Source organism: Nelumbo lutea, chromosome 7 (genome assembly GCF_056320005.1).
Source record: "Nelumbo lutea isolate HS-2025 chromosome 7, American lotus-T2T, whole genome shotgun sequence".
NCBI lineage: Eukaryota > Viridiplantae > Streptophyta > Magnoliopsida > Proteales > Nelumbonaceae > Nelumbo > Nelumbo lutea.
The window spans coordinates 55376044-55443100 of record NC_142690.1 but is presented as its reverse complement, the minus strand read 5'-3'; the positions used below and the strand labels follow the sequence as shown (position 1 = coordinate 55443100).

At 40.1% G+C, this 67057-nt stretch overlaps 1 protein-coding gene across 2 annotated transcripts; it reads left to right on the top strand.

Annotated features, from left to right (window-relative positions):
* The first annotated feature begins 6830 nt into the window (after window positions 1-6830).
* On the top strand, window positions 6831-39533 carry LOC148846472 (pre-mRNA-processing factor 19-like). 2 transcript variants are annotated; one of them, XM_088953139.1, is made up of 20 exons: window positions 6831-7034; window positions 10243-10326; window positions 10425-10502; window positions 10612-10697; window positions 10882-10953; window positions 11053-11115; window positions 12101-12187; window positions 27052-27196; window positions 27289-27410; window positions 27650-27766; window positions 28081-28176; window positions 28270-28329; window positions 35972-36046; window positions 36937-37041; window positions 37130-37246; window positions 37332-37409; window positions 37492-37588; window positions 37857-37908; window positions 38835-38905; window positions 39023-39533. In XM_088953139.1, the coding sequence occupies exons 3-20, from the start codon at window positions 10490-10492 to the stop codon at window positions 39133-39135; spliced, it is 1569 nt and encodes a 522-aa protein (XP_088809265.1). In that variant the 5' UTR covers window positions 6831-7034; window positions 10243-10326; window positions 10425-10489; the 3' UTR covers window positions 39136-39533. The 2 variants fall into 2 exon arrangements, with proteins under 2 accessions (XP_088809265.1, XP_088809266.1); XM_088953140.1 differs by lacking the exon at window positions 10425-10502 and having other exon boundaries at window positions 6876-7034.
* Window positions 39534-67057: the final 27524 nt, after the last annotated feature.

Sequence of the window (67057 nt, the reverse complement as noted above, 5' to 3'; positions counted from 1 at the left end):
CATCTAAAGTCATTTCCTTAGCAAAGCCTTATTATTTTTATCAAAACTACCAATACCTAATATTCCTTGTTAAAGATTCCTACATGCAACCTCATTTAAGCAGATGAACCTTCCTTCCATTACCTGGTTCCCATAAAAAGTCCCTCATAATCTTCTCAATTTTCTTGACTTCTTTTTGGGGGATTAAAAAAATTAATAAGAAATAGATTGGTAGGTTAGCAAGTTTAGATATAAGCAAAGTAATCCATCCTCCCAAAGATACATAATTCCTCTTCCAAGCTACCAACTTCTTTATACATTTTTCCACTATGGAGTTTTAGAATCTTCTCTCCTTAGGATTTGCTACATTAGAGGCCTATTAGCAATAAGACACTAAAATATCTATAACAAAGTTTAGTTCCTCTTCTTCCAAGTTGATTCTTGCTTTATAACTCTTATCAATGTTGACTTTCATATTATAAATAAGTTCAAACTTCTTCACCAACTTATTCAAATTCATTACCAAATTTTGTTCTCTACACTCACAGAAAATTATAATATCATTAAGAAACTGTAGATGAGTAATTGAGACCCTATCTCTTCTAATCTTCCATCCTTTTATTATAGCCTCCTACTGGCCTTTAAGATCATTGTACTAAACACATTCACTACTAAGGTGAAGAGAAAGGGTGAGAGAGGATCACCTTTCCTCAAACCTTGATGAACTAGAAAGAAATCTCTAATAATCCCATTAATTGGAATGGAATAGTGGCAAGACTTAACACAACCAAAGATTTGTTTTTCACTATCTCTCCCTAAACTCACAACTTTTCATCACCCCAATAAGGAAGGTCTTATCCAAAATATCATAAGTTTTCTCCAAATCCAATTTGCACACAAAACTTTTCATCCTTAATCTCTTTAGATCATCTATACATTCATTAACAATTAAAATCTAACCAACTATCTGCCTCCCCTAAATGAAAGCCTCTTGATTTTGAGTGACTACAACTAGGATAACTAATTTTAATCTTAACGAGATAACCTTGGTTAAGATCTTATAAATGCTGGTTACTAGATTGATTGGTCTAAAGTCTTTTGGAAAACTACCATTAGTTCTCTTTGGTATATGAGCTAAAATGTTGCATTCACCACTAGGTTATGTTTTTGCTTTTCTACAATTTCATTAAAGACCTCAACCAAGTCATCTTTTATAATGTTTCAACAATCTCGGTAAAAATCCATTATAAAACCATCTAGTGTAGGTGCTTTGGATTTACCCATTAAGAAGACTGTCATCCGAATTTCCTCTTCTTTAAAATCTCTTTCCAATCAATTTGCTATCTCAGTCTCAACATAAGGCCACTCAATTCCCTCCACACTCGTTCTCTCATTCAAAGGCCTCTTAAAAATGATTTAAAATGGTCCATAAAAATCTTAGCAATTTCTTTCTTATTGGTTATCTCTTGCCCATCTATCTCTAAGTTAGCCACACAATTTTTCCACATTTTCCCATTTTCTAGGGCACAAAATAATTTTGTATTACCGCCCAAGATTCTTTCTCATTTAGTTCCTATAATTTAGAAAAAAAAAGTGATCTTTTGTTCCTCCACTCTTTTAAACTACTCCATATTCTATTCCTTTATTCTCTCTTTCAATCTTTTTAGCTTTTTTTTTATGAAATCTCACCCCTTTCCATTCCACTCCTCTTAACTCCCTCCACCAAGCCTCCACATTTTGCATAAAGTTTGGATGTGTAAATAAAGGGGGTAGGGCCATTTGAAAAGGTTTCTAAACCTAACTTGATAGGACAATGATCCAAAGTGACTCTAGGTAAAGCTCTCAACACTAGGTTTCTTACATGGGATTCCCATAGTTCATTAAAGAGGAATCTATCTAATTTTAAGCATTGGGGTACTTCTTGAAAGTTCGACCAAGTGAATCGGGCTTGCAATAGGGGGTTTCCTTTAGTTCACAATTATCTATAAATTCATTAAATCTTGTTATATTAGTGGTGACTTGTTGGTTAAGGTTGTTTGTTTCATTTGAGAACCTCACCACATTAAAATCCCTTGCCACACTTTATAGCCCATCCCATAAACACCTAATAGCATATAATTCCTCCTACATTTCATTTCTTCCCCAATATCTATTTGGACTATAAAAACATTGGTGAATACCCATATAAAACCATCCTTGATGTTTTTGAATTCCAGTTAAATCTAGAGTCTTCCTATCAATTTCTCCATAGACTCAGCCACTTCAACCTTCTACATTGTCACCATTCCCTCTGAGGTCCTATAAGAAGGACTAAGATGCCATCTAACACCACTTGAACCCCAAATTCTTCTTATCCATCTCCCACCATCCCAATCAGTTTTGTTTTTCGAATCATCACAATGTCTGTCTTTTTCCTTCTAAGTAAATATTTGATAGCTCTCATATTCCTCACACTCCCAAGCCCTCTTACCTTCCAAATAATTACCGTCATAAAATTTGCTCAAAACCAACCATGTTAATCTACTCTTCCCCTAGTTTGCCTTCTCGTCTTTTCACCCTTTTCACTAAACTCAATATCACCTTCAACATCCAACCTTAGTCTTTCCACTTATGACTTTTTCTTTTCTTCAATTTTCCTACAATAGATCCTTGCCTTATCTAGCCCATCTTCAATCACTCATTATGAGCTGGTGAACACCAAATAATCAATCCATGGCCCGACTTTAAATTCGTTCTAGCTCACCTAGACAAGGGCAAGGGCAAGGACAATTTCTATCATTTGCAATTTCACAAATCCACACAAAATGATCTGAATTTGGATGCTCCTTCCCAAAAAGCCAAAACCCAATTTTAGATAGGAGTGTCATGGATTGGTTTTGCATTGGACCCTGTCCAAATCAGTTTCTACTTCAAATAGGAATATATACATCTTGTAATTGAACTCGGCTAAATCTCCTGGTTGCAACATCTCATGGCTGATCATAACGTAACTTAGAGGAAATATGGCGGAACTAATCCTAGGTGTTCTAATAGATATAGTGGATGAAGAATGGATGAGAGATACCATGCTTGAAGGTGATGTTTTACTACCCTACGATTCTTTGAAGTATAGATAGCCCATTCTATTCAGAGCTTGAGTTAGTTACGGCAATGGTGGCATCATTCTCAGACACTCTTGCTCAACATCAAAGCATAGGAAAGTATTTGGCTGATAGATCCATTGCATTGCACCATTCCAAAAGACCCCATGAGTAAACTCCTTACCATCTAAATTGAATGGTTCTTAAGTGAGTCTCCAATTCCTGATTTCAAAAGAGTAGGGCTCAATCTGAAAGCTAAGAAGACCAGACAATTTAGGGTTGAAAATTATGACTTTGAAGTGAGGTGATTTGTAAGGATCAAAAGCTATGTTCACAGAATACACCATTCCACCAAAAGGACAGAGTGGAAGTGTTTTGTGTTGCTTCATGGCTGGGCTATGGATTGTGTTGGCAATGGAGAAAGGTTGTGAGCCTTTTGTTGTCGTATTTAACATGGAAAATGAAAGGTGGGTTTTTGGTGAGGATAGAAGGAAGAGGAGGTGGGTCTAGTAAGCACTAAACTATGAGATGTTAGTTTCTTCATTGTTGAATGTCAAATGCAGAAAATGGTAGTTTGGACATTTAGAAAATCTTAAATAGTGAGATGAGAATCTTTTTCGAAGTTAACTAATGGAATGCTAACAGAAGGGGGTTTTCGTCTAACGGCCAAAGTTTAAGGGGGTCTTTGTTGAAAAAAAAGGTATAGGGGAGTCATTATCATTGACCCCATAGTACAGGAGGGCTTTGTTATTTATTCTAGTCTTTTAGTGTTGCTTTATTTGACACAACTTCTCATAATCTCTTCTAATGTTATATTATGCTCTCTACAAAGACTTCAGAATCCTTGCTTGATTTACCCAATCACTTGAGGTCTTATAAACATTTTCATAAAACATGTGTTAAAGGAATCTGTAAAAATTTGACTAACTAGTTAAGCTTCCAAATGGGATGAGGAAACCGTTTCATCCAAATATCCAATAACTAAACAAATAAAAGGCTTACAAGCTACTAGCTAAACTGTAATAAGCACCATTTTAGAATTTTATAACCACAACGAAATAATCCAATAACAATTTTTTTGTTAGGTCTTGCTTATTTTTCTTTTTCCTATCTCTTCTTGGTTAGGGCTTGCTTTTTACACAAGATCTAATCAAATCATACCTTGATATTACAAAAAATCATACATTGATGTTGCATGGGTCAGAGTTTGCACTCGAAAATGATTCCTTGGTGGTCTAGTTTACTGCTATAGGAAAACAAGGGAGGAATGAAAAAAGTGTATGAAATAGAAGGAGAGGAATAAGAAGAAGAGTAAGGGGGAGAGAGAAATCATCAGGGACTTACCTCATTGAAGTTTCAGTTTAGTTCTTCAAACTCCAATCGCTGAAGGATGGTGTGATGAGAAATGATGGAGAGAGGATTGGAAACTTGGAATCAACTAAATATAAGGGTTTGGGGGGCTTTTTGTCATTTTCATTTTTTTTCTTATTTCAACCAGCAAGAATGGTTTCCCCATTCCTGGGGTGGGACGAGAATGGCCATTCCCTCAAATGGGGGATTGCCATTCTACCTAGAATGGAAATTAGTTCCCAATTTTGCTTAACCAAATGCCTAGAATCAGAATTGGCCATACTGATTCCAATTTTGAAGCCCTATTCCTACAAACCAAATGGACCCTAAAGTTTTTTATTACTTTTATTAATGTTAGTAATAATGATTATGTTATAAATATTTTAAAATCTCAATAAAAACATTTTAAATGGAAATTTATTTCATATTAGATATACATGGCATATTTTAAATTTATGTATATAGGAGGCTTTAAACAATGTTTCATCACATATTTCTAAATTTAGAATTTGTCTTATGTATATTAGAATTTTAGGTACAAGAAAACATGAATTTAAATATTTATACTATCAATATGGGAAAATATAAAAAGAAATGTACTAGATGTTGGATGTAGGTAGAATTCCACATTTTCTATGTTAGATAGCTGCATTTTATATAGGAAAATTCTTACTATTTTTTACAATAAAAAATCCATGACTTTAACTAATGATGATTGGAATATACAATTTGTATAAAAGAATTTTTACAACATTTTTATAATTCAACTAATTTATTTTCAGGTATCCAACATCATGCATATTAGTTAATCAATTGTTTATAATCAGTGAATGTTTTGTAAAATATTGATACTAATTTTAAAAATATTGTTGACATATTGGAAAACAGATTTAAAAAAGTATTAAGAAAATGTTTATCCTATATATTGTCTAGCTACAATATTAGACCATAGGATTAGAAAAATGGTGTAGATGTTTTACTTGAATCTTATCATGAAAATATGAAAGATGGTATTGGATTAAAAAAATAAAATTAATAATTTATTAATTGAAATGTGTAATTTCTATGAATAAAAAACATGAGGAAGTAGAACTTCTAGAAGCATACCATCTAAAACTAGTGGTGGTATTGAAATAAAAGTTTGGTCATTAATAAACAAAAGCAAGTAACAATTAATTGCCTCTTCATCAAGTTGATTTATTGAACTTCATTTTTATTTATGAGTTAATCCTATAGATTTTTCTAACAAATGAGCAATTAAATAATTTTGATATTTTTTTTAGCTTGGTGAAAAAACAATATGGGGAACATTAGTTTGTGCTTGTTGCCATGGCATGTGATCTATTAACCCTTCCCATGTCCACTATTCCAATGAAAATTTGTTTTTGTGCAAATACCAATTAAGGCATTGGATGAGAAGAAAAGCTTTTATGGATGATGGAAAATTGTAAATGTGTATATATCTAAAGGATTGGCTAGATGTAGACGACAAATTATAAGGTCCAGAAAGAATGATACATCAACTAATGATTCACCAAATGATGCAAATTAACATTCAATAAATAAAATATTAAAGCCACTTTTTTTTTTTTTAACTTTCAATAATTGTATAATATTTTTAATATTATTTATGATTTTTTATAGTCATGTTATATTTTCAATTTTATTATATTAGTTTATTCTAATCCCATTGTATTTTTAATTTAATTTTATTATTTAATGTATGATCAATCGTACATATAAAATTTAAATGAAATAAATTTTAGATTTTTTCAATTCATTACTTATTTTGTTAAGCATTCTTATTATTCCTTTTCAAGATTTCTGTCATTTTTTACTTAGCAACAAAAACAAAAAAAAAGTGAGCAGGTGCAATGCTTCAATCGAGGTTCTCAACCCGATTTTCTATTTTTATCTTTATCAAGGGCCAATCATATTGTTTATATATATATTTTTTATTTTTTTTGTATATATGCTATTTATTTTTTTTTTATTTTTAGTTTTATAGGATTGACTCGTTTGAACCAATAATGCACCACTCGAATGGAGAAGAGTGGTTCTTTTGGGGTCGATTTTTTAAAACATTGCTTTGAATTAGGGCGCAAGTTGGGTCGAGTTTATAGTCAAAGCAGGTGCAATCCTAAAATTTGGGCTGAAGGCCCAAGCCCGAACCGAACCGAAGTCAAGCCTAATTTTCTCAATCCGAGCCCAATTCATACCGTAATTTGATGTACTCGGTTTGGATTAGGTCTCGGATCGGACCCGGGTTAGTCGTGAACCCGAATTAAAATCGAAGCCCAGCCCTTGTAAAATTTCGGGCTGGATCGGTTCGGACTCGGGGTAGGCTGCCTAAGTTGCACCCGTAGTTTGAACTGTGAATCTGTGATGTAAATTGGATGCTTCCGTACCACTACCCCTGCCAAAAGAGATCAAGCCGTTAGATTACCATTTTTGAAGGGCAAAAGTGGACTTTCAGTGCAACAACAAGCGGCAAAAGAAATTAGGGCTCGTGAGAGTTGAAACTTGAGCATCGAGCCATCGACTCTGCATACTGGAGTCTGGAGTGGAAGAACGGCCGAACAGGCAAGGGAGCCCCTCCGATTCGCCGGATTAACTCCCGAACAGGTATGTTCATAATCTCTTCATCCTCTTCGTTCTTTCTCTTCCACCTCCTTCTTTCTCCTTGTTCTTTATTCTTTTTGTCTTGCTGCTGCTGTTTGGGTTGCTCTGAAACCATGCCTCTGTCTGCATACTCTGCTTCCTTTTTTCCCTCTTTCTTTCTCATTTTATATTTGATGGTCAGTATATGTTTGACAATTGCTGCGTTTTTTTTTACTTTTCATTTTTTTTTGAGAAAACGGTGCAAAATCGCCAAATCCTTGTTTGAATAATTGAATGTACAAATTCAGGCCAAACATCTATTTAGATTCTTGATTTGATGGAGCAGAAACTAAGTGAAATGCCATCGAAAACTGAAAACCAAACTTTAGTGGTTTCTTTCAACTTTGTTTCCAAGATCACATAATAGATTAGGCGAAATGTAATTGAAGACAAGCTTAAGATTTTAATGTGAAGTAGGCTCTTGTACCTGAATTGACGGCAATGGATTCATGACAGCAGTAGCTGAATAAATATAAGATGCCCGTTTTGGAGCGCAGCTACTTCTGGCTTAGCTGAACCAACTTATCAAGGCAGATGAGGTGCTGAACCAGCTTAGTCGAATACTTGAATCTTAAGCTCAGTCCTCCCAAGTGGGCCCTAGATGTACAAAGTTACATTAACTCTTGCTTGGTTATAGCGAAACTTCAACAGGAATTGTATCAACTATTTTCTGCAAATAATTTTCTTTAGACATAACTAGTACAAAGAGAGAATGATAAATGTGTGAACCTTTCTAGATAGAAGTTTGTAACTTAAATTGGGGAATTAATAGAATTATTATATTTTTTCTGACAGGATGTAAAGTATGATTTCTCTAACTTAACATAAATAGGGGTCTCAAAACCCCGAAAACATGTGCATCAAAAGGCAGCTATATAGTGAGGATTTGTACACTAAGAACAGGATGCCAGATACAAGAAACAAAAAACCTACAATCCTTCATCAATTTTTAATCTTATGTGTAGACAAAGCATCACCAAAAGAGATCCTCAAAAATCCTTCCTCGCCTTAAACCATGAAAGAAGGGAGCCTTACACCCTCCTCACCACGTCATTAGACCGAGTTTTTTTTTGAATACCCTCTTAACCACATATTCCAACACACTGCTGCTGGATGGAGAACATACCTTCTTGCCCTTTATAGTTAACCAGTGAACTATGATTCTGTGACATGTCCGGATGTTAATGTTTTCCAGCATAGGTTTAGGGAAGCACCAACTGAGGTTGAGCTCCAAAAGAATCCTACACCAGATCTCTATTGCCATATGACAGTGTGGAAAGATGTAATCAACTGATTCAATAGCACAATTGCATAACGTATAACATGCACCCTGCTTCTGAAATGTTTAGCCTCCCGAGTAAGGTGTGCCAGGTGAGATATATTCTCCAAGTTGCTGTTGATGACATAAATAAGACTTTGGAAGGAAAAGGGGAACTCCACACAACTCTGAACTAGCCCAATGCACCCACTGCCAGATTCTTTTGTCTTGCATCTCCAAGCAAGGCTTCTGAGACTGAATAAGCAGCAAAAGAGAAGATAAATCTCCGCCTACCAATCCTGGAGATTTTTCTAGAAATGTGGACACCAAATGATTTGGCCCCCTCAGACCTTGAAAAATTCATTGCAGAGACCCTTATCTCTTTATTTATTTTTGAATAGCATCAAACGGAAGTTTTATTAATACTGAAAGTGAGTACAATTATTTATTTAGGTGGATAGCGGCTAGCCACTTCAAGATTTAAAGATACAAGAAACCCTCAATTAGCCAAACCCAGAACATATTTTCTCTTGTTGCTTCATGTTTTCCTTCCCAGCCCATCAGCTAAGCAACTTGCAGCCCATGGTGCCCAACTGATGCTCGTGCTTATCTGCCTCAACAGGCTTCTTATCTTCATGAGTATATGCCTGTAAAACCAAGTTGCCTCCTGGTTGCCCTTCAGCTAGTTTGCGTGTGTCTTGGAGTCCCCTTCACTGATAACATTTGTGCAGTACAATTATTTATTTAGGTGGATAGCGGCTAGCCACTTCAAGATTTAAAGATACAAGAAACCCTCAATTAGCCAAACCCAGAACATATTTTCTCTTGTTGCTTCATGTTTTCCTTCCCAGCCCATCAGCTAAGCAACTTGCAGCCCATGGTGCCCAACTGATGCTCGTGCTTATCTGCCTCAACAGGCTTCTTATCTTCATGAGTATATGCCTGTAAAACCAAGTTGCCTCCTGGTTGCCCTTCAGCTAGTTTGCGTGTGTCTTGGAGTCCCCTTCACTGATAACATTTGTGCAGTTCAACGATTTTGTCTTTCTCAGACCCTTATCTCTTTATCTTAATGGAAAAAAAAAGATCAGGTAACACTTGACATGACATGATTATCTATAAAAAAACACTTGACACAGGATTATTATCGCACAATGGTCTATGAGCTATTGGATTGCGAATATAATAAAATTAATACATCAATAAAATATAGAAACAAAGATTTCTCTAACACTAATTGGAATGCATGCATTCCTAGTTTGGGGATTTGAAGTTCCAACTGATCCCTTTCAGTTAAGAAAATGATGTGTAATTAGATTTTGTTTAGTTCTTTGTTGAAAGGATTTCAAAACCTATAAATGTATCAGCTTTATGAATTACATCACCACACCAGAGAGTAGGAAAATAGGTGTTCTGATAATGTAGAGTAAATTGTTGATAGTATATGATTATTTAGGAATAAACATGCACCAGCTTATCAGGTTTCATGAACTTATTGTGTTTGACATCCTCAATCAATCACATTATTAGCATTAGCTCTTATATCTCAGTTTTGTATGAGGCCCTATGAGACTATGTTATACTGAAATTCGTGCATATGTTGCAATTCATATTAATTGGTTCTGTCAGAGTTATAGAATTGTAACTGCAACTAATGGAGTTTATTTGGATCTTATGTGATTATTGGAGGGATCCAAGTTCAACTAAAAAATGTGCCATTGACATAGTTGTGGATAAGGTTTCTGTTTTAAGAAGACAAACTGATGCATCAGAAATATTTCAAAATTTCAAATGAAAGTTAGCAGAAAAATGGCACAAATACTTTCTACCAGTTGTTAAGCCCATAACATCGTGTCCTATAATGGTAATAATTTATGGTTTTATATTAACCTTATTGAGCTCTTCTTTACCTTGAAGGTTCTTAGCTGCAACAACATCAAGAGCATCCTAAGTGCCAAGGCCTCTTGCATTCTGTTCAGGGACTCTACTTGTCAGTGCTTCGTAAGTATTTCCTGATTCCACCTCTTGGTTTTTGGACTTTGTGGTATTGGTTTTGGGGAGAAAATTGGATCCTGATGGGTTTTGGATTTTGGGATTAGCACAACTTTTACTCCCTTGAGCTACAAGGAAGAGGAGCTTGCAGAAAACCTAGTTTTTGGCTACAATGTTCTGTTCAAGTAACTCTCTCTCTCCCCATGTTTGTGTGTGTATACTGTATACTATTTTTTTTCTTTCTTTTGTGTGTATGTGGTTTGACCTTGGATACCTTCTCTAATTTGCTTGCAGTTTCTGGCGTAGTGCCAGAAGAGCCTGCAATTTCAAAGAAATCTGGATTACTCTTTGAGAAACGACTGATCGAGCATCATGTAGCGGTATGTAGGTTTATCATCTTGGCAGTTCTCTATTTCAGGTTGTTTGCGTTCATTCATCATTCTGTTTTTGATAAAATCATATTCTTCTGCTTCTTTTGCAATTCTCTGTCCTTGGGAGCTTTTGGTTGCTTCAATTGAACATTCTTTATATATATTTTTAATCTTCTCCCCTACGTTTGTTTAGGACTATGGGAAATGCCCAGTGACTGGGGAGCCACTCACTATGGATGATATTGTGCCAATCAAGACAAGTGGGGTGAGCTTGGGTTGGAACAAATGTTGCACTTTGACTCATGCCTATGTTACTATCTTTATTAACCACTGGTGCTCTTATTGGCATTGATTTACAATACAGATAGTAAAGCCAAGGTCCTCACAAGCTGCAAGTATCCCTGGTTTGTTAGGGATGTTTCAGAATGTATGTATTGCAAAACACTTCTGAATTTGTCTCTGTAGTTGCAATAGCTATTTTTTAAGTAATTGGGTTTGATGTTGTAATTCAAATTAGTGTTATTGTTTACAGTGGGATGCTACTTATGTGTGTATTGTTTTTGGACTAATTTATTTTTTAACTACCGTTGGCCCCTGAGAATGTTGCAGTAGTTACAAGATATAGTGAAAACCTAATGATAAGAAGGAAATGAATTGTATGGAGAACATTTGGCCTACTTTTAAACCATAATATGGGATGCCCATTTCATTCCAAGTGAATGTGGGTATGAAATCAAAGGATTGATTGTTTATGTTTGCCCTTTAGGTTAATAATCACATTGTACAGTTGCCTGTTGTTAAATGGTTGAATGATCTTTTATTTTCATTAGGTTATCATTGTGGGACCTTGAATTTCAAACTTGCACGTCCAATTATTTAAACTTGCTTGTTCATTTCAAATAATAGGCTGATAGCCTGATGGCCCCACATCGATGAAATATGCAAATTAAAACTTTGCCTCATCTATTTAACAATGGATAACTGAGGAAAATAAGCTATGGATGATGCAGTTGAACACTAAAGTAAGAGTCATCCTGTTTTAGATTATAAAGTATAAAATATTATATATAATATATGTTTTATGTCATATAATAATATTTGTAATACAATTTCAAATAAAATAAAACATGTATATGCTTATATGTATTATATAAAATATATAATATGGACTGCAGGTTAGGCCAGGCTTGAAGTATTTGGGTCCAAGCCTGGAAATGATCACCCTTAGTTTTCACTATTTTCCTAAGTGATACATATGCATTAATATGTGCCTGGATTGTTGACATTCTTGTGTAGTCTCATTATTTTAACATACCCAGATTTTCTGTATATGTCAATTTCCCCATGTTTCTTTTTCTTTTTCTTCCTCTATTCTAAATTTGTTTATTTATTTATTTTTTTGGGCTTAACAGGAATGGGACGGGCTGATGCTGTCTACTTTTGCTTTAGAACAGCAGCTACATATGGCAAGGCAAGAGTTGAGTCATGCTTTATACCAGGTAAAAATCATTGACATGTTTCATATTATTCTTTTAACATAATTATCAAAAAAATATTATTCTTTTACCATGAGATTGCTTAGATTGCTGTTTTATTTGGCAATAGACGAGTTCAAATTGATAGGCCTTCCTCTAATATTAGGTTACTTCTCCCTCAACTTCATCCTTGTTAGTCCTATTTAAAATGTTGGGATGACATGTCATGTTTCTGAACCTGATCCTAAATATCATTGAGGTGTTCCATGTTGCCATTGTTTTGTGCTGACAATTGGTGATGGTTATAGATTATGGTTACAAAATGAACCTTGAGGTAAGTCTCCATTTGATCAACTATTTGGGCTAGGTGATAATTGGTGAAGGAAATTGATATTTTAAGTTCCTTGCTGAATGTCATTATTGGTTGACTAGGGTTTGAATCCTTGTCATTTTTCCTTCTTTTCTCCATAGCTGATAGCCTAGTCAAGTGAGGGTTTGAAGAAATTTTTGAATTGGAAGACCATCCTCAGTGTTAATTTTTGTAATTAAAGAAAATGTCTCCTCATAAACAATTTCATTTGTTCAAATTAATCCTTTAGCCACTGAACAAGCTTTAAATCCATCCACAAAGCTGTTAACCTTCTATTTAATAGGAAAGGCCCATGTACAGCCTATTAGGTCTCTTACCAATAGGGAGATCTAGAGATCAACCAGATCTCATGTACCATTCTTAATGAGAGCTTCTATGTCCTCAGGCATCGCCTCTTTCTACTTATTTTTTAATTGGTGATAAGTCAGAATTTTAGTAATTACGTATAACAGATTGTAATAAATAAAGATGGTGCCATGGCCTTGCAACCTATCAGTGCTTTCTTCTATGTATTCGTGTTACTACGACACATTCCCCTAGTACGACTGACTTGTTTGGCCTAGGTATCAGCTATATTATTAGCTGATTTTTGCATGCATGCCTTACATCCATCTGTCTAACTAATCACCTTGCTTCTTGTATGAGACATGTGTATTGCCAAGGACCTGGTATATCATTTAAGAATCACAATACTTCTTTGACACTAGATAGGACAGTGATACCATTTTTTGATCAGATGCGACAGAGATGCCATTCTTAATGAGAGCTTTTATTCTCCAATTTTGTGGACAGTTGGAGAATTTGGATTAGGGTCCACACCTTTTAGATTTGATAACATGTGGATTTTACATCCTTCTTCCTCCTTTAAGGTGATGGCTGCTTGGTTGAAGGATAATGTGATTGGGGGATAGGAATGTTACAAATTCATGTAAAAATTGGAGACATAAAAATGATCTGAAAGTTTGAAATGAAGAGACTTCTGTGTCATCAGGGGAAAAGGTGGAACTATTTAACCAAATTGGTTTAGTAGATAAAATGGAGTTGGAAGAGGGAGAAGACCTAATTTAGGAATTGTAATTGACATGTTAGTGACGTAGAGAGGGTGATGAATAGGGGTGTTCAAATTCGATTGATAAACTGAAAATTGAACCGAACCAAACCGAATAAGCTAATTCGGCTATCGGTTTGGTTCGGTTTTTATTTTTTAAAAAATTGGTTTTCTGTTTCGGTTTGGTTTGACTGATATTTTCAACCGAACCGAACCGAACTGAAAACTGAATTATGCTGTTATTTAGTTAAGTATATTTAACATTAATGTTTTATTTAATACTTTATGCTAATTAATTAATATATTTCCCAATGAACAATTAATAGTAGTTAGTTAAAACCTAGACTCATTATTAATTGTTTATTAGTCATTAATTGTTCATTAATCATTCATTATCTTTGAAAACGGCGAATTCACCAATTCCCCATTGGCATCTTTGAGACTATTTTGGATTTTAATTAATAATAGCTGATTAATTAAAACCATTGGGCTTTGGGGTCATTTTAACTTTTAATTAATAGTAGTTAATAGTTAATTAATTAAAACCATGGGGTTTTGGGGCCATTATAACTTTTCATTAATAACAATTATTAAATGCTTGTCATTTATGTGGAACCAGGGTCCAACCGAACCGAACTCGGTTAGGGTCAGTTTGGTTTTAAAATATAATTTGGTTCGGTTTGGTTGGAGGAAATGGTAAAACTTAATAGTCGATTAGGCCCTTGGTTTGAACTGAACTGAACCGAACCGACTGATTGTACATCCCTAGTGATGAATACAAAATTCTTACACAATATGCCCAGTGGAAGGAAGAGAAAAAACCTTATCTTGGGACTAATGCAAGACAGAAGGGTGATTAAGATTTAAGAGGAGATTAAGCATTTCCAGTCTTGCATTTTATAGCATTCTTTTAAACTAGAGCTTAGGTGATGGCTAGAAAGACCTTTTGCCAATGAATGTGTGGATTGCAGAAAAAGGCAAGGAGAAAAGGGTTTGATTTGCAAATTGGATTTGGAGAAGGTCTATGATTTGGTGGATTGGGACTTTTTATTGGAAGTATTGAGCATTAGAGGATTTGGAGAAAGGTGGTGCATGTGGGTTAAGGGCTGTATCTCTTCATGTCACTACTCCATTCTAGTAAATGGGGTAGCCAAGGATTTCTTCCCCGCAAAGAGAGGATTAAGACAAGGGGACCCTCTTTCTCCTTTCCTTTTCACCCTGATAGTTGATGTGTTGAGTGTCCAGATTACTAGAGCCGGTGCTAGAAATTTGATTAGAGGGTGGAGTGTAGGGAGGGAGGAAATAGTTGTAACCCACCTTCAATTTGCCGATGACTTGATTCTCTTTTGTGAAGGAGATCCGGAGGAGTTGGAAAATCTAAAGGTCTTGGCAGAGAATTTTGAAAAGGTCTCCAACTTGAGAGTAAATTGGAAGAAAAGCTGTGTAGTTGTAATTAATAGGCAAGAAGGTCAGGTGGCATCGTTGGCTAGATATCTAGGTTGTGAGGCAAGTGAATGGCCCCTTAAGTATTTAGGCTTACCTTTGGGAGGAAATCTGAGGTTTGTTAGCTTTTGGTACCTAGTCTTGGAAAGATTCTCAAAAAGACTAGCGGGTTGGAAAAAGGAACTACATTTCTTTAGGGGGTAGAATCACTCTAATTAAATCAACTCTAGCAAATTTGCCAGTGTACTTTTTGTCTACCTTCAAATTGCCTGTTAAGATTGCAAACCAGATTGAAAAAATAATGAGAGATTTTCTGTGGGAGCCTGGAGATACCAAAAAGGATCGTAGGGTAACCGGTAAAATGGGAAGTGGTGTCTAGAAAGAAAGACAAAGGGGGTTTAGGGATTGGAAATATTAGAATAAGAAATGCAGCTTTGTTAGGCAAATGGTTATGGTGGTTTCCTAAGGAGCAAGAGAGTCTATGGGAGCCTGGAGATACCAAAAAGGATCGTAGGGTAACCGGTAAAATGGGAAGTGGTGTCTAGAAAGAAAGACAAAGGGGGTTTAGGGATTGGAAATATTAGAATAAGAAATGCAGCTTTGTTAGGCAAATGGTTATGGTGGTTTCCTAAGGAGCAAGAGAGTCTATGGCATAAGGTGATAAGAAGTATTCATGGAATGGCAGCAAATGGATGGGACACTGGACTCGACCCAAGGGCTTCACGTTTTTCCCCGTGGAAAGATATTGTTGGTATCTTGTCTTTCTTCTATTCTTTCATCAGGTATGATGCTTGTGTGGGTCATAAATTTCTTTTTTGGGAGGACTTGTGGATTGGGGAATATCCTCTTAAGGATAGATTCTGAACCTTTATTCCCTTTCTTTAAAAAAATCTAATTTACCTCTTCTTTTTGTACTTCTGGGGATTCTTGGGATCTGGGACTAAGGAGAGGTTTGAGGGACTCAGAAGTGGAGTCAGCAATTGATATTTTTTCTCTTATAAGTTCAGTTTTTCTAGACCACTTTTCTCCGGACAGTAGAGTTTGGGCAGAAACTTCTATAGGTAGTTTTTCTTGTTCTTCATTTTTCAATGCTTTGGTCCTTCCTTCTAACTCGGGTTCCTCTTTTCCTGTTAAAGAAGTTTGGAGCGCTCCAGTCCCCCCAAAAGTAAGGGCTTTTTGTTGGGAAATGATTCTCCAAAAAATAATACCTTGGAGGTGCTTCAAAGAAAGAGACCAAATTGGTGCTTGTCACCTCATGTCTGTAGCTTTTGTTTGAGGAATGGTGAGACAGTGAATCACCTATTAATTTCTTGTCCTTTTAGCACTCTAATTTGGGATTGGTTCTCCTCTCTCTTTGGTTGTAGGTGGGATCCTCCCACAAGTGTAGCGGATTTATTTGACGCTAACCTTTTCTGACAACCAAAGAAGAAAGGAAGAGTGATGTGGAGAACAATGAGGGCAATCTTGTGGGCAGTATGGGAAGAGAGAAACAATAGGATTTTCCAAGGGAAAGAAAAATCAGCTCTTGAAGTTATTGAAGGGATCACCATCAAGGCAGTTCATTGACTGAAAACTCTTGATTTGTTCAAGGATGTCTCTACAGATGATTTGATTAGAAGCTGGAATATTTTAGCAAGATCTTCTACTTCATCACCTACCATACAAGTAGTTTGGACCCCTCCTTTGCAGTGTCATGTCAAACTGAACTTTGATGGCAGCTCTATTGGGAACCCCGGAACTTCTGGAATAGGGGGTGTGTTTAGAGATGTGGAAGGAAAAATCCTAGCTCTGTATTCTGGTCCAATAGGTGTGGGGGACTTGCTTAGAGCTGAAGTTTTGGCGCTCCTCCAAGGGCTCAGATGGGCCACAAATTGGGTTTCCAACAGTTGGAAGTGGAGGGGGATTCAAAATCAGTAGTAGGTTGGCTGCAATCAAACAGTTTGGGAACGTTGTCCCTTAGACAACAGGTAAGGGAATTATTGAGCCTCACAAGGGAGCTGGATGCAAAAGTGTATTGGTCTAGGAGGTCAACAAATGCTTTAGCTGACGAACTAGCAAAACAGGGGGTGAATCGGGAGTTTTTGTTTTGTATAGTGTTGTAAGTTTTTTTGTTATTCAGGGGTCACCTTTTACTTTGGAAGGTGACAGTTGTTTCTTATGGTTTTATCTAATGAAAGTTACCGTTTCCTATGAAAAGGGGGGGGGGTTAAGAAGGCAATTTTTGACATGAGTTGAACCTGAATCAGATAGTTATTATGGCTTTTTATCAGGAGTGTTGAGAAGTAATTAAGGAGGTTCTCATGAAGTTGTTCATGGATTTGAGTTGTTGTTTGATGGTAAAAAGAAAAGTTTTCATTAAGAGAAAAAGGTTAGTACAACAAAAAGGTGTTAAGTAGTCACCATCAACAGCCTAATAAACTTATTCCAACCTAAGAACCAACTACAGTTCTTAGCAAGGGTCAACTAGGTAAAGAAAGAATGCGACTTTGTCTTGTTCATTCAGAAGAGGCCCACTGGAAATTTCTCAAGTAGTTCTTAGGCCAATTGGCCTGGTAACTAGCCTCTACAAGAGAAGATGAAAAGTTATTTCCAATAGGCGCAATGTAGTGTTAGACTCTAATTCTCTCTCTCTCTCTCTCTCTCTCTCTCCCCTTTTGAGGTCCCAATTTTTGCATAGTATTTTGATGGAAAATGAAGTAATGGATGACATTCAAACCCCAAGAAAAATGGTTGAATCGAATCTATACACTCCTGGCTGTCTAGGAACAATTCGTATCCCATCATGCTTTTTTTTGACATCGAGCCCATGTTTATTTGGCCTTGTTTTAAAGCAGCAGCACATGTTTTGCCATGCTATCTAGGTTTTGTCTATTGTGTAGTGCCTCACTGTTTGTGAGGTATACATGTATCTGTACCTCTCTCTCTCTCAAAAAAAAAAAACTAAAAAAGGAAAGCCTATGGTTACATGGAGTGCTCTTTCCTTAAGTAGATTCTAGACTAGATATACTTTGGGTCATTATAGATAAATTGGATTATGGGGTGTGCATCTTCAACCCAGTCCCCTGTCCTTTATTGTCATAGTGATGACAAAAAATTTGGAGACCTAATGAGAGACCCCTTCATGGTCCTTTTCCAGTAACAACTGTGGGTTGGACCTATGTCTCCCAAGAAGTCTATTGTTTGGAAGCCTATTTGGAAATTATCAAATAGGTGGCAATGTATTATTTCAGCAAATTAGAACGAACTGGTGTTTGTCTCCTGATGTTGGCTTCATCTGTTCTAAGTGTAGGGATAATGTAAATTACCTCTTTATTGAATGCCCTTTCACTTTAAATGTGTAAGCATAACTCAAATAAGAGCCTACTGTGACACGAACAGTTCTGCTAAAATTTCACTTTTCCCCATTACTGGCTTTGTATGTAATACCTTTCATCATAGCTTTCAAGGTGAGAAGGTGAGGCTAGGTGACAGGGGGTGGTGCCTTGTTGACTAATCGCCTAGGCAGGTGCTTGTGGTGATTTGTGGGGATTGGGAGAGAGAGAGAAAGAGATAGAGAGGTACGGTTGAGAGGGAAAAAATGTCTATTGGCAGCCGCCAGTTTTCTATTTATATTAACTTCATAAAAGAGTATGAAATTACAAGTATGCCCCTGGCGGCATATCCTAGAAATAAAATAATAAGAAAAAGGAAAGAACAAGTAATTGTAACTGTAACAACAACTATTAAATAAGCCTTACAACACTCCCCCTCAAGTTGGGCTGAAGATGTCTATCATGCCCAGCTTGTCACATAACTCATTGTGCTGCGAGCGCGGAAGCCCCTTTGTAAGGACATCAGCAAGTTGTTCCTTGGAGTTGACATAAGGGATGCAAATTTCCCTTTTTTCCAGTTTCTCCCTTATGAAGTGTTTGTCCACCTCAATATGCTTGGTCCTCTCATGTAGGACTGGATTGTTGGCGATGTTTATTGCAGCCTTGTTGTCATAGTAAAGAGACATAGGATTATGAACAACAACTCCAAGCTCACTTAGGAGGTTCTTTAGCCAAAGGACTTCTACCACCCCATGTGCCATAGCTCTATATTCAGCTTCTGCACTTGATCTTGCTACCACACTTTGCTTCTTGCTCTTCCAGGTCACCAGATTTCCTCCCACAAATGTGCAATACCCACTAGTGGACTTTCTATCATCCACTACTCCTGCCCAATCAACATCTGTAAAGACTTCCACCTTTAGGTGATTGTGTTTACTGAATAGTAGGCTTGTTCCTGGATGTTTCTTCAGGTATCTAAGGACTCTCTCTGCTGTCTCCATGTGTGGCTTCTTAGGAGAGTGCATAAACTGGCTCAGAACTCCAACTGAATAGGCAATATCTGGACGGGTCATGGATAGATAGATCAGCTTTCCCACTAACCTTTGGAACTGCTTTATATCTTTCAGAGGTTCACCAATACAGTCACCTAGCTTGTGGTCCGCATCCATAGGAGTATCTGCCGACCTTGCACCTAATTTACCTGTATCCCATAATAAATCAAGGGTGTATTTCCTTTGAGTGACAAAGATACCCCCTTTTGAACGAGCAACTTCGATCCCAAGGAAATACTTTAGGAGTCCTAGTTCTTTCACTTTAAATTTGGATGCAAGGAATTGTTTCAATTTCTGTATCTCTGAATTCCAGCTCCCTGTAATGATGATATCGTCTACATACACTATCAATACGGCAACCTGCTCCTGACATCTCTTCACAAACAGTGTATGGTCAGACTGGCACTGTTGGAACCTCATCTCTTGTACTGCCATGTGAAACTTATTCAACCAAGCTCTTGGAGACTGTTTTAAGCCGTAGAGAGACTTCCGTAGCTTGCACACCTTGTTTTCACTTCCCTTGGCAGAGAATCCAGGAGGTTGAGCCATGTATACCTCTTCTTCCAAGTCACCATTCAGGAAGGCATTCTTTATGTCCAGTTGACGCAATTCCTAGTCAAAGTTAGCAGCTAAGGATAGGAGAACCCTAATTGAGTTCATCTTAGCCACCGGAGCAAAAGTCTCATCATAGTCAACTCCATATACCTATGTGTACCCTTTGGCTACTAGTCTTGCTTTGTACCTTTCAACTGTTCCATCTGCCTTGTGTTTAACTGTGAACACCCATCTGCACCCCACGGGTTCTTTTCCCTCTAGAGGATCCACCAATTCCCAAGTCAGATTTTTGTGGAGGGCATCAATCTCCTCCTTCATGGCATCTATCCATTCAGGGTATTTTAAGGCTTCTGCAGCATTCTTGGGAATAGAGATGCAGTCAACTGTCGATAGGAAGGTCGGTATGAGGGAGAGATGTGGTCATAGGAAACAAAGTGGGTAATGGGGTGTTTGGTAGTGCAAGACCTGACTCCCTTTCGTTGAGTAATAGGGATGTCTAGGTCGTCCACAGTGGGAGTAGGGTTAGGGGTTGGGCTTACCTTCTGGGAGTCTGATGATGTCAATTGCTCAGTGTTTGGCTGTTCCACATTTCTATCACAGTGCTGATCTCTCCGACGAGTACGTTGGAAGACACGAAAGGGAGTAAGGTCCGGAATAGAAGGAAGAGATACCTGAACTTGATTCTCTTCTTCCACACTACGACTCTCCCCCTGAGGAGGAGGGAAGAATGGCTCGGACTCAAAGGACACGTCCATAGACACAAAGACTTTACGACTAACTGGGTCAAAGCACCGATACCCTTTTTGAGAGGAGGGGTACCCCAGAAAAACACAAGGAATGGATCGAGGGTCTAACTTACCTCGGGATGGAGACAGATCATGGACAAAGGCCTGACAACCAAAGACTCTCATGGGGATGGAAAATAAAGGAGACTGAGGGTATAACAACTGATGGGGGGCCATGTAGTTCAGTACTCTGGAGGGCATGCGGTTGATGACATACGCAGCTGCAAGTATAGCATCCACCAAAAACCTCCTTGGGACATTCATGTGTAACATCATCCCACGAGCTACCTCAAGAAGATGTCTGTTTTTCCTTTCTACAACACCATTTTGTTGTGGTGTTCTGGCGCATGAGTTCCTATGAATAGATCCGTGGGAGGCGAAGAACTCATTGAGCTCCCCATGAAAGTACTCCTTCGCATTATCAGATTGGAAGATCTGTATTTCAACATGGAACTGTGTAAACACTATCCTTTGGAAGTCTTTCATTATCTTCGGAACCTCGTCTCTGCTACGCATAGGAATCACCCATGTATAGCGAGAGTAATCATCGATCAATGTGATAAAGTACTTATATCCGCCCTCAGAGATTACATTGGTAGGCCCCCATACATCAGATTACACAACATGTAAAGGAACTTTTGATCTTTTATTGCTTAAGTGAAAAGTTGTTCTACATTGTTTGCTCAACTGACACGTTTGACACTTGAACTCTGACACTGAACATGACTTAAACAAAACTGGAAACAAACATTTTATTATGTCGAAAGAAACATGACCTAAACGACTATACCACAAGAAGATTTGACTCTTATTTGACTGACTATGCGACTCTGAGGATGAAACCGAGAGACCAGCTTTGTTGTCAAGAATGTAGAGACCATCCACTAGGCTTCCTCTACCAATCGTCCTCCCAGAAGTTAGATCCTGAAAAACACATGAGTCAACAAAAAATGTCACACTACAATTCAAGGAGCTTGTAATGCTACTAATTGAAAGCAAGTTTATGGGAAGCTGAGGGACATGCAATACACAATTCAGGTTAAGGCCATGGGGAAGGGCTATGGATCCTTGACCTGCAATGGAAGAAAAAGAACCATCTGCAAGTCTCACTCTATCCCTTGACAAAAGGCTATAAGACTGGAATAAGTTAGGCTTACCGGTCATGTGGTTGGAAGCCCCTGAGTCAATGATCCAAGGGGAATTTGTAGGAGTGACATGGAATGCAGAAGCCATATTACCTGAAGTAGATGCAAATGAAGTAGAAGGGAGTACCAGTGACTGAGCTGTCCATTTGCTGCAAGGCCCTACCATAAGATTCCAGGTGCTCTCTGAATGAATTCATTATATATCCTTTTTGGGGTCAGACTTATTAGGGTGGTCCTGGGTGCTACCGGCAGTTTGAGTGTCTTGGGTTGCCACATGTGCTGTGCTCATTTTCTTCAAATGACCTTTACCCTGTTCCTGATTCTTTGCTGCCCACTTGGGTTTCATGTGGATGTCCCAACAAGTGTCACGAGTATGTCGAGAATGCCTACAGTGGGTACAGAATAGCTTATCTTTATCATCCGCCTTCTTAGTGTCACTTTTCTTTCCTGTTGAGCTATTATTCATTCCAGCCAAGGCAACTTGTTGCTCCCCCTCAACTGTAACCATCACATTCCACTTGCTTTCTTCAGATTTGGCAAGGGAGTATACCTCGTGAACCGTAGGCAACTCTTTGCTTCCTAGGATCTGCACCCTCAACGGTTCATATGCATGGTTCAGTCCCAACAAAAAAGCAAACACCCGTTGCTGAGACCAACTTTCTGTGGGCCTTAGCATCATCATCGTGCTTCCACTCTATGGCCTGATAATGGTCCAACTCCTTCCATATGGAGGTAAGGGCTGAATAGTACGAGGACAAGCTACTGTTTCCCTGTTTACATGTTGAGGATTCAGCTTGCAACTGGTAAACCTTGGCGTAATGCCTTTGCTCAGAATAGGTAGTTTTGGCCTGTTCCCAGATCTCACTGGCGGTGTCTGCCCACATGAAATTCTTTTTTACATCAGGTTCCATGGCTGCAAGGAGCCAAAACATCACCATACTGTTTTCTTGGTCCCATCTATCATGTTCAGCCGTCTCACCCTTGGGTTCCTTCACCCTTCCATTGATGTAACCAGCTTTACCCCTTGCCGTTACATAGAGTTTTACTCTCTTAGCCCACTCTAGGTAGTTTAGCCCGTTTAAAGGGGTAATTGGCATGGAAAAAATCATGTTTTCACCTCCCAACCCCACTGTGCTGCGGGTTGGTGTAGCCCCTGATGAGGTTAATTCATGACTTGCCATTGAATACTACTAAAAACAGTCCAAATATCACCCAACAACACAGCCGCCACAATTAGAATGTGAATAACTCAGGTTTTACTCCTAGAAAGTGAGCAAAAGAACACTAAATATTGCTGAGAACACAGGGAATACTGCTGAGAACAAGTGGTTCAGTCAACACAACGTCCAAACAGGACAATAAACCAGTCCGGTAATCGGTTCAGCACAACCAATATAGACATTACAATCAGTCTGACTTTAGTTCACACACTCTAACCATCCAATATCCAAACGAACAGCTATATAATCAAGGCATGAACCCTACGCACCATTGGCCAAATAAGGCTGAGACACACTGAAGCAAAAAACACACCTGTTCAGCACTTGTACGAAGGTGTTAATCTGAACTTGACTTCACAGCATCGAACAGAGGAGTTTGCACCAGCATCACCCTTCTCCGACTAGGGTTTTCCTGCTGTTACAGCCAGGAAGAAGGAATCACAAATCTGCTGCCAGAAACTGCTAGGGTTTCTGCAGAACCAGTCGCCAGAAACTGCTAGGGTTTCTGCAGAACCAGCCACCAGAAACCTGCTAGGGTTTCTGCAGAAACTGCACGTTCAAACACTTTTAAGAACAGGACAGGAGGGATCATAGATTTTTTTCAACCCAGAGAACCTGCTCTGATACCATGTTGTGATTTGTGGGGATTGGGAGAGAGAGAGAGAAAGAGAGAGAGAAGAAGAGAGAGGTACGGTTGAGAGGGAAAAAAAGTGTCTACTGGCAGCCGCCAGTTTTCTATTTATATTAACTTCATAAAAGAGTGAAATTACAAGTATGCCCCTGGCGTCATATCCTAGAAATAAAATAATAAGAAAAAGGAAAGAACAAGTAACTGTAACTGTAACAACAGCTATTAAATAAGCCTTACAACAGTGCCCAAGCGATGTATTTTTTTTTTTAAGTAAAAAACATATATCTTAGGGTAGTTCCCTAGGTTCCATAACCATATTTCCTTAATAATTGTCCATAAGTTTAATAAGAAACGTATAAGCTTGCTGTTAGAGTCAAGGTTCAAAGTATTGATACGTATCGGCCCGTATCGGATACGTATCGTGTCGGAGCCTTCTTGATATGCCCCTACAATGCGTGTTTCTGGTCGGCAAAAAAGAGTATTGATACAGGCCGATACGTCGATACTTTGAGCCTTGGTTAGAGTATAAAAAATCAACATATTCATAAGAAAAAGAAGAAAGAAAAGAAAATGCAAAAATATGGGGGCTGAACCCCTATGTTGATATAGGAAAAGAAGAAGGAGGAGGATTTTGAATTCCTTGAGGGTTATACATCATTTAGCAATATTTGTGTTGGTTAAACCTTAACAAATAAGAAAATAATAAAAGGAAATTAGTATATAAACATGCAAAATGAACATTTATTTTAATAATGTCTATTTTATAATTATAATCGCAAAAAATTAAGAATGTAAATGTATTTTATAACATAATGTACAAAACTGCTTGGCGATTAGGTGAGCAAGCCTCCAAGGGCACCTTGTCGCCTAGGCGTTGCCTTGACAATTATGCCTTTCATTGCCATTGGCAGATCATGGTACCTATGTAACAGTTACTCTCAACTCAAGTCCTTCATTATCTCTTTTATTTCCTTGATTGCCATGTAGATGATGATGATGCTCTTGCTTCTACTGGAAGAATGAAATGTGTAATGGAAAATTGCCTATCTTGCTTTTGATGGCAGATACTATTCTATGAAGTCTTGTGAGATCTCCTCAACACCAATCATCACACTTCTTTGGTAGATTTATTTTTAAAACTGATAGCACTTCAAGAATTTTCAAATAGTTTTTTTGAAAGTCAATTAAAATATTGTATTATATTACTGATTTTTTTTTTTTAAATAGCTCTTAGGTGAGGAACTTGATCTACCTTTGACGTTGCTTGGGGTTTGTACCCTGATCAACTTGAAGTTGAACTCAAGTTCAAACATGTTAAGAACTCAAATATTTGGTTATGCTTGACTTGTATTTTATACGCCTTATCTGTAATGCACCCAACCCAGCCCTAAAGATTCATCACCAGTACTTGAACTAGTGGAGATATCCATTAAGTCACTTCAACTTTGAAATTCTGATGATACTTCCAGGATTTTTAGATGTGGAGCTGGGTCCGTTTTTGGTTTCCAACATTTCTCTTTTCATGATCTTTCTTGTAGATATACCAGATGTACATTCTCACAAACACCAAAAAAACCCAGGAATTTTAGAAATTTCCTTAGAACCTCCCTTTCTAAAGAAATCAAAAGAATGATTTCTGGTTATTTCTAGATTTTCAACTTAATTACGTAGTAATGTTGGTAGTAAAGTTACCTGAAACATATGATGATGCTTGGTACTAATAGCATTATGATATTGCAGTACCCTGATAATGTTTATGTAGGAGATGTTGTTTTCTATTTTCCCATTTAACATGTTTGTGCCATCATGTGTACTGTTTTTATTCACTGGGTTTGTCTGTCTCATCTGTGCAATTTTGCATTAGCATGTTCCATATAATTTAGTTAAGACCATGCTTTGTTATATTCCTTGATATGTATTAACAATGCTGGGTTCTTAAAATCACTGCAAACAAATGTACCAAATCCATGCTTTCCGCCCCTCACCCCCCAAAAAAATCAAGAAATAAAGAAATTGATGCTGTTGTTAAGTCTCTTGGTTTGCTTTCTTCCCACAATTTAAGGATCTTAATCAATGTTTGGTTACTAAACTTTCTCTTGAATTGGTCTTCTTGACCAAAATGGAGTTTAATCATTTTAAGATTCCAAACTTTGTCAGGCTGTATTATGCTTTTAGCCTCTTCTTATGGTCCACTATGCGATTGAACTACAGATGGGAGCATATTGAACAGTTAGTTACTTCACTTGGATAGATGTGGTATAAATATTTTGTAAATGAGAGGGTATCATTTTTTTTAGCTATTTATTTTGCAGGATTTCAGGGGTTTCAACTTTAATTACTTCAGGAATGTTTAGGAGCTTATTGTTATTTATTTTTCTCTTGAATAAAGATCCGTAGATGTGTTTTTTATTAAATAAAATTTGTATTCATCAGAAAAGTGTTTCCTGTTTAGGTCCTTGTACTCAGATACATCGATAAAATTATTGCCTGCCTTCTATGCGTGTGATGGGTTTCTGTCAGGTCAATATGGTGGTTTAGTATGTGTTTGGTATAGCTTCCATTTATTAAATAAACGTTTGTACTTGATTTGTCTTCAAAACCGAGAAAAGTACTTGATAAACCGTTTATTGACAATTAGGTGCCACTAGGCACCATTAGGTGCCACATCAGTGGAACAGTGAATAAACGTTTAACTGTTGGGGGAAGCGTTAAAATGAAGCTTCCCCCAATGGTTGGCACACACATAAATTAAGACTGCCTTTTATCAATACCGATGCGTATGAATCGGCATGATGGGATAAATGCTGATTTGGTGATGGCATGGCACCGTTTATCAAAACACCTCTCATGAAACTCTCATGGAACCAAACATACACTTAAACATTAAAAAAGTGATCGTTCCCTCTTTTTCCTTTACCCTTTTTATGAGATAAGTTTCATATTTAAAATGCAATTTCCCCTCTTATATCATGTTTGGTGAGATGACTTAGTTTTTTATTTCTAATCTCGGTTTACTTCATTTATTAGATATATTTTATCCTATATGATCTATTTACCATGGACACTTTCAATTGCTGGTACTTTTGTTCATAAATTTGTATCATATTGAGCATATTGCATATGATCTTTTGTATTAGACATACTAAGGTAAGAGACTAAGAAATGATGGATGATGCCTAGTTATGAGATGGTATGCAGACTTTCTGATTGTGCAAGTGCTAAGAATTACTTTCTGTTGCCAATAGTTGCATCCAAAATAGTATATTTTCCATATCAGGTGCTTAATTAGTTTTTTGATACTGTTAGTTAATCTGTTATGTGTTGACAGCACGATGCTGCATGTCGCGTCATAGCAAGATTGAAGAAAGAAAGGGACGAGGCAAGGTCCCTATTGGCTCAGGCTGAAAGACAGATTCCTATGTCTGCATCAGCTGCTGCTGCAAATGCTTCAGCTCTTAGCAATGGGAAAAGAGGTTTTTTTTGGCTTTGCATATGAGCAGAACAGTTTCAAAATTTTTTAGGTCCATTCAATATCATATTTTATGCCCTTTATTTGGTCTTGCAGCTGCTGAGGATGAGGATTTGGGCCCAAGTGGAAAGAGAATTCGTCCAGGCATTTCGTCTGATATCATTACAGAGCTTACAGAGTGCAACTCTATGCTATCACAGCAGCGGAAAAAGCGGCAGGTTTTGAATATAAATCTGTTATGATCTTACTTGATGTTGTTGAATTTCAATTATATATAAAATGCTGGAGCACGGCATTTGTTTTTGTATTCTCTTATTTATTTTACCTTTTATTTGTTCGACTTTGCTTGCTTATTGACTTGTTGATAAGCAGAATATGCATATATCAAATTAGGAGTTTTTAGATGTATTTGGAGTTATTGATCCCTCCCTCTCCCACTGGTTTTGGTTCCTTGTAGATTCCTCCAACTTTGGCACCAATTGATGCTCTGGAGAGGTATACTCAAATATCCAGTCATCCCCTTCACAAAACTAGCAAACCGGGTATTCTTTCTGCTGATATCCATCCTTCAAAGGTATGACTATATGGTGCTTTTTTCTTGTATGTTTATGGGCTTATGTTTACCTTTTTTTTTAGTTTTTCATATGCATGCATCATTCATACACAATACATGTGTGGGTTTGTTGTTTGGATGCATTTCAATAGTCTGTAGTAAATAATTGTCTTCTGCTCGGTTATGATTTTGTGGCACACCTTTCTTTTCATTTGATCAGACATTTCCAGTTTATGGAGCTTGTGAAAACTCATGTATTGGCTGCATGGTCTAAATCATTGACTAGAGTTGTTAGTTTATGTTTTTAAATGTCTTACTAGTAGCATGGTGAACAGGATATAATTGCGACAGGAGGGGCTGATACAAATGCCATCATATTTGATCATGCATCTGGGCAAATCTTGTCTACACTCAGTGGTCATTCCAAGAAGGTTCTATCCTCTGTAACTGACCTAGTCCTGTTTGTTGGAATGTAATATGTAATTGGAATTTGCATGTTTAACAAGGCTTTCTATTTTGTATAGGTTACCAGTGTTAAGTTTGTACCACGGGATGAGTTATTTGTAACCGGTTCAGCTGATAAGGTAATTCGTGTTCATATTCTACACTCAGTGGTCATTCCAAGAAGGTTTTACAATTACACAAAAAAAACTTGCACAATATTATCATGCATTCCTCATAAGTAGGCTGGTTACAACCAACTAGCCTGCATTTCACTACATTTATATTCTTCAGTATTAAGGGGAAACCACTCCCAGAAGTAGATTATATCTTTTATTCCTTGTCTACATAGCTAGGTCATTATCTGATCTTGGCACCAATATAAATGTTGTGTCCAACATTCTTGCCAATCTTTTCACTTAATGGACAGTGTACAAATACTGCCAAGGTTCTTTATTATCATTTGTAAACTAGCCCACTTCCATTTTGGAATTTCCTACCACCACTATTCTTCTATAGATGAGAGTTCCGCAGTCTTAATACTTATAATACTGCTAGAAACTCTATCCTTGTGGAGTTTCCTATCCCGATTGATACTGAGACTAGTCATCATTTTCTATTTGATAAATAGAGACTAGTCATCATTTACTGTACAAGTGTATACTCCTCCAATTCCTGACTCACTTGGATTACCCAAATTACATCCTATATTACACAAACTACATCCATAGTTTGTGGTTGATACAGTCCAAAAGTTTTCACCCAATGGGCTGCTTCACTCGTTATACTTTCTATTAGACCTGTTCACGGGCCCGCCCAGATCGGGCTTGGGCTGGGCTTTTACACTTTATCAATATGATATATTCAGGCCCAGGCCCAAGCCCAAGCTCAGCCTGACCTTCAGGCCTAGATCTTGAGCCTGAGCCCAGCCCTCATAAAAGCCCGAAGCCTGACCTGAGAGAGTTATCGATCATATTCTCTGTTGCATAAAAATGGGAAGAGGAGGAGATGACTAACAGTAACCAACCCATGGTTTGGATGGAATGGAAATTGAATGACTGCTATAATCACCACTATCCGAGTGAGATGTAGAAAGATCGAAACATAAAGCCAAAATGAGTAGTGATTGACAATTGAAGGAAAATTCCTTTGAGCTAAATGACTTAAGTAAAATTCTTATATGGTACATTTTTTACAATATTGTAATTTCTTTTTTGTATTTGGTATTGCTGACCGTACTGCATGCTTTGATTCTAACAAGAAACTAGACAAAAAGAAACACTTGTTGGAAAGAATCCCCATGGGCGGAGCTTATGAGAGAGAGAGGATGGCTAGGGTTAGAAAAAAGTATAAATACATGTATATTATTAATATTTTTATTATTTAAATTGTTGCTGGGCTGGGCCGGGCTTTTTTGTAAAACCCTGATCCCGGGCCCACATGCCTAATAATATGTCCAAGCCTGACTGCAGCCGGCCAGGCCGTCAGGCTACTGGCCCATGAACAGGTCGACCTTCAAGACTCGGGTTTTTTTCTTAGATTTGGAAAAAGAGGCCTTAAATATATCATCTGCCTCTATTGGGGGTTTCCACCTATAGAAAGAAGTGGTACAAGGGGTGGTGTTGAACAAGGATGGCCTTTTAAGTGTTGATCATAAAAGATAATAAGTTGGAATATAAGGGGTTTGGGGAGTTCGAGGGAAAGAAGAGTGATCAAGGATGTCTTTAGGAGGGAAAAGGCAGATGTAGTCCTAATACAAGAATCTAAATTGATGGATGTGGTCAGGAAGTGGGTGTGGAGTATTTGTTCAGCAGGAGATCTAAGTTGGGTCTTGCACAATCCTGGGGAGTTTCAGGAGGAGTTATTACTTTATTGAACAATGCAGATGGGAGTGTGCTGAGGAACTAATTGGGGTTTATTCAGTATCAACTAAATTAAAGAGAACAGAAGATGGGTGTGGGAAGGTGTTTTGACCAATGCGTATGGGCCAACCTGTTAGAGGGAAATGGAGGGATTCTGGGAAGAACCAGCAGCAAATAGAGGGTTATGGAATGATCCATGGTGTCTGGGAGGGGACTTCAATGTAATTAGATTATTGAGTAAAACAAATAATCTGGGCCATAGAATTATTTCTAGTATGAGCCTATGAGGAAGTTTATTCTCTTTGTAGAAACCTTTGTGCCGTGAGAAGTAATTCTATGGCCTAGATTAAATCTTTGTGTTGATGCTTTGAGTGAGTTGATCTCAAGGGCAGGTGCTAACAATTTGATCAGTGGTTGGAGAGTTGGCAGAAAGTGGTGGTGACACATCTACAATTTGTTAGATGACATATACTATTTTGTGAAGAGGGAAGCTGAAGAGATCTTGAATTTAAAAAGATTAGTGCATCATTTTGACAAAATTTCCAATCTCAAAGTTAACTAGGAAAAGAGCTGTGTGGTGGGAGTAAACCTAGGGAGGGAAGAGATGGACAATCTAGCTACAGTTTGGGATGTGAGGTACGGGATTGGCCTTTGCAATATTTGGGGCTACCACTGGGAGGAAATCCAAATGCAGACAGCTTCTGGTACCCAGTGATTGAAAGATTCACTTAGAGACTTGCAAACTGGAAGAGAAACTAAATCTCTCTAGGGGTAGGATAACCTTGATCAAGTCTACATTAGTCAATTTACTGGTTTGCTTCCTTTCTACATTCAAAGTACCAGTGATAGTGACAAATCAGCTAGAGAAGATTACGACGGACATCTTGTGGGGACCTAGATCCAAGGAGGAAATTGTAGGCATAACTATTAAGGTTATTCACTGTTGAAAATGATTGATCTGTTTAAAGATATCTCAGCTAAAGATATTTATAGGAATTGGGGTGCTGTGGCAGGTATTTCTTCTTTCAAGGTCATAGTACAAGAATTTTGGTCTCCAACAACACAATAAAGGGTGAAGTTGAATTTTGATGGGAGCTCTGTAAGCAATCTGGGCCTTTCGGGCATAGGGGCTGTCTTCAGAGATGGAAAAGGTGGAATAATTTGCTATGTATTCGGGCCCAATAGGAGTGGGAGATTCTCTGAGAGTTGAGGTCATGGCTTTGCTTCAAGGGGTAAAATACACCAAATAGTTGGGGCTACACCAAATTGAAATAGAAGAGGATTCTAAATTGGCGATTGGATGTAATGAGGCTGTTTGGGAGCCTGGATACATAGACAGTTGATAAGGGAAATATACAGCTGAACAAGGGAGGTGGGTGCTTGCTTTAAGTGGACAAAAAGATCAGGTAATGGGTTAGCAGGTACTTCAACAAAACAGGGGGCAGTTAGGGAGAAACATGTTTTTGGGGCAGCTTTGTAATTCAACTTGTATTGGTTCAACACCCTATACTAAGGGTTGATGGTTCTTTTTTTGAAAGCTCTTTAATGAAGTTACTGTTTCCTATAAAAAATAAAAGATATTTACTAATTCCATAAACCATGGTTTTGAAAATTGGACCAGATAGGAACTGTTTTGACCACCGGGTCCTGGGTCAAACAGCCTGACCATCCTGTTTGAAGCCCAGTCAGGTGGTTTTTTGGGATCCAAAACTGGACTTGGAGCCATGATCGGTTCCCAGGTCAACCGGTCCAATCGTTTGATGCGGTCTGGTTTTCAAAACCATGCCACAAACAACAGGATGGGAGTTTAGCAAGTTTTAAGTAGTCTCAAAACTGCCCTGTAGTAGGCCTGTACAAGGAACACATGTTGGAACCTGATATGTGGTACACCTCCCAAATCCTAACAATTAGCCCTTATTATTGGTGAAATTGGTTCTTCCTAATTGCTTTCGTTGGATTACCCATGCTGCAGCCATCAAAATTCAGTTTGGTAAATCCCTGAGGTGGAGATGTCCAGCGGGAATTTGAGGTCTTCCTGATTGAGCCTAACTCCACAATCTCCTTCCACTTTCTGGCCATCTCATCAACTGAGAATACTGCAAACAGCTCCAAAGTTTTAAACCAGTGAATTACCCTAATGTAGATAGTTTCCAGAATTACTTCCAGGCTTCTCTCCTCATCAGAAAATACTTTTAAATTTCTCTCCTCCCAAACAGTCCAACACACTGCAGCCCTACCACATCTCCACAGGATCTTGGCCCTTTTGGTTAACTCGTTAGGCATGGAAGTAAATAAGCTTTGTACATCCAAAGGGGGAGTCCACCTGCAACCAAACAGAGAAGTAAACCATTCCCAAACGACTTTAACAAACTGGCAAGAAATTAATAAGTGATATCTAGACTCACCATCAGATTTACAAAGAACACACCAGTGAGGAGACAAGCAACTATTGGGTCTTTTTCTTTGAAGTAGATCCCCTGTATTAATTCTTTCCTGAAAGGTTTCCCAACTGAAGCACCCAACCTTTGGAGGAATAGGTTGACACCATACTTCCTTAACAGGAAAAGACATTCCAACAGGAGAAGGGGATGGAAGGGCCTTGAAGAAAGAGGCACAGGAATAGGAGCCCGAGAGAGTGAGTGTCCATATTCTACTATCTGACTTCGATGGCTCAATGAAGATCCCTTCCAGAATGGATAATAAGGCTGAAATGCAGGCTAACTCTATGTCCTTGACATCTCTTCTCAAGTTCAAATTCCAACCGAACCCAGAAGGAGAATTAGAAGGAACAAGAAAGGAGGTAATTGGTTCATTTTTAAGGGTAGAGATAGCAAAGAGGCTTGGAAATTGATCTTTCAAAGAGGAGTTCCCAACCCATACATGTTCCCAGAATTTAATGAGGTTACCTGAGTGTAATTCATACTTGACCCAAGGATAGAACAAGGGCAAGATGGCTTGAATAGCTTTCCAAGGAGAAGCTCTTGTAGTCCTTGCTAAGGTCCCAAAGTCCCATCCATTGCCTGCCAGCCCATGTATGCTTTCCACTATCTTAACCTATAGTCTTTCTTTCTCCAATGAGAATCTCCACAACCATTTCCCCAACAATGTTATGTTCCTAACCCTTATGTTCCCAATTCCCAAACCCCCATCCTTCTTGCATCTACATACCACATCCCATCTGACCCTATGGCCCTTCTTCTCCGCTCCCGGCTCCCAAAGAAAGTCTCTCATTAGTTTTTCTAGCCTACTTAGCTGGAATCTTAAAAACTGAAAGGAAATAGACAGGAAAGTTGACAAGAGTAGACCTTATCAAAGTGATCCCCCCACCGAGATAAATAATTTTTCTTCCAGCTGGCAAGTCTTTTTTCGAACCTTTCCACAACAGGGGCCCAAAATTCACCTTTCTGAGGATTATCTCCCAATGGTAAACCAAGGTAGTTTAAGGGCCAATTGGAAACTACACACCCCAGAATGTATGCACATTCACAAACCTCCCCCTCGCCCATATTGACTCCAATTATACAACTTTTCTCAAAATTTACTCTAAGGTTTGACATTTGCTCGACTTGTTGTATGGTGAGCTTTAGGTTTCTAATCCTATTGACAGGAAAGTTCCCATAAGAGAAGGGATAACTTTCAATAAAGAAGCCAAAGAAGCAGTAGTATTTAAACTCTAGCATTTAAGCATGTATTTTAGTCATATCCATTAGCCTCTATTTTCTTTTTTTTTTTTCATTCATGTGTCTACACAACTGGCGGTAGCCCATCCGCCTCCCTTAATTTGTGTATGCTTTCTATGACCATATGCAATAGTTTATCTTGTTTAAGAAGAAATCTGCATAACCATTTTTCCAACATTGAGGAGTTCTATGTACCAGTCTATCCTTGTGTAAGTTACCCTCCTTACTCAAAGACATCATCTTCTAATTGTTAAGTGGGCTTTTTAGATTCCCTTGTTTCCAACAAGAAAATTTCTCATGAGTCATAATCTTCTGTAGTTTTTTTTTTTTTCTATTAGAAATTTAGAACTAGGATATCGAAAATCAACAGGTAGTAGATTGTAAAATTTGTGAGAATGGATTTGATTAACATGATTCTTCGACCTAAGGATATATAGTTCTTCCAAGAGGCCAATTTTTTGGGAAACCAATCAATGACATGGTTTCAGAAACCAGACTAGGAAATGAGTAATGCTTAGGCAGTTAAGTGTCTGCTCTCTTTATGTTTATCTTACTAACACATCCTAAGATCTGCCTTTTGATTTGAAATATTTTCAAAATTTCAATCGACAATACATTCATTTCTCTTCAATTATCAAAAAAAAAAAGAAAATACATTCATTTCTCTTCTCAGTCCTCACCAGCACAGGATGATATATCATCTGCAAATTAATTCTAATTTGGTAACCACTACTTTCTCTTTCCCATTTTTGATCACCAAAGTAAACCTACCGTCAGTTCTTCATATCAACTTGCTTAAAAGCATTTACAACTAATGTAAAATGTAATAGAACAATTAGCTCCTTCTTGGGGATCTTTTATAGCAGGGAATATGCCTCTTATCAGTCCATTGACCAACATAGAATAGTGGCATGTTTGAGATCTCTTATGTTGTATGGGAAGGAATCTCTCGTCGGCTCCATTCTCATCCACACCATTCTTCCTCAAACCCACAAATTTTCGGCACATGATCCAAATAGGACTAATCTACCGTGTCATAAACCTTCTCCAAACCCATTTTTACACACCCATGTTTTCCTCCTTGATTTTCTTAAAATTTTAATACTTTCATCTGCTACAAGGGTTTGATCAGTTGCATGTCACCCATTGGCTCTTAGTTCTACAATTTTTTCATCATGGAATTCTCTCATAGTCTCCATTATGCCCCTGTTTAATAATCTCCTAGAATTCTTGATAGAAGCCCATGGAGAATGATCAGGCTTTGTTGTTCAGAAGGTCTTTTAAGAAATGATGCCAACCCACTATGTAATATTAGTCAATCATATCTATCTACTGTTTCTCTAGTGGAAGAGAGTTCCTATTATGATTCTTCAAGTGATTCGGAATATTAACCAGTAGATTTCTGTTGGTATCAATAGAAATACAATCCTTATTATTGATAAAAAATACAATCCTTATTCACAAATCCTAGGTGCATCAGATTTGGATGCACCACCCGAAATACTCAGATCTGGATTTTCTGCCTAATCTTCAGATTTCACAGAAAAAAATCCAGAAAAATAATACCTGTATAAAACCACCAAGATACTGACCTGATTGACCAACCATACAGCCTGTGAAAATGGGCCTGGGAGCTTGGAAGAAATGTTTGTGTGTGAAGATGTCTCAAAATCAGTCCTTTGTAGCTTATTCATGAAAGTATGAATTAATTTATCAAACTGTTGGGTAGTAATTGATGGTACCAGACTATGCTCTGGACCATCAAAACAGTGATGGATTACTCTGTATATTTGTTGCATGCTTGTTTGGATTTATGCATTCTCAAATGCCCAAAGAACTTCTGGTGTAATGTTGGAAGTACTGTGCAAATCTTAGTTGACAGTGATCAAGTTAATTAGCCAATGAGTTGGAGCAAGGAAAAATATTACAGAACCTGCATGTGCATCCTTTTAGGCCAGGGCTTGAAGACAAATGTCTAGTAGCATGTGGTTTTATATTATTATAGATTATCTATATAATGGAGGTGTCAAGATGAATGGTTTTGTTATACTATGGTGTACATATTAGCAGATAGCATGTAGTTAGAGGACTTTACCTGATTAGAACTTTCTGTTCTTTGTTTGTTTATGTTTTCTTTGTATCTTCTGTAGATGTTTTCTTGTATTCAACTAAAAAAAGTACTCTTTACTATACTTTTTCTTTCCTTATTCTCTTTTGTAATTTATTTCCTTTGTCCATCACAGACTGTGCGTGTATGGCAAGGTTCCGAAAATGGGAACTATAATTGTCGGCACATCTTGAAGGATCATACTGCAGAGGTTTACCTTCTTTCTTAATCTCACATTTTTTGGATTGAAAATTCTTAATGTTGTTTGTTTTTACTGAAGTTTGTTAGTATTGTTAATGTGAGTGATTAGTGGTTTTGAACTGAGTGATCAGCTTTCATGATAGTTGTTTCTTCTCTATGCAACTTAAATCATACTTATGAGCTGGTTTCATTGGCACTTCACTGTCTACTTCTATGACCTATCAATAATTGCCATTTTTTGTTCTTTGCAAATTTAGTGGTTTAGTATGTTATCCAATTTTGAAGGTGAAAATCTGCTGTATTTTTATTTTGAGGGAAACTTATAACAATAAAAAAACTTATTGTAATCAATATTTTAAAATGCAGAGATCTAGTGGAAGGCATTCCACCATCCCAAGGTGTGAGATGTAAATCAAAGCACAATAGGATCAAAGCCTCCAGGACGAATTTTTAATTAAAGAATAACTAGAAATAGAGTTAATAAACAGAGTAGAAAATTATAATAAATAAATAGAAAATTGATACATTTACAATTATAATAAGTTGCAAAAATAGGGAAAAAAGGAAAATGATTACATTTACAATTTCCAGTAGTAAAATCTTTGTATTCAATATTCCAAGCTATGCTAGAAGTAAATAGAAGAGAAAGTCTAAAGTGGCAAGTGACAATTAATATATAAGCTATATTTCTAAAATAGTAAATTAGAATTTTATAATCAATATTGGCCATTTCTTTATTATTTGTTTAAACATTCTTTTGCAAGCTCTATACACGTGGGAAAAAGCTCATAGGTTTGATTTCTTCATGCAACATGGTTTTGGAGCTATAATTTAATTGATTTGTTAATTTGAGTTTCTTCTTACCTTTGCTTTGGAACTAAATGTCTAAAACTTTGCCAGGTGCAAGCTGTCACGATCCATGCCACTCATAACTACTTCGTGACTGCATCTCTTGATAATACATGGTGCTTTTATGATCTTTCTTCTGGATTATGCCTCACTCAGGTCTCCTCTCTCATGGTGCTTTTATGATCTTTCTTCTGGACAATACAATGGTGTTGTTTTTCTCACATTTCTAGAATTTTGAATGTAGGTGGGGGATGCTTCAGGGTCTGAGGGCTACATGTCAGCTGCTTTTCATCCTGATGGTCTTATTCTTGGAACTGGTACCTCAGAAGCTCTTGTTAGAATTTGGGATGTTAAAAGTCAGGTATGGATTTATACTGTGCACATTTAACTTTTGTTAGTACCTTTTTTTCGGCAAATCTTGCTAATTTGGTGATGCATATTTGCAGTCAAATGTTGCAAAGTTTGATGGGCATGTTGGGCCAGTAACTGCCATATCTTTCTCTGAAAATGGTTATTTCCTGGCGGTATGCATTTCTGTGCCTTACAAACTGTATAAATATAGAACAGGAAATGTCATAAATATGATGTTTCTGTGTCAATAATCAGACAGCAGCTCACGATGGCGTTAAGCTTTGGGATCTACGCAAGTTGAGGAACTTCCGGACCTTTACTCCATATGATTCAAATACACCAACTAATGCTGGTATGGAAAGTTTCACTGTTGGTTCCTACTGAAGTTTTTTGTTTTATTCCATGAGCACGAGGATTTATAGATTTATGGGGATGTGTGTGTGTCACACCTTAAAAGTGGTTCTTAACCTCTGGTTTCACTGTTTCTTGTGGTTGGTTATGAACCTTCTACCTGTCAGTGACGGGACAGAGGGAATATGCTTCAAGCAAGTATTTCTTTTTCTCTTGCTGCTGATGGACAATGGTAATTGAAACTTGTTGCCTTGTTTGTGTTTCTGCAGTTGAATTCGACCACAGTGGTAGCTACCTTGCAATTGCAGGCTCAGATATCAGGTAGTGTCCAAAAATTTTCCCATGAATTGTGTTTATTTGTCAACTTAACGTCCAAAAACAAAAAGTGCCTTCTGTATTTTTTCTGTAATCTAATTAGACTCCTATGTTATAGTTATTGATTTACAATTTAGGGGTGCAAATCAGGTACCCAATTTGAACAATGCACACAGCATCGGACCCATTCAAATTTTAACAAATCCTCAGCCCAATCCTGCCCAAGTTGTACCCCTATTACAATTCCACTTGTTGTTTGACTGCCCTCCTTCCAAAAGAAAGAAAAAGAACAAAAAAATGAAAAAAAAAAAACAAAGGTTTTTCATGGATTGACTGCTAGAGTTCATCATGATTTGCATTGGAACAAAAAATGAGAAGAAAAAACACCAAGGTTTCATGGATTGGCTGCTAGAGCTCATCATGATTTGCATTGGCTTATGTATAGCTATGGATGATTTACACTGCATCTTGCATGTCGGATGGTTTACTGAGGCTGCATACGGTAGCCTTTAAGCAATTTTGACTATGTTAACAGTTGGTTGACTAAACATCCTGTGTCACAGCATGTAGGTTGGTTTTCCTATCGTTGTCCATCAGTCATCCCCCAGGGACAATGTTGCATAACGTTTAAGTCATACTCATTTTAAAACCTTTTGTTTCTTAGGCATTTGTCCACAAATTTGATTTTGCATTTCATCTTTAATTTATTTCATCAATTATAACTGTCAATCAGCAAATGTCATGTAACATGGGGCCTCCTCTTGAATATGTTTAGACAATTCATCTATGATTGGTACAAATACAAGGGCCAAGTGCTGAGCCTTGGTCACTTGTCAAAAAACAGGAGCTGAACCTTGGTGAAAACCCATCGAAACATGCTTCAGCTTCATTGTTTGGTACTGAAATTAACTAGTGTGTTGTTAATGCTGCAGAGTTTACCAAGTTGCAAATGTTAAATCAGATTGGAATATTGTCAAAACATTCCCAGATTTGTCCGGCACAGGTCTCTCCTTCCTATGCTTGAGCATCAATTCAGCTCCAAAATTATATTTTAGCTTGAAAGTTTTGAAACATAACGGGGTCAGCTTCTGATTTGGGTTCCTTTTTCTAATGGCTGCAGGGAAAGCAACTTGTGTGAAATTTGGTTTGGATGCAAAATATATGGCAGTAGGATCACTGGACCGTAACCTCCGCATCTTTGGACTGCCTGAGGAAGGTGCAGAAGAGTCTTAGAACTTCAATGCCCCATTTATGAAATGAACCAGTCAGCATCTATGGAGTGCTGCATGAACAGCGGATAACATTGGTTTAAACCGGTAGATGCACAACGGAGGAGGGGACACTTCGGATACTTGGATTTTATGATCTTGGATCTTTTTCTTTTTTTTTTTTTTTAATTTATCCAATGTGAAATGGGAGACAAAAGGGAAGGACTGCCGGAGGTTTTAGTTGGTTATCTCCTGAGTTCTACTTGTGGAGTAGGAGCTTACATTGGAAATTATGATACCTTTTGTATCTTGTCAATTCGATTTGCAACACCTTCGAAAATTTCTTCCAAGGATGCCTTAAAGAACCTGTGTAAACTGTAAAGTCATCTTTGATTATATTATAGCCGCGCTCTAATTGTGTTATTTTGGTTTCACGGCTACTTTTTTTTTTTTTTAATAATGAAGTGGCTGAATTGAATGGTCTAGACTATTGTAGTCTTAGTGAATAAGTTACTGAGTGGGTTGTGGGCTCCTTAATGGCTGATGGCTGAAACCGAATTTGGGTTGATTATCAAACTCTTGAACATATTATTTAATCATTTTAACCACTAAAAGATGGTGACTAATTGTTCATTTTTTAAAGCCCTTGGCTAATCATATTCAACCATTATAATAACCTTCAGGTAACACTGGTCTTAGAAAATCAGGGGCATTAAATCTTGGGTTATCAAATCAATTTTCTTTTTTGGCTGTAATGTAACAATTTCCTTCTTAATTAATTTGAATTCTCCAAATCAAAGTAGAGAAAGGAATTAGGGAGTGGGGAGATGCGAAGTCATGCATGGCAGGGGTAGACCATAGTAACCTTTAGCTTGACTTCTATCTATTAGGGCTGTTCATGGGTAGGGTTGGGTTGGTTTAATGGATTTTTTTTTCAACCGACCTGACCTGGTTGGGTTACTTGAAGAGCAAATCGAAACCGACCTGCTATTAAGCAAAACTGACCCAAACATAATGGTCAGTTTGACACTGTGAACAGTCCTATATTTGGTGTAATATTACCTACTCAAAAAAGGAAAACAATTCTAAAGATAAAAGTAATTCCAATTTAACTAATGTTTTATTGTTCTTTAATGTTAAAAACAAGTAACTAACTAGAAAGAATAATAGGATAAGGATTACCTAATTGGGGAAGGACTAGGAAATCAGAAACTAACTCAGTTTGGTTTCGGTATTCACACAAGAAAACCAAAACTGAATCGAATTATCAATTTATCCCTCTTCACAACTTGAAACCTACCGGTGGTGAAGAAAAATCGACCAAATTGGGTTGGGTTGGGCCGGTTTGGTTGGTTTGTTATTGTTTGTGAACAACCCTACTATGCATGTTTAATTAGCATTTATTTATGTACTTTGTTTTGAAAATTTGAAATAAAATGAAGGGTAAAAGTGTCACAAGTTATATTTGAGTCTATTAAAATAATTTGATTGTTACTACAAAAATTAGGGAGCGGGGCCTGGGCCTAAGCCCGAGCCCAGCTAGAAAATTGGAAAAAGAATTTTCTTTTTTTTTTTAATTTAATAAAAAACTGTTTTATTTATATTAAAAGACATTGTGACTTGAGGCGTGATGGTTGGGCCAGGCTCAAACTCAGACCTGAGTATATTCTGTTAATACAAAGACAAAGCCTGGCCCAGTTTGGCCCATGAACATGTCTATGCATTAGGAATATCTCCTCATGAATGACAACTTACATGACCTGTTCATGGGATGGGCCCAAGCTTGGCTTTTGCCAAATTTTGAAGGTGCTTGGCTTGAAGCCCAAGCCTGATACAATGTAATGTCAAGCTCAAAGCCTGACTTATGAACAGACTAGGAACTTCCTTGACCATCTTCCAGTTAAGTTTTCACACTTGCTTGGGGCTCTACTGGCCGATGATCTGAGCACTGCTCTAGGCCTTTCTATGAGTTCTTTATTTTCTCGTGTCCTCCGCAGCTTTACAAACCATAGAGCGTATGGTATCACCGTTGCAATCGAGATGTAGATGTAGTGGAACTTAATTGATTGATCCCTTGGGTGTAACTGCAACTACTATCATGGAGTATATAGTGATGAGCACCGACTTCATATATAAGTGAGAAAGGCAAGTAATGTTGATGTACGCAGAGAGATGCAAACCCAACGTGTTAGCTAGAGAACAAGAACAAGGAGAAGGTGATCGAATGATCAGCATAGATTTATCTTCATGCTTTGTGGCTACCGTCGTCATCCTACCAAACTCCTCTAGGAGGATTGACTTTGGATTGGAAGGTCACGTTAGTGATCAATGCTGCTGCCACCACCACCAACACGTTCCGAGTTTCACGAGTGTAGTCTCTGTTGATATCAAGGATAATGGTGACATGTCACCAGATACTCGCATGATCCATACATGTGATGAGCTTCACTCTACTTGATCTCTAACTGTTCTCTTCTCTCTTATCTTGATAAGTTCTATATCTCTTCCTAGATAGAGTCCTATTGTAACTCGGACAAATCTTATAAATTAAGTATTGCACACAAACTCTAACAGTTATGCTATATTCAAACTTCATTAATTTATCAATAAATAGAACAAGGTTCGATGAACCCATTTATTCGAACAATTCTCAAAATCTTGCCTCTTTATTTCAAACTTGGTATCAGAACCAAATTCATCATGTCATCAATCAACAGTGTGACCAGAGGAGTTATTAATGGTCTTGGATCGTTGGCTTCAATAGTAACTCCAAGGGCACCAACATCGATGCCAAACATCACACATTATTTGCCCATCAAGCTGAACAACGATAATTATCTTCTTTGGCGTGCATAACTTCTACCAATCCTCAAAACCCATAAACTAATGGGAATGGTAGAAGGAAAAGTTCCTGCTCCCCTTGAAGAGATCGATGACCGAGAGGATCCATCAAGGAAGATTTTTAACCCAACTTTTGATCATTGGTACCATTTGGATCAATTAGTAATAAGATGGATAGTTTTGTCTCTCAAAGGAGTTCTTGTACAAGTCGTAGGAATGTCTCCATCAGTTGAAGTATGGGGTGCGTTAGAAAATTCATTTGCTTCACACTCCATATCCATAATTCTTCAACTAAGGAGACGACTTCAGAGTCTCAAGAAAGGTACTCTTTCTATTTCTGAATATATTAAAAAAGCCAAAGGTATTTTCGATAGTTGCTGAACCTGTTTTAAAACAAGATCTTGTACTATTTATTTTGGGTGGACTTGGACATGAGTATGAATCGTTTATTACTACTATTACTAATCAATCCTATCTTGATAAATTATGATATTGTTGGTCAATTAATTAACCATGAGTCTTGGCTCTGAGAGAACAAATCTATTAAGGCCAATGATAATGCTTCTGCCAATCTTGCCTCCTCTAGCAACAAGAATCACTCTCAGCAGCTGCACAACAACTCCCAGCATGGCCGAGGCAAAGGTAGTCATGGTGGTTACACTGATGGCTCAGGATGTGGTAGAGGGCTTTACACCATTGTTTATGAGCTATGTAACATTCTTGGTCATGGAATTTGGAAGTGTTGTCGCCGATTTGATATTTCTTATCTTGGTGGTGATTGTCAATCTGCTCCGATTCCCACTTCTGAACCAACAACTTTTCACATTGGCAACTCATCTTAGTTTGATCCAGCTTGGTATCCGAACTCAGGAGCAATAATCACATCACATCTGAACTCAATAACCTTCAGGTTTGATTAGACTATGGTGGGTCTGATCAGATGAAAATTGGTAATGATGCATGTTTGAAAATTAAAAATACTGGTTCTTCTCTTATTTTTAATGGTGATCATAAATTTCATTTGCAAGATATTTATCATATTCTAGAAATTACAAAAAATCTGCTATTAGTCAGCAACTTTACCAAAGATAACAATATTATTTTTGAATTTCATCCCACTTATTTTCTCTTGAAGGACCATACGAGGAGAGTTCTACTTCAAGGACCCAATAAATTTGAACTCTATCAGTTTCCTACTTCAGCAATAATTGATCAATCCTTTTCATCGAGTAATGTTGTTGCATTTGTTGGAGAGAAAGCCTCAATTTGAGTCTAGCATCATTGACTTGGGCATGCTTCTACTAAAATTGTTCAAAATGTTCTCATGGTTTGGCCTTTCGTACATTGGTTCGTTTCATTCACAAGTGTGTGGTGCATGTCAGCTAGGCAAAAGTCTTCGTTTTCCCCTTTCAGTTTCATCTACTTCCTATTGTCGTTCATTAGAGTTAGTTTATTATGATGTATGGAGACCTGCCCCAATTGGTTATAGTAGTGGCTTCAAATATTATGTTTTACTTGTTGATGCCATTTCAAAATTTTCTTGGATTTTTCCCGTGCATAAAAAAATCTAAAGTATTTGACATTTTTCTTCAGTTTGAAAGGCATGTTGAAAATTTATTTGATGTAAGAATTAAGTTTTTTCAATTTGATTGGAGAGGAGAATACCGACACCTTGCACAATATCTTGACTCTCAAGGAATTGGACATAGGCTCACTTGCCCACACACCCATGAACAGAATGGTACTGTTGAATGCAAGCATCGACACATGATAGAGTCCACCTTACTGGTGTCCTCCTCTCTCTCTTAGACTTTTTGGTCCGATGATGCCGAAATTGTAATCTTTCTAATCAATTGCCTCCCCACACCAACTCTCAATGGCAAGTCTCCTTATGAAACTCTTTTTGGCCAGCCACCGGACTATTCTCTACTTCGCACTTTCAACTGCGCTTGTTATCCCTTTTTGCACCCATACAATCGTCACAAGATGGAATTCAGATCCTCTCTTTGCATCTTCCTAGGTTATAGCTCCTCCCACAAAGGTTATCGCTGCTATGATATAAAAATTGGCCGCTTATATATCAGTCGCCATGTTGTCTTTGACGAGCAATTCTTTCTGGGTATACCATCACCACCATCATCTCCAAATCCCAGCATCGGCGGAGTTTCACTACTTCCAATTTGTACAGCTCTAGTATAGAGACCAGCACCTCCACCAATTTGAGACCCACATTCTCCTTCTTGTTCGGTGTCATCACCTTTATTTGCTTTTGGGTTTGTCACTATGGATTCATTTCCCAGCTTGGATAGCTGTAATTCTTCACCTTGGGTTTGCCCGCATACTCGGATGATTCAAGAAATCTTGGATACCACTCAACCGGTTCATGCTCCTCTAGTTTGCACCCATTCTATGGTAACTCGATCTGTGAGTTCCGCTGTGGCTCCATCTGCTTTTGTTGCTACTCGGTATCCTCTGCCTCTTTGCTTTAATTCTACAGTGGAAGCTACTGAATCTGAACCCACATCTTACTAGCAAGCCTCCAAACATAAACATTGGTGTGATGCCATGGCAATGGAGTTTAGTGCTCTAGTTGAAAATGGGACATGGGAGCTTGTTCCACATCACCCTTTCATGAATGTGGTTGCTTCCAAGTAGGTATACAAGATTAAACGAAAACCTGATGGTTTTGTGGATCGTTATTGATGTAACCGTTTCTGGTCACGTACCATTTTTTGTGATGTATAAATTTTTTTGGCTAAGTACCTCGTTATATGACCCGGTGGTGACGTGCCTTGGTGATGAGTTACTTGGTGACGAACTGCCTAGGGGCGGACTGCCTGGTGGCGAACTGCCTAGTGGCGAGTTGCCTGGTGGCAAACTGCCTGGTGGCGAGTTGCCTAGTGGCAAACTGCCTGGTGGCGAACTGCCTGGTGGTGAACTGCCTAGTGGCGAACTCTCTAGTGGTGAACTGCCTAGTGGCGAACTGCCTGGTGGCGAACCTCCTGGTGGCGAACTGCCTAGTGGTGAACTCCCTAGTGGCGAACTGCCTGGTGGACTCGTCACTTGACTTGCTCCTAGGCGGCCTGCAACTCAGAGGATGGTGGAGCTCCCTGGTGCAGCGCAACCCGACTACCCTTCGCGTGAGGTGATTTCCTCTCCTTTGTAGGCGGCGGGAGCTGAGGGACCTGCGAGAATTGAATCAGAGGACCTGGGGGTACTTTCCCGGCGGGGACTCTCCGATGCCTAAGTTAGCATTCTGATTGCAGAGAGCTTGGAGAGAAATGAGAGAGCTAGAGAGCAGGGGTTACCCTCCTTTTTTTTCTCCTCCCCCTCCCCTTTGGGGGGTGAGGTCTTTATATACCGGAGTCCTCGCGGGTTAGGTGGGTGAAAAGCCTCCAAATGGTAGGACTCGTCACATCCCGTCAGAACCGGGATGCAGTGCTGAACTCCTCGAGGTCGTCAGGCTGGCGCTTGTGTCAGGCGGCCAGGTTGTCAGGGCGGCGCCTACGTCAGTCGGCGGGTCGGTGTCTGGGCCAGGTTGTCAGGTCGGCACCTGTGTCAGCCGGTGGGTCGGTGTCTGGGCCAGGTTGTCAGGTCGGCGCCTGTGTCAGCCGGTGGGTCGGTGTCTAGGCCAGGTTGTCAGGTCGGTGCCTGTGTCAGTTGATGGGTCGGTGTCTGGGCCAGGTTGTCAGGCAGGAGATCTTCCTGCGATACTTGGGGACGAACTGCTTAGTGACGAGCTGCCTATGCAATGCCGAGTTGTCTAAGTTGCCACGGTAAGGGTGAGCTGCCTGTGGTGAGCTGCCTATGGTGAGCTGCCTGTGGCGAGCTCGAGCTGCTTAGTGGCGAGCTACCTAGGGCGAGCTGGCCATGGTGAGCTGCCTGTGGCAAGCTGCTTATGGCAAGTTGCCATGGCGAGCTGCCTAGTTGTCAAGACGCTACACTCAGTTGGCATGAGGTGCCAGGTGTCACAATATCACTGGAGGGCCAAATCTGCCCTCATCAATTGCCCCCCACTCCCGAGCTGAGAGTAACTCAGCGAAGGGAGTAGATTTCTTTTGGCCCATAAGTTGACGAGCTAGTAAGTGCCGATCCAATTCCTTAGGCTTCGGGAGCTGCCTGTATGTGGCGAGCTGCCAGTAAGGTGAGGGGGTCTCCACCAGTTCAGTAGTGTAGCTCTTTAGGCTTTGGGGCGATTTATAGTTCACTTTTGTTGATTTTGCTCCTGTTGAGGAGGCGACTGGATATTTAGCAATAGTGTGGCCCGTAGGCTTTGGGAGTGACTTGTAGTCTACTCTTCTTTGACTTTTTCCCGTGCCGGAGAGGCGACCGGGTCTTAAGCAGTAATGTGGCCCATAGGCTTTGCCTGTGAGGTGTCGAGCTATGATTGTGCTGCATCAGCTTCGTAATGCCGGTCACCCACTCCTACAAGAAGCTACTAGGAGCTCGACCTTTGGGGGCAGCACTACTAACTTTAGGTCGCCAGCTCACACGGGAGCCTTGGAAGGCTCGACCGGTAAGGGCGCCTATGTAGTCTGTTGGCCGTCAACTCCCGCAGAAGCCACGAAGAGCTCATCTTTGTAGGGGGGAACTTGCGGAGAGGATTGATGAGGCATTATCTGAATTGAAAGTAAGGTTGGTAGAGCTACTTAGTCTGCTAGCTCCCTGCATAGTCTTTGAGTTCATAAAAAATGTAAACTATAGAGCGATAGCTTCAATTTCTAAATAGTGAGGACTTAGCTTTGGTAAGATGAGAACTTAGCTTTAGTAGGATGAGAACTTAGCTTTTTGTAGTGTGTTCCCACAGACGGCGCCAATTGATGTAACCGTTTTTGGTCACGTACCATTTTTTGTGATGTATAAATTTTTTTGGCTAAGTACCTCATTATTTGACCCGGTGGTGACGTGCCTTGGTGATGAGCTACTTGGTGACGAACTGCCTCGGGGCGGACTGCCTGGTGGCGAGTTGCCTGGTGGCGAACTGCCTGGTGGACTCGTCACTTGACTTGCTCCTAGGCGGCCTGCAACTCAGAGGATGGTGGAGCTCCCTGGTGCAGCGCAACCCGACTACCCTTCGCGTGAGGTGATTTCCTCTCCTTTGTAGGCGGCGGGAGCTGAGGGACCTGCGAGAACTGAATCAGAGGACCTGGGGGTACTTTCCCGGCGGGGACTCTCCGATGCCTAAGTTAGCATTCTGATTGCAGAGAGCTTGGAGAGAAATGAGAGAGCTAGAGAGCAGGGGTTACCCTCCTTTTTTTTTCCTCCCCCTCCCCTTTGGGGGGGTGAGGTCTTTATATACCGGATTCCTCGCGGGTTAGGTGGGTGAAAAACCTCCAAACTGTAAGACTCGTCACATCCCGTCAGAACCGGGATACGGTACTGAACTCCTCGAGGTCGTCAGGCTGGCGCTTGTGTCAGGCGGCCAGGTCGGCGCCTGGGCCAGGTTGTCAGGGCGGTGCCTGCGTCAGTCGGCGGGTCGGTGTTTGGGCCAAGTTGTCAGGTCGGCGCCTATGTCAGCCTGCAGGTCGGTGTCTGGGCCAGGTTGTCAGGTCGGCGCCTGTGTCAGTCGACGGGTAGGTGTTTGGGCCAGGTTGTCAGGCAGGAGATCTTCCTGCGATACTTAGGGATGAACTGCTTAGTGGCGAGCTGCCTAGTGGCGAACTGCCTATGCAATGCCGAGTTGTCTAAGTTGCCAGGGTAAGGGTGAGCTGCCTGTGGCGAGCTGCCTATGGCGTGCTGCTTGTTGCTAGCTGCCTGTGGCGAGCTGCCTGTGGTGAGCTCGAGCTGCTTAGTGGCGAGCTGCCTATGGGGAGTTGCCTATGGTGAGCTGCTTATGGAGAGCTGCTTATGGCGAGCTGCTTATGACGAGCTGCATATGGCGAGCTGCTTATGGCGAGCTGCCTAGTTGTCAAGAGGCTACACTCAGTTGGCATGAGGTGCCAGGTGTCACAATTTCACTAGAGGGCCAAATCTGCCTCATCAGTTACAAAGCCCACCTAGTAGGTCAATGTTTCACTCAGATACTGGGGGTTTATTTTTCAAACACTTTCAGCCATCTCGTTGAACCAACCACCATATGCACTATTTTGTCTCTTGCAATCTCTCAACAGTGGGATGTTCGCCAATGCCTTCCTAAATGGGCTTGTAACTAAGAATATGTACATGCGGCAGCCGAAGGGCTTTGAGGATGCTGATCTCCCTTCTCATGTTTGCAAATTATCCAAAGCTCTTTATGGGCTTTGATAGGCCCCGCGAGCATCGTTCTCTCGTACTAAACTCACTGAGTTGGGCTTTTGTACTTCTCGTTGCGGTCTAGCATTGTTTATTTACTCTAGAGGGGATCAACATGTTTATTTGTTATTATATGTAGATGATGTACTGCTCACTGGATCCTCTCTGACTCTCATTCAGTCTCTTGTTAAAAGCCTGGCATGTTCCTTCAAACTCGAAGATCTAGGATCTCTCCATTACTTCTTAGGAATTGAAGTTCATAGAAATATGCATGGTCTTAATCTCAGCCAGTGCCAATATATTATTGATCTTCTTCACCGTGTTGGTCTTGATGGTGTTAAGATGCTTTCCACTCCAATGGCAACCTCTACTAAGCTTTTGAAGCTCAACGGCTCCCCTTTCTCTGACCCTTCTTAGTACCGAAGTATTGTTGGAGGTCTACAGTATCTCACTCTCACTCGGCCTGATATTAGTTTTGTAGTTAACAAGGCTAGTCAGATTTTACACAACCCCACTGATGAACACTAGATAGTTGTCAAACACATTCTTTGGTATCTTAAACATACTTTAGACCATGCATTATTTTTCTCCTCACAATCATCTATTCACCTTACTATGTTTTCTGATGCTAATTGGGCCGGATACCCTGATGATCGAAGATCCACTAGTGGTTATTGTATCTTTCATGGTTCTCATCTTATTAAATAGAGTGCCAAGAAACAATAGAAAATTGCACGATCTAGTACAAAAGCTGAATTTCATTCCCTTGCCAACACCACCACCGGATTACTTTGGTTATAGTCTCTCCTACAAGATCTAGGAGTTCGATTGTCTTCAGCTCCAACTCTTCATTGTGATAATGTGGGTTTGTGCTACCTTGCTGCTCATCCAATTCTTCATGCTTGCACCCGTCATATTGAGGTCAACTTTCACTTTCTCCGTGATCTTCTCCTTAAGTTTTTACTTCAGATACAACACATTCCTTCTCTTGGTCAGCTCATTGACATCTTCACCAAGCCTCTATCATCTCCATGGTTCACATCGATAGTAGACAAGCTACATGTGCTTCTTATATCCATTTGCTTGAGGGGGCATATCAAGGATAATGGTGACATGTCACCAGATAATCGCATGATCCATACATGCGATGAGCTTCACTCTACTTAACCTCTAATTGTTCTCTGCTCTAGCTCTTATCTTGATATTTGCTCTCTTATCTTGGTAAGTTCTATATCTCTCCCTAGATAGTCTTATTGTAACTCAGACTAATCTCCTAACTTGAGTATTGTACACAAACTCTAATAGTTATGTTGTATTCAAACTTAATCTATTTATCTATAAATAGAACAAGGTTAGACGACCCAACTTATTCGAACCATTCTCAAAATCTTGCCTCTTTATTTTAAATTGTTGAAAAATGAATGCTAGCTTCGGGGTAGAGTCATTAGCCTTCTGCTGGGGAGTGGGGAGTACCCATTCTGATCAACACCTAGAAGTAGGGGTGTTCACATTAAATGTCAAAAACCGACCAAACCGGCCCGACCCCACCCGAGTTGATTGGTTTTTCAAAACCATTGGTCAGTTCCAGTTTGTGTGAGAAAATAAACCGACAACTCGGTTCAATTACCGAACCGACCCTATATGTTTTAAGTAATTACTAAGTAGTTCCTACTCAACCCTACTCTCTATTGTTAACTTTAAATTTAAGTAAAGTTATTTATTACCTTTTTGGGTTTAGCAAGCATTGATGTGAATGAGTCTTGGAAATTGGAATGGACAAATATGTTGGATTGTTGGATTCTTCACTCTTCAATTTTGGAAAGAGAAAAAAAGAGAGGTTAAATAAAGTTAATTATTACCTTTATTAGTTTATTTATTACCTTTTTGGGTTTAGCAAGCATTGCTGTCAAGAACTCTTGGAAATTGGAATGGAGAGACAACTTTTGGAGTCTTCACTTTTTAGTTTTGAAAATAGAAAAAAAAAGAGAGATTAAATAAGCTGATTAAACCGATAAACCAACCCAAACCAACCCCTTCATGTTTGGGTCGATTTTTCTTCAAGGTTGATCAGTTTCAGTTTAATCAATAAATAAACCAACTAGGTCAGGTCGGTTGAATAAAATGACTCAAACCGACTCAACCCAACCCGTAAACACCCCATAAGCTGACTATGCCCATTAACAGAACTCTAGCTTCCGGGTGATTATATATTAGCTGGCAGGTGGTCGCTTCTGAATTTGAACTTTCCTGAGAAATGACCGAGAAGTAAGAACTCACATTGCGACCCCGAATTCAGTGAAACACAGACACATTAAACCAGCAATTTGATGAAACCCGGATTTCCTGCACTTGGTATGGTGTGGGACGTGGTGCACTTCTAATGAGATTCAGCCACGTCCCACTCCACATGCATTCTAGGGGTGTTGGTCTCCAATTTCCTTTGTTTTCGATATTTTAAAAATAAGAAAAAAAGGCAGAGAAAAAATAGGGAAGTTGACGATGGAGAGTGGTTCTTATTTGGGCAGCATTGAGAGAAGAAACTTGCTAAGAAATTTGCAGTTGTTTGAACAGTACACAGTGACGAATCATTGGTAACTTCCCAGCAAAATTGTGACATCTCACTCCTTTTTATAGATTTATTCTGTATACATCTCTACTTTAATCCCACCGAACCACCGCTATAAGTTTGAATTATTTTAACCGCACTAAATCTATGTTACTGTGGTAAATAGTTGAGAGAGTTGAAATTTCAGCCCATATTCTTATGGGACATGTTTAGAATCAATTTTGTATTAAATAGTTACAAATTTATGGCTACCATCATTTGGAAGTCTTTTTACAAAAAAAAAAAACTCAACCCAAGAATAGAGATTTGTCAATAGCAACGTTTTTAAAAAATGGACTTGGAAATGGAACCGGCCACTGGTTTTTGGGCCGACGGTCCAGCCATTCAGTTCAAATGAATGGCCCGTTCAGACAAATAAAATAAAAAAAGTTTAAAAGTAAAGAATGGTCAAAACCATTCGACGGGTCGATTGTTCGACCACTTGAGTCAATGGATTGTTGACTTTTTCAACAATTTTCGACAAAAAACTGGATTTGGGGTAAAATGGAACTGTTTTCCTGGACTGTTCCTGGGCCAAATAGTCTGACCGTCAGGATCAACAGCGGTTTGAAAACCTTGGTCAATACTAACTATGTTGCAAAGCATCCATGCTCTTAATTGTCAAAGAAATCTTTGTTTGTTCCATGCATGTCTCTCTGTCATTGTTAAAACATCCAATGCTCTTAAACTATACATCGAAAAAGCATGTTTTGTAACGATCATTTAATGGATGGTAAAATGGGTCATAACCATGGTTTTCAAAACCAGATCCGGAAAAAACCAGAAACCGATCAGGTGACTTGTTCTGGTTTTCCCCAAAACCGGATTTTCCATAAAACCATTGATTTTGGTCAACAAACCGCTGACCCGGGCGGTTAATCGTTCGAACGGTTTTCATTTTTTTAAGTTTTTTTAAATTTTTTATTTTTTATTAAAACGGGCCGACCGTTCGACCCGGTAACTAGACCCCTGAGCAGTTCGATCTCCGAATCGGTTTTAAAAACCATGCATATAACAGTTCACTCAAGCATATTAAGTTTTAAAAACCAACCACTCACCACCGTTCTTAGCAAATCTATTCTCTCAATGCCAGCCAAAGAAGAAACGCTTTTCACTTTTCTAAAAATTGGTTGTTAATGGCATCTTGATTTTAAAAAGCTTTAGTTTCTTTTTTTTTTTGTTTAGCCTCTTTCCTATTTCGACTGGGCAGTCAACTTTCCTATTTTTTCTCCACCTTTTTCTTATTTTTAATATATCAAAAAAAGGAAATTGGAGTTTTTTTTGAGGGCGGTTGTCATTGACTTTTTTTTACGTTGATATTGATCGTTTAGTTAAAAGGATAGATGATACATTGTTTAAACCTACGCTGTAATTTCTTACAATTACCCGTTTTATGTTAATAGATAACAGTGTTGACTTTCCCTCAATTTTCTCACATCGTTGCATTTAGGCTCCATTTGGTTTGTGGGATAGGGATGAGAAAAGGGGAATATTCTAAAAGTATTTCTTTTTTTCTTATTTATTTTGAGGGAAAAAGAGGAATGGGATGAGAAAAATGTGGGATGTTAGATCCCAAAATCATGGATTTGGGTTTGCACTAAAACCGTGCGATCCCAGTGGAAAATTTTAAGAAATCACTGTTATAGGTACCAGCGACGCCGAGCAGAGGGAGAGAACCAATGCCTTCCCCATTACCACCGGTGATCTGTGCGAGGAGTAGAGGAGGCGATGGTGGCAAGAAAACCAATGCGAAGGGCAGTGGCGATCTTCTACTTCCCCTTCCCCATTCGAATCCAGAAGCAAAGCAGTGGCGGTGGCCAGGGGGACCTAGGGAAGCCATGCCCCCCCTATGTTTCAGAAAATCTCCACTTCCTATGTAAATTTTCCCCTCCCCCCATTCTCTACCTCAATGATTGGCCCTCCCATGGGTCCATCCATACTTCATTTAGGTTTTGGCCCCCCTTATAAAAATTTTCTAGCTCTGCCCCTGGCGGTGGCACCCCCTCTCAGCTACTCCCTTCCTCCCTCTCTCCTTTCTTCTTCTCTTTCTTCTTCCGTTCATCGTCTAGTACCTCCTCTTCCCCGTTCGAACCCAGAAGCAAAGCAGTGGCGACGACACCCCCTCTCAGCCACTCCCTTCCATTCTTCTTCTTCCTCGTTCGAACCCAGAAGCAGAGCTGCAGTGGCAGCACCCCCTCTCAGCCACTCATTTCCGTTGTTTGGTTTTGCAGACACATTCAAGAACTTGAGATTAAGGAGCGGAGGAAAATCAGATGGGAAGTTACCGTTCATGGCGTTGTTAGAGATGTCCAGGTACTTAATGAGCGAAGGTTGGTGATAGGCTTGGCGCTCCCTGAAACATTGCAACTTGAGAGGTCGAGGGACATGTGCTTCTCCAATCCAAAAGGCAAAACTCTGAGATCATTATGTGATAGGTTGAGCACTTCCAAGCTCAAGAATCCTGAAAGATGCACTTTGGTGAACCTGTTGTGCGAGAGATTGAGCTTCTGAATCGACGACAAAGAGGAACCTAAAGCGTTTCTCGACATGGGCTTGAAACTAATACTGCCTTTGAGTTTATTCATCACGAGATTGGTTTCAACAAGGCTCGACATAGATCAAAACCCAGCTGGAACAGACCCTTTCAGTGAATTGTTGGAGAGATCAATATATTACAACTGCGTCAGATTATGAAGAGAAAGAGAGAGAGTAGAGTAGATGAAGGCGCGAAGCTTTTGCTCTTCCCGCAAGAGTTGTGCTTTTTGGTTGTTGCATATATTCCTTGAATATTTTTATACAACAGTAATTGACCAGAGAACCAATGCTTTTCTCCGACGAACTACTAGTCGTCTTCCTCTTGATTAAACAGTGCTTTTCTCATTATTTTCCCATATATAAAATCAAACAATGGAAGTGTAAATTTTTACACTTTCCCATCCCATCCCATATTTTTCCATCCCACCCAAATCTTCCCACAAATCAAACGGAGCCTTAAATTCCCTCCATTAGCCATCGGATTCAGATATAACCCCATCCGATCTGATTAAAATCTGAAATAAATTATATTATAATATTTATTATTTATATATATATTTTTTATATAATTATATTTAAATTTATAAAAAATTCTATATAGGCTTTTATAGTTCATTCCACCTCCAGAATTCATAGCCCAATCATACAGTTGGGGTGAATCTCGAGGGGAGGGAACTAATAAATAAACTTGGTAAATAAAGTGGAGTCGGATTAAATCTGAATCCGATTCGAGTCTATTAGGATTCGAATTCAAATTTGAGGCCTTCCAATCCAATCGGATTCGGATGCATGTTATCAGTACTCAAATTGGATATAGATTTTGTTGAATCTGATCCGATTACAGCCCTATCCCTCCATTATCTCGAGTTTCAAAATTACCAAAATACTCAACTTTCACGGTTTGAATGGTAAATTGGCTTCTAAGATGTGTATTTTATGCCATTCTTATATAGTTTGTTGAATTATAATTTTTAAATTTTTTATCATTTTCTTTGTTTTTCTACAATTTTGATTTTTTAGTTGAAATATATTTTTGATAAAACATATCATTTTTCATGTTTTTAAATTGTTAATATAACTTTTTAATTTTTTTTTTATAAATCTTTGTGTATCCTGTACTTTTGTGTTTTGAGAAAAAATATTGAATGTGGTGGATATACGGATCAAGCTAGGTGAATAGGTGCGGGTCAGGGTGGGTTATAACTCACTATTTGAGCAAGATATAAATGTTATTTTCAAGGTATTTTGGTTAGTGTAAAACCACATGTTTTAGTCTAAGGCCATGTTTGGGAGTGCTTAATAATAAGTACTTAATTGAAATAAGTGCTTATTTGGGTGGGGACCACACCATTAAGCACTTATTGATGTTTGGGAAGCAAGCCCAAAATAAGTGCTTATTTGAATCTGCACTTATTTTTAACATAAGCGCTCCCAAACATGGCATCAGAGCAATCTTGATATTTAAAATTGTTGAGATGAGATAGTAATTTCTGTTATTAACCTAATGTTATGTTGAGTTAATGGAGGAGATGTAGATGCAATAGTGTCATAAAGTTCTAGGATATTAAACCACAATTATCCAGAAACATGGAGGTTTCAATAATTTACCCTAATAAAAATTGATAGCCAGCGATGACCCAGTAGAAGTAGCTTAGAATTCATTCATTATCTTTGTCTACCATTACTGGCCAATGTTTTCAACCCATCATTGACTCGGCCTATTGAACCATTACCTAGCCTTGGTTTTGGATTTGATTCTATTAAAGCCCGTCCTTCAGTAAAAAATGTTGACTTGGTAAAAAACCATTTGACCCAGACAATTCAACGACCCATTCGATCCAGTCACTAGGTCACAGTTGCACACTTAATGTATGTGCAAACTTCTTGAGGCCATAACTTTACACACTTAATCTCTATCTATCTATCTATCTATGTGTGTGTGTGTGTCAATATATATATATATATATATATTAAAATAAAGCGGTCAATAAATTTTTTTGTTCCATGTCATTTTTGAAACAACCAATTAGATGCACTTTTCCAAAACCTAAATAATCTCTTCTCCTAAAATTTCTCCTAATTTACCTCCCCACTATCCACCACTTTCTCAAAAATTATCTCTAATTCCTATTTATCTTCTAAATTATCTCTAATTCCTATTTATCTCCAAAATTATCTCTAATTTAGTAGAGATTTTCTCTCCTAAATTATATCTAATTCCTATTTATCCTCTCCCCTACTTTTTATCTATATCTATCTAAAGAAAGTTTGGATTAAAAAAAATTAAGAATTATTTAAATATTATAACAAAATTATATAATCACTTTAAAATATTTATTACAAACACAAAAAATAATTTTATATTTTTACAAATTATATCACGAAATTATGTACTAACAATTTAAATTATGTTTTATGAATTATCAATTTAAATGTTTTTCAAATATTTAATAATATGTAATATTTTAAATAAAGAAAATTCAAATAATAAATTTTTTTAAATATTTATCATAACTAGATTTTAAATAGTTAAAATAACGGAATTATGCAATAAATTTAAAAAAAAAATTCTTCAAAGTAGAAAAACAATTATAACATAATATGGAAATTAATTGTAATTTAATATATTACAAAATTAATACTGAAATTATGAAATAATAGTAGAAATTATGATTTTATGGATAATTAAATTCAATAAATAATTAATATTTTAAAGTTTAAATATTTAAATATTTTACATATTATTTAAGTATTTAAATAACTAAATATTTTAAATAAATAAATTTAACATAACTAGATTTTGAATAGTTAAAATAAAGAAATTATGTAATAAATTTAAAAAATCTGAAAAGTAGAAAAATAATTATAACATAATATTGAAATTAATAATAATTTAATATTTTTACATAATTTTGTAAATAATTAATTTCACTTATATCAAGTAATAATTCGAGAAGATAACTTTCAAAAAAATAAATATTTATTAATAATAATTTTAAACTCTTAATCTGCATTTATTATATAATTATGTATATACTAAAATTAATATTTATTATATTTTAGTAATTATTTATTGTTTTTTTGATAGATGTATTTTCATTGATTATGTATAAATTTATTTTGTTTTGTCATTTAATAGAAAACATTCAATAATTATTGGAGATTAAACTACTATTATTGAATTTTTTAAATTTAATTTATTGTACTTATTGTATTTATTGTGTTTTTGTTATAACTTATTGATTAATTAATATTAGATGTAGGGTGATTTGGCCCGACCTGGTAGTAGGGGGACACATGGACATGACCTGACTAGTAGGACAACAACTCAGCCTGACACGCCAAGTCCGCAATGGATCGAGCTCGGATAACCAGACCACCTCGGGACAAGTCTACCTCGGGACAAGACCACCTCAGGACAAGACCACCTTTGGACAAATCTACCTCGGGACAAGTCTACCTCGGGACAAGACCACCTCGGGACAAGTTTACCTCGGTGCAAGGTCACATCAGGACCACCTCGGTCCCAAGGCACTTCGACACTCGTATCGGGATGGATCTAAAGAGAACGAGCTCAGGCAATGCTGACCGACCACTGCATGGCAACCCTGAGGATCTCATCACCATACTCCGCGTCTTACGGGATCATACCTTGTAACGACTAATATTATCTACCCACTCCCCAATTCAGGCGAAAATGGTCAGCCTTACTGGTTGGTAGCGTTATCCCCAAATTAACACGGAAACGGATCCTACCCGCAACGATAATATCGAAACTACTCCACGGAACCCGGAGGGACTCTAGTATATAAAGGCTCCATCCCCTGGGGGTGGGGAGAGGCGTAATCTTTGCTCTCTAGCTCTCTTACAATCTAAGATCATTTTTCAGCTCGCAACCAAGTGCTAACTTAAGCATCGAAGTGACCACGTTGGGTAAACCACCCCGAGTCCTTTGATTCATCTCTTGCAGATTCATCAAGCCCGTCGTTGCTGGTAGCCAGATCACCTTCTGTAGGGAGCTGCCGGATTGTGCACCATCATTTGGCGCCGTCTATGAGAAGCACTACTAAAAGCCCTTTTTTCCACTCAAAAACCTCAAGCTCAAAATCCATGGCATCCTCCTGCAACGCTGGGCAGAATGGTGAAATGAACATCCCCGAGAGGCAGCCTTAGGTCCCGACCGTGTGCATCGGTCAGTTCACTATGTTTCTCACTGCAGATGGGGTTCCAATATTGAATGGACCTCGAGTCATAGCTCCAGTAAATGCCCCACTCCCTCCTATGGTAGGTGTAACCATCACTGAACCCTCTGTGGTTCCCCTTGCGGTCGGACAGAGTCAATTGGATGACCTGGTACACTGCGTGCGGGCTATTCAAGCCCAAATACAACATGCCCAACAATTTCAGCATTACCAGCAGCAGGCTCTACACCATATCTACCAGCAGCAGTTCCCATCGCTGTAGCAGAATCAACGGCCAGCTCCACCTCAGTGTCTGATCACACCGCAGAAGGAGGGAAAGGCAAGTTGCTCCTCCCGCCTCATGGCGAGTGAACAGGTCAGGAGATACTCGGCCCACCAGAGTTAGTCCACCCCGGTCCTCGCAACTTGAAGGTTCACTTACAGCGAACTGGTTCGAGGTCCTGGCCACGGACTCTAGACGAGGCCCTTCTATCCATAGTAGCCAGCATCAACAGTTTGAATCACTTCAAGCCAAGACACTGCCTGACAGCACGGAAGTCAGCAAAACCAATGCGGAGCCAGTTAAGAAGCTGCGAAAGCGATGTTCTAAGGCACATCGAGCAGTAGCTCCAAGTCAGCTCGCATGACCTAGCCGACCCGGGCAGCCTAAAGGCAAGGCAGAGGTGAGCTTGGAAGTCACAAAAACCGCTCCCCTCCTCTCTATGCCATCTCCTTTGTCCTCCGAGCTCCTGGCCACTCCGATGCCGAAGGACTTCAAAGTGCCTCCACTAGACAAGTATGACGGGTCGTTCGACTCAAATGATCATGTAGACTCTTTCCAGTCTCAGATGCACCTCGCTGGTGCTGACGAAGCTTGCATGTGCGTTGCTTTCTCTACGACCTTCAAAGGGGTAGCACGCACGTGATACAAAAACCTCGCGCCCGGGACAATTAAGAGTAGGGCGCAGTTCGTGCAAATGTTCACCTCACACTTCATAACTAGCAAGAAGTGCCCGAGGTCACAAGAAAGCCTCCTCAACATAGTCCAGAGGGAAGGAGAGTCGATTTGAAGATACGTCAAACGCTTCAACGACACCTGTTTGTTGATCCCAGACTTAGATCCCGCTGTAAGACTCACAACAACAAAGAAGGGTATCACCCACAGGGAATTCAAGTGGCACGTGGTGGCAAACAAGCCTAAAGACATCACCGAATTCCTCAAGCTCGCCGATCAGTTCATCGGGACCGAAGAGGAAATGAATCAAAAGACTGATGCCCCGGCGGAGAAAAGAAAAAGGGAAGACGACATTTCGAACAATGGTGGCAGTAAAAGGAGAAAAAGCAAGTCCCCAACTAGGGGAGGGAACAATATGGGTCAACGTTCCCAAACTCCCCCGGTTGAAAGGATGAACTTCACACCCCTCAATGCGAAGCGGGGAAAAATCCTCATGACGATCAAAGACGCCCCTTATGTAAAGTGGCCACCTCAGTTGAAGGAACCCTGCCACAAGGAATAAAAATGTATACTATCATTTCCATAGAGATCACGGTCACAATACCGAAAATTGTAGAAACCTTCGCGATGAGATAGAACAACTCATCCATCGTGGATACTTAAAAAATTTTGTACAAAAAGATAGTAAGAACCAGATAGATCGGTAGGGGGAGCAAAGGAGAGATGCTCCTGAGTCCAGCAGCAGACATAATGAGCAGCCGCAAAGACAGTTGCCCGAGGAGAGACCGATCCGCGGAATGATCAACATGATTACTGGCGGATCCATAGTCGCGGGCTGCACCTCAGTAGCAGGGAAGGTCTCGGTTCGCGAATTGGAACAAGAAGAACATAATCCACCAAAGCGACCTAGCCTCGAAGACCCAATATTCTTCATAGAAGATGATGCACACGGGGTCCAGTACCCCCATGACGATGCACTAGTTATAAGATGAGGGTCAACGACTTCGGGGTGAAGCGCGTCCTAGTTGACTCTGGCAGTTCAACGGACATTCTATTTAAAGACGTGTTCGACAAGCTCCAGCTCCAGGAAGGCGATCTCAAGCCGACAAGTATTCCTCTGGTAGGCTTCAGCAGAGAAGAAGTCAGGCCCCTAGGGCGAATTTCAGTACCTGTAGAGGTCGGCACTTGGCCTAGTATATCGAGATTCGAGCACACTTTCTTGGTAGTCGTGACTCCCTCCCCGTATAATGCCATAATAGGTCAGCCTGTCACCCACGCGCTTCGCGCATTGGTATCCACCTACTACTTGGCTATGAAGTTCCCCACAGACTTCGGAGTTGGGGTAGTGCGAGGCGACCAGCTCGAGTCCCGTAAATGCTACGTTGCCGCCCTCAGAGGGAAAGCCAAGCTAGCGGGTGACGTCGAGCTAGAGCGACAGACAGGATACACCAAGGAGCGGGCTACACTGACGGAAGGGACGGTCCACGTCCCTGTTTCGATTGGAAATCCAGCTAGAACTCTCCAAATTGGTGCATCGGTCGAGGAACCTCTCCATTCATAGCTGGTAAGTTTTTTAATTGAGAATTTAAATATATTCGCATGGTCTGTGGCATAAATGCCCGGTATAGATGCAAAGATAATAACACGCATGTTAAATATCGATCTTGTAGTCAGGCCCGTTAAACAGAAGAAACGCAACCTCACCTCGGAGCACTAGAGGATAGTCGATGAGGAGGTCGGGAAAATTCTTGCAGCCAATTTCATTAGGGAGGTCCATTACCCGAGCTGAGTGGCCAACCCAGTTCTGGTGAAAAAGGCCAATGGTAAATGGCGCATGTGCGTCAATTATACCGACCTGAATTGAGCTTGTCTGAAAGATTGTTTCCCGCTCCCTAAGATCGACCGTCTAGTGGATGCGACCTCAGGGCACGAGTTGCTGAGCTTCCTAGATGCTTATTCAGGATACAACCAGATCCGGATGGACCCTGTCGACGAGGAAAAAACAGCGTTCATAACCGAACTAGGACTATACTGTTACAAGGTCAAGCCCTTTGGGCTAAAAATGTCGGGACGACCTTCCAAAGACTTGTAAACAGGTTGTTTGAACCGTTGATTGGCAATAAAGTTGAATGCTATGTAGATGATATGGTCGTTAAGACCCAGTTTTCAAACTATTTAATAAGTGACTTACAGTGTGTTTTTGAAATTCTGCGTAAGTACAATATGAAGCTAAACCCTAACAAGTGTGTCTTCGGTGTCACCTCGGGTAAGTTCCTAGGTTACATAGTTAATCAACGTGGCATCGAAGCCAACCCTAAAAAAATAAAGGCCATCCTAGATATGAGGCCACCTCGTAAATTGAAGGAGGTTTAGAAGCTAAACGGTCGTATAGCCGCTTCATGTCCAAGTTGGCAGATCACTGCCTGGCTTTTTTCAAGGCAATTAAAAAAAGAAAGGATTTTGAATGGACCAAAGAATGCCAGCTCGCCTTCAACGAGCTGAAAAAGTACTTAGCCAGTATCCTAGTTCTGACCCGACCTGGGGAGGGAGATGTTTTGAAGTTGTACCTCTCTGCGAATGATGAGGTGGTTAGCTCGGTACTGATAAAGGAAGTAGATCGGGTCCAATGAACTATCTACTATGTTAGTAAAGTTTTGCAAGACGCAGAAACAAGGTACCCAGAGATCGAGAAACTAACGTACGCACTGGTCATCGTAGCTCAGATGCTTCGTCCATGCTTCCAAGCCCACACATCCGTCCTCCTCACCAACAAACCTTTGAGGCAAATCTTACTCAAGCCTGAGGTATCTGGCAAACTGACAAAGTGGGCCATCAAACTCAGCGAGTACGACATCCAGTATGAACCTTGGATGGTGATTAAGGCCCAAGCCTTGGCCGATTTCGTTGCAGAATGCACCTTCAGTACCGCAGTCCCCAAATTGATGGAGCTCGAGCACAGAGAGGAAACTTCAACCAGTGCGGCACCGATCCCGGTTAGAGCAAGGCCAACCTGGGATGAGGAGCCCTAGATCCTCCATGTAGATGGCTCATCCAATCAATGAGGAAGCGGAGCCGGCGTTATTCTACACAGGCCAAGCGGGGTGAAGCTGGAGTATGCACTTCGGTTCGAGTTCGTGGCATCTAATAACGAAGCGGAGTACGAATCAATGATAGCTGGGCTCGCTCTAGCGAACGAGGTACAAGTGAAACACGTCATCATCTGCAGTGACTCCCAGCTCGTGGTCAACCAGGTCACCGACGATTATGAAGCTCGCAACCCCGCCATGGCTGCTTATCTAGCCAAGGTCAGGGAAGTTCTATGCAGCTTCCAATCATACTTCATCAAGCAGATTCCGTGGTCCGAGAACGTTGAGGCCGATGCCTTATCCCGGTTAGCCAGCACGAGTAGCAATACCATAAGGACCGTGTATATAGAGAACCTACCTCGGCCCAGCATTCTCGGGGGGGGGGGGGGGGGGGAAGAAGATGTCACTCCTGTTACACAAACAGAGCCGAGCTGGATTGACCCACTCGCGAGCTACCTGCTTCACGAAACCCTCCCTACAGATCGCAATGCGGCCAGAAGGGTAGAGTGACAGACAACCAAGTACGTCATGATAGACGGACGGCTGTACCGGAGATCCTACACACTCCCCTACTTGCGCTGCTTGCGACCCTCAGAGGTTGAGCTCGTTCTCCGCGACACTCATGAAGGCTTGTGTGGCAGACACTTGGGGGGCAGGGCTGTCGCACAGAAAGCACTACGACAGGGATACTATTGGCCCACAATAAAGGCTGGCGCATTCGAGCTTGTCAAAAAGTGCGATAAATGCCAAAGGCACGCCAACATCCACCATCAACCTGTTGCTGACCTAAAGTACCTCACTAGCCCATGGCCCTGCGCACAGTGGGGAATCGACATTCTTGGACCATTCCTGCCAGCAACAGGATAGAGGAGATTCCTGGTGGTAGCAGTGGATTACTTCACAAAGTAGGTGGAGGAGGAATCCCTAACAACAATCACAGGCCGAAGTGTACAAAACTTCTTTTGGAAGAATATAGTATGTCACTTCGGCCTACCTCGTGCTTATCTCTGACAACGGTAAGCAGTTTGAAGATATCAAATTTTAGAACTGGTGTGCCGAGATGGGGATACAACAAAATTTCACTTCGGTAGCACATCCTCAGGCAAACGGGCAGGCGAAAGTCACGAACAGAGCTATACTCTGTGGACTAAAAGCTCGCTTAGCCCGAGCTAAGGGACTTTGGGTAGACGAGCTGCCCAAGGTACTATGGGCTTACTGAACCACTACCAAGACCGCCACAAGTGAAACTCCCTTCAACCTCACCTATGGCACGGAAGCGGTAATCCTAGTTGAGATCGAGGTACCTACATTACACCTGGAGGCATACGACAAAGAAGCAAACGATGACGAGCTCCGTACCAACCTCGACCTGGTGGAAGAAGTACGGGACCTCGCATACATCCGGACCGCAACCTACCAGCAAAGAGTGGCTCGGTACTATAATGCCTGGGTCAAGAAGCGGCACTTCCGTGTCGGAGACCTAGTCCTTCGGAAAGTTATGGTGCCTGAGCCCTTGTCGGTAAGCTCAGACCGAATTGGGAAGGTCCCTACCTAGTAAAGCGGGTACTCGGGGAAGGTACGTACGAGCTCGAAACCTTAGAAGAAAAACAAGTACCTCCAGCATGGAACATCAACAATTTAAGGCGATACTACCTGTGATGGTCAAACTGGGGAGCGGACTTCGAGTCACTCCCAGAAGTCCACGGACTAAAGTGCCGAGCTGATAAAAGACCTCGGCATCATATACGTCCCAGTCTCCTCTTTGGCATGGGCAGACAACTCCTAGTCGCCTCTTCGGCATGGGCAGATAAGTCATAGTCGCCTCTTTGGCATAGGCAAATTACCTCTAATGCCTAAGGCATAGACACCTTGGGTATAAGCCCTACGATGTCTAGTCCACCTCGGCATATAACAACAGGTTGGATTCGTAAGGGACAACCAGCATTTAAATGAGTAGCCCGTGCGCGGACATGTCGGGTATATACCCAGCAGCGTCGCTCACCTCGGTGTACATTATGTAAAATTGCCCCTACTAAGTATACAGTTCGGGGTAACAAACACTTAGAAAATTTTTTACTTTGGTTATCCTTACTTGTTGTTCAACTCGGTAGCTCGACAATTCGGGTAACCTATACACTTGTGGCCCAGATCGGGAGTTGTCTATACTTAAAATATTTTTACACAAGGATTACTCAAAAAAGTTCATATTTCATTAATGAAAAGTGTAAGTACAAAGATTTCATTGTAACCCGAGCTCAGTGGCCTTGGGGTGTACATCCAAAACACAAAAAAAGAGAGTGCCAGAATCATGCGTGAGGACTGCCAGCCAGATCAGTCTCCATCTGATCTCCCGCATCCTCTTGACCCGAGGAGCCCGCCTCTTGGACCTCATCGTCACTCTTTTCCTCTGATGAGTTGGGCTCTTCGTTCAGCACTTTCGCCACCTCGGGGGTAAGGCCCGACATAGTGAGGACTCCGAGATCAAGGTCGGGGAACTTCTGCTGCACTAAGTACCTACACAGTTTGAACCCGGAACGATAGGAGCTCGATCCATATTCAACCTGGAGATCGTGGAACTCCGAGGATCACTTGAAGCGTTCGACAGCGTGGCTTCTCTCTTCAGCTAGCGCCTCTTGGATGGTGGCCTCAAAGATCTGAGTCCGCTCCTGGATCGTCTTCAAGATTCTCGATCTCTCGTTGAAGCTTTGCCTTCTCCTCGGTCAACGTTGAGATTTGCTCATGTTGCTTCATTTTTTCCTCGGTCAGTGCGGAGATTAGTTCCTGTTGTTTCTTCTTCTCCTCAGTCATGGCCAAAATCAGCTCCTTTTGGCTTTCGGCTCCCTTCTTGGCCCGAAGTACCTCGCCCCGAGCTATGTCCAGGTTGCGATGAAGTTGTCGTGCTTTCTCCTCGGCATCTCGAGCCTGCTTCAAGCGGATTTCGGACAAGCACATCAATGAATGGATGGCAGAGTTCACCTAGCAAAGAAAACCAAGGTAAGTATATTTGAAAAATTGACAAGAAAATAAAATATAAAGTAAGATACTTACCACCATGCAGTAATCGGTAGCTCGGCTTTCGAGCATGGCTGTAGACATGTCAGCCCACTCCACGACCTCGTCAGGAAAGATGGCATCCCTGCTCTTGTGCATTCCGAGCCTAAGAGTCATTATGCTCTCCTTGGAGGACTTGGGCCTCGGTGCAGAAGCGCTCTCCGGCTTGTGAGGTTGGACGCTTTCCTGCTCGGGTACTGAAGTGCTCCTCGATTCATGAGGCCGAGCATCCTCCTCCTGGTCGTCATCCAGGTCCACCACGGGGGGTTGAAGACAAACCTCCTCCTCAGGGAGCTTGGCAGAGATAGGCTCCACTGCCAGGACCTCGGATGGGGTAGGGGCTGGAGGATCGGCCTCCCGGCGAAGCTTCTTTGAAGCCTTCCTCTTCTTCCCTCTTTGAGAGCTCTTGAGAAGGTTCTCGGCATCGACCTCCAGCATGGTAACTGCAAGAGCAAAAGGTTAGTCGTGAAATAAAAAGAACCTTAAAGTAAAAAACCAAGGTGGAAACCTACCAGGAGGGTTCAGACTAGCTCGCACAAGCTTCTCCCTGGCCAAGAAATCTTTCATCTTGAGGCCGAGGTCCCTCCATGAGTTGATGAAAGCCCTAGTTTCTGCATCTAAGCTCACTCTGGGATCCTTGATTTCCACCCTCCAGTGAGTTGGAAAAGACCACCCCTCAAGATTTCAGACAATTAGGTACCTCATCTTCCAAGCCGGAACCTTGTTTGGGCAACCCAACAAGATCTTGAACCCAGGCCGAGGAGAAATATAATAGCTTTGTCTGACATCCCCACGCACATGGAGTTCCTCTTGATGGCATTGATTGAACTAAAGGTATCTAGGGACAAAGGACGGTTGTACTCATGGAATAGGGAGATGGTACCAATTATGTTCCGAATAGAGTTCGGGTGAAGTTGGTCAATAGTGATGTTAAAGAATTTAATTACCTCTACAATAAAAGGGTAAAGCAGGAAGCGCGGCCCGACAGTGAGCTGCTCCTCAAAAACTATGAGCTCATGGTGATCATGAGCCCAAGGGTATTGACCTAGTGGAAGGCTGAAAACTAAGCTATCGGGAAGACGATAGTGAGCTACCAGATACATCAGCCTATCCGAAGTTAGGGTAGAGGGACCGAAGTCATCTGGGTCCCGGCCTCAGGAAGGGAATGAGGCCTCCATCCTAGAAGATGGTCCCTCTTCCCGAGCTGAGATGGCTCAACCTCGGGCACCGAAGTCCCCTCCAAAGACTGAAGCGGGGAGTCGCCCAGCGGCGAGCTGGCCTCCCTAGCAGGGGCCGCGGTTTGCACCTCGACACCCTCGACCTCACTAGAGATACCTAAGAGACTATGTAAACTGGAGCTAGACATGATTAAAAGACAAAGGAAGAACAAGCTCAAGAAAACGCAAACTCACCAAGAAGAGTGTGACCTCGGAAAACGAAGAAGGAATTAGCGAGCTGAAGGACTCCATCGTGACCTTAGACCAGAGACTTGTGAATTTGTGGCAAGAAAAATAAGTCTCGGGCCCCCTATTTATAGCCGCTATGTCCGAAAACTAACTGTCGAGATCAAATCAATCCAATGGCTCCTAGAAAAACTAGTTGCACAAGCCCCGATGATGAAATCGGTTTAGCGCATTTTTTGACGTCCACGGAGTTTATAGACCCCATGACGTCTGTGCGTAGACAAACACAATCTGGGTTTTTTCTGGTTGAGCCGCATGGTCAAACATGTTCGACCAGTGATTTGCCTGACTAGCTGCCTGAACCTTAGACCAAATCCACTTGGCTCGTCATGAACTCTCCGCACCGGGTCGGGACCCCTGGCTCGGGGAGTGGACACAACCTGACTAGTAGGGGGACACGTGGACACAACCTGACTACTAGGACAACAACTCCGCCTGACACGCCAAGTCCACAATGGATCAAGCTCGGATAACCAAACCACCTCGGGACAAGACCACCTCAAGGATAAGCCTACCTTGGGATAAGTTTACCTCGGGACAAGACCACCTCGGGACAAGTCTACCTCGAGACAAGTCTACCACGGTGCAAGGTCACATCAGGACCACCTTAGTCCCAAGGCACTTCGACACTCATATCAGGACGGATCTAAAGAGCACGAGTTCAGGCAATGCTAACCGACCACTGCATGGCAACCCCGAGGATCTCATCACCATACTCTGCGTCTTACAGAATCATACCTTGTAACGGATAATATTATCTACCCACTCCCCGATTCAGGCGGAAATAGTCAGCCTTACCGGTTGGTAGCGTTATCCCCAAATTAACACAAAAACGGATCCTGTCGCAGCAATAATCCCGGAACTACTCCACGGAACCCACAGGGACTCCAGTATATAAAGGCTCTACCCCTTGGGGTGGGGAGAGGCGTAATCTTTGCTCTCTAGCTCTCTTACAATATAAGATCATTTTTCAGCTCGCAACCAAGTGCTAACTTAAGC

What these genes read in the sequence shown, in the direction of transcription:
- LOC148846472 (XM_088953139.1), top strand. An exon ending in TGCCAATCAAGACAAGTGGG is followed by an intron (nt 10,954 to 11,052) that starts GTGAGCTTGGGT and finishes TTTACAATACAG; the next exon opens with ATAGTAAAGCCAAGGTCCTC. An exon ending in CTGGATTATGCCTCACTCAG is followed by an intron (nt 37,042 to 37,129) that starts GTCTCCTCTCTC and finishes TTTTGAATGTAG; the next exon opens with GTGGGGGATGCTTCAGGGTC.